Below are 72,089 nucleotides of genomic sequence, written 5' to 3'. Positions count from 1 at the left end.
AAAGCCACCCATGATCCATTCACCTTCCAGCTGTACTGCAACTTTCACAAACACCGACAGACATTCACATCCACGCACGTGGCCTTGGCTCCAGTTCTTGCACAAGGTATTAAGAAGTACTCTCGGGAGCGGGCAATGTCACGCTCGACACCAACCATAACCCCGAAGTTGTACTTGATAAACTATTTTTTAAGCCTGTTGGCTTAAAGGATTGTTTAAATGCCCGTTTTGTGGAAGAAAAAGAAACAGCTAATGGGCACACAACACACAACCCGTGAACGTGTTTTCTAGCAGCTGGCTTCCGACGAGACTTGCATCATTGTGAACGAAATGTGGGACATTTTGCAATGCCCCTTATCCCTGAGTAAATTCACTTGAGCAATTTTCCAAAACAGTTTACACAGTGCGGAGTCAAAAAGCAATAGAATGTGAAACGTCCCCTCACAATTGGAAACTCTCCCTGTTCACTACCCCAAAGGCTTGGACAGTAGACGCTTAAGCACGCTTCACCAGTTGCGAATACAAGCATTAGTGTCAAGTTGAACTTCGCAGAGTGCTTGGGATGTGCATACAGATGTCACAGCCACTTGGAATTTGTGCATAGACTGCAAGTCTCCGAGATAAGCTCTCATCATCATCAGCCCATCCTGCTGAGAGTGAATGAAAGTATTGTGGCTGGTTATGTTCAATTCCAACCAAGCCAAACACAAGGAACGAGCCTATCAAAATACATACTCAAAGCCGATGCAGGAGGAAGTTTTGTTGCCTAACCAGGTTAGAGGAGGCAAAAGGTACTGGAGCAAAGGAAAGGGAAATAAAAGCCAAGCAGTAATTTTAAGCCTTGCCTATTATTTCATTAAGACTTTCCCAAGTTGAAAGCACAATGGTACTCTAAGCAACAAATCTGAGCATAGATGAACAATAACTGGACTGTCACTTGTTAACCTTATGCACACCAGACTTTTAGAAGACTATTAGCAGAAGTTCCAAACTTGGCTAACACGGCGATCTTATCGGCTGCGCTTCTACCATGCTTGCACAGTTGGAGCTTGAGCCTCCTTGCACAAGAAGCCAGCCAGTCAGCGAATGGTTTCAGTGGTATCTTGAGTAGATATCTTTGGACGGGTAGTTGGGCTCCACCCACGGAAGTGAAGCTGCGCTCCCTGCACGGATTCTGCAGCGCCGCGTGCACAGATCGTTTCTGCGGTATAGTCAGGATACATTTCTCGGCGATAGTAGTGCTGCCCCGGGGGAAAAATTGCAGAAGCTACATGCGAGGTCGGATTGCGTTCGATGATGCCATGCGCTGCCTTACGACACTCGATTCGTGCACACGCTGACACTACGCCGCTCGCGTTGGCATGTCATAAAAGACAGCTACCTCGTGACCACGGCGCGACGCGATGGAAAATACTGATCCCCACCACACCAGAATCAGAACACAAGGCTTGGCATGGAAGAAGCGAGGCACAAGTAGACAACGAATGCAGGTGCGTAAAGCCGATGGCACGCGAACTGCAAGACAACGTGAAGCTTACAAAATATTAAACGACAACACTACAGTTCTAGGAGCATGTAAAAAGCGGGACGAAGCAGCGTGCAGAAAAGAATGCCTTAGGCTTACCAAGACGTGCAAGGCTTACTTACCAAGACGTGCAACAGCAAGTTCACAAAAAATACCCAATTTAAATAATGACAAGCACACCTCCCAACAAGAAAAAAAGCGCCGCGAGGCAGCCGCTGTACAGGGAGATAAGGACGTAACGAAGCGTCAGGCCTGCCATTCGAACCACGGGCGGAGAACATCGGGACACAAGACGTGAACACACTGCTGCCGTCGTCGTTAATACAAAAAAGCGACATGATCAAATGACGTAAATATGACGTGTTTTGTGACGTCACGTGATTAGTTTAGCTTGACGTCACTTTTGCGTGGCAGCAGCCACTGCGAGGGGGGCGCACCTCGTACCACGCGCGTGGCACGAGACATAACCTCACAAAAACAAACCAGGTGCAAATACGGTCACACACAAAGCAAAGGCAAAAGAAACCTCCCGGCGCAGTATGGTGGCGCCATCTAGGAGGACTGACGGTGAACAAGGCTCCACAGTCACTGCCGGAAGGCCGTCTTACAGCCGGCTGCCGAGCCTAATGGTGCACTAGGTTTCGCTTGAAGATCTGTTCTTGTGACGTCATTGCAGACGTCACGGAAACACGATTCGGCGGGAAAATCAAAATTTTAATTAATTGAATAATTTCTCCGTGAATAAAGCATTGTTTGCTTTCGGATAGGCGGTGGGGACTCTATAATTATAAACACCAAATCTTTCTAATAAAACAAACTTGTAAATTGTCTGCACGGTCCCTCCATGGCTGGGCTGTATCGCGATACTAGGATACCGCGATAGTACCTCAGCGATACTTTTGAGTATCTGTATTTCAGTATCGAAAGACATTTGCAAAATGTATTTGTACCTCAGTAGTGAAATGCTTTTACGGCGCATCGAATATATCGCGATACTTTGACACATGAGTAGTACCTCGATACATTTAATGTCGTGGTGCAGAAGACGTCTGCTCTTTTTTTTGTTCGATTAGATCCATACCGCAGGCATACTTATACTCTCTCTCTCAGGTTCTCATCCCCTGGCTTCCTTTTGTGGATGGCAGTGTTAGCTTGAAATGCCGGACGCGGCGCCGATGAGGCAGCCGCGTAGATAATTGCCACCACGGTCCACAAGGCGCGTGTGTATTCTGGCACTTTTCTCGTTTTCTCGTTTGCAAGCGTCGTTCTCGGGCCATATCGACGTTGCGTTGTCTGAAAGACAGCTTGTTTGATAAGCTGCTTTTGTTAAAGTGCAACTAACGTTGTTTTCTCGTGTGGCGAGTGAAGTTACGTAGTACTCTTCAATTAACTGTACTAGTGATTCAATGTTGTGCATGTATTGGTTTTCAAATACATAAAATTTGATGAAATCTATTTTTGGACTTGAGGTATCGCCAAATAAAAAAAAGTATTTCAGTATATGTATCTTTTATCTGTATCCCTACTTTTTTCTGTTTCTTTAAAAGTATCTCCAGAATATCCCATTAGTTGAACATAAAAGTACCTCAGTCCCAGGAGCAAGCATAAATTCTCTCGGCTATTCCAAAAAGTATTGGAATTCACCAAGAAACACAAGCCCTAATTATCACTGGGGACTTCAATGCACATCACCCGACCTGGGGATACAAAAAGGAAACAGCCAAAGGCAGAAATCTTTGGCAGGGCGCAAAAGTAGCAGGTCTCACACTAGCAATTGACCCGAGCTACCCTACCAGACTTGGCAACACCATCTGTAAAGACACGACCCCGCATTTGACCTTCACCAAAACCTTCGGTGGCCACATAAAATGGACTAACCTGCTAGAAAATTTAGGCAGTGACCATTATATCGTGAAAAACACAGCGAGCGCAGGGCTAGTCCAATAAAAACGAGGGAAAGAGATTGGGATTATACAATGGGATAGATCCAGAGAAATCAGGATGGCCGAAAACAATGTTGACGGGTCAAGTAACAAGATAGTAAACATAGATGAGTGGGTGGAGCAACTGCAGAAAGGCGCCAGCGAAGTAACTGAGACAATTCCTGAAGAGGCAGATCTCCAAGAAGTAGATGCCAAACTACTACATATGTGGGAGGCTAAACAAAGTCTACAGAAGAGGCTGAGCAAGCAGAAATTCAACCGAAGTCTACGGAGACGAGTAGCACTTCTCGACAGAGAGATAGAAGACAGCGCCAATCAGCTCACAAGACAAAACTGGTACAGCACATGCAACAGAATAGATCTGCAAATGGGGTTAAAGCGAACCTGGAATATACATCTTCCGTCATCCCATTCAATGCCCAGAGACAATGCCTTAATAATCTCATCCACGGATACCAAAACACCGACGACGACCTAATCAAGGAAGTTAATCGCAGGTACATCGGTGGAGACCCAAAAGAGAGACAAAAACCATACGAGGGGATGCCTAACCCAGCATTAGATCGACCTATCACAATAGCAGAAGTTAGGGATGCCATTCAAGATCTTAAGACAAGATCTGCACCTGGACCTGACGGCATAACTTACAAAATAATAAGGAACCTGGATAACGACTCCATTGAAGCATTAACCCAATATATGAATCAAGTATGGGAGAAAGGGTTCATACCCAAATCATGGAAAAGTGCCAATATCGTCATGATACACAAGCCAGGAAAAAAATGTATTACTCGAAAATTTGAGACCAATATCACTCACCTCATGCCTGGGCAAACTGTTGGAACATGTTATCCTGAAAAGGCTTGAATAGATATATGGAGGACAGAGACTTATACCGCCATACTATGATAGGATTAACCTGTCAACATAGGACGTACTACAACTTAAACATCAAGTTATAGATGGAGAGGGCAGCTCACCCAAAGACACCAGAGCCATCCTAGGACCGGACCTAACCAAAGCTTTCGATCAAGTTCAACAGGGGCTATTCTACAAAACATTGAAAAGCTGGGATTTGGCAACAGAACTTACGACTATGTAGCAAACTTCCTAACAGACAGAACGGCAAAACTACGAGTCGGAAGCATAGAATCGAGAGAATTTGAGTTGGGAGGAAGAGGTACACCACAAGGCTCCGCCGCACTCTCTCCCTTCCTATTTAACATCGCTATGATAGAACTACCGGAAGAACTGAGTAAGATCGAAAGCCTGCACCTTGCCATGTATGCGGACGACCTCACACTCTAGGTAAAACCGGGGAAAGTGATGATCATATCCAAGAAACCTTACAGACAGCCATCGATGTGGTAGAATCGTATGTAGAACCTAGAGGACTAGAATGTTCGCCAGAGAAATCAGAGCTGTGACTGTACATGTCGAGCAGGAGCAGACTGAAAACACACGAGACTCCACAGATAGAGCTCAGAATATACGAGCAGTCTCCGTGATCAGGGTGCTGGGACTCAAGTTTCAAGATAACGGCTACAATACGCAAGCCACCAAGACACTCGAGAACAGTGTGCTGCAGACTAATATCACAGGTAGTAAACAGACACCAGGGACTCCAAGAATCAAACTTGATCAGACTGATACAAACATTCATCCTCTCCAGAGTGGCATATGCCACGCCTTACTTACCACTAAAGACGGATGAAAAGAACATGATTCGTAAAGTTTACAAGCAAGCCTTGGGTATCCCCACAACGACACCAAATAATAAATACGACGCACTCGGTATACATAACGCACTAAGCGAGTTAATCGAGGCCCAGCAGACATCGCAGCTCGACCGTCTTACCAAGGGCAACACGGGAAGACACATAGTAAGAAAACTCAACATCGGATACGACGCCCAACACGTAGCCAAGAAAGAAATCCAACCTGAAATCCGGACTCAAATCTATGTACCTCCGCTGCCCCGTAACCTGCACCCAACTCACAATGGAGAAAGAAGAATGGAAAGAGCCAAAGTCCCCCATTAACGCCTTAAAAACCTTCACGAGGTCGTCTATGTAGACGCTGCAGACTACGCTAATCAGGCAGCCATGACAGTAGTGGTTGTAAAATCAAAAGGGGCAACTCCTGAGCCGTAATAACCACCACGACAGAGATCGGAGAATAAGCAGCCATATCCTTGGCCATCGCCTCGACCCAGGCTAAGTTCATAGTTACCGACTCCAACAGGCGATATGTAATTTCGCCAAAGGGCGCATTTCTAACATCGCACTCAAAATACTCAACAGCTACGGCACTACCAACATCAGAAACATTCCACTAGTTTGGGCCCCAGCGCAATCTGGTCTACCCGGAAATGAGAACGCTCACAGCTAGCCCGAGGACTCGCAGACCAGGCTAGCACCAATGAAACCACCGAGCCACTCATTCTCCGCAGAGCAGACAGGGATCGCATGGTGGCAGAGAAATATTTGATCATTACAAAAAAGGCAAACTTTATTACCTGGAAGCGCATAAAACCCTCAACAAGCAGCAGCCCACAGCTTGGAGACGGATTCAAACTCGGAATCTGTACGCAAACCCAGTCTTACATAGCTATTACTACCCAGCCATACGAGATAAGTGCAAACATTGCAAGCAGGGAGCGGATTTGGAACCCATCATCTGGTCCTGCTCCAAAATACATAAAACTGATCAGAGAACACTCATAATAAACACACCCGAGCAGTGGGAGGCAGCCTTGCTTAGCTCGGAAGCTGACATCCAGCTACAAATAATCCGGATGGCCGAAGCCGCCGCCAGGGACCAAGGATTCCTGGCTGATGGCTGAAAAGGAATGGGCGGGGACTCCAACCTCTTCTACTCCCAACCCCTTACCGGGCAACAATACAAGCTTTTTTTCTCTCTCAGTATCAGTATTTTAGGCGCCCAACGCATGTATCACGATATTTTCATTCCAGCATACATTTTGAGGTATCTCTGCCCAGCCCTGGCTGTTACCTACCGGGGAGAGAAGTTTAAAGGCGAAGGGTTAGAAGCCGCGAACAGTGGCCGTCAGTCTTGGTCAAGCTCCGGCGGACGGGCCCCCTGTGTGCTTATCGGGCAGGGGGCTCGTGAGTTAAGTTTTTAAGTTAGGTTTGTTTCTTTGCAGGCAGGCGTACATCACATTCTGTGATATGAAACTGCAAGCTGAGGTTGCTACAGAGACTGATCATGAATGCAACACTGATGCCCCATAATGCGACTGTAAAAACCTTTTATTGCTCTAAAAAAGCAAACGTCCTACAGTGAAAGTTTGTTAGTTCGAAATTGGTTAATTTGAAATTACAGTTAATCCAAACTGATGTCCAGGTCCCGGTGCTACACTGTGAAATTCGGTGGGGGAAAAACTCCCGATAATTCGAACGTGTCGGTATTCACAAGTCAGTTGGAACTAGCATGCCCTGGCTTAAACCGATCGTTGGATATTTAAACATTGTCCCATATAGTAAATACAATGCATTACAAAACCAAACCAAAGTTACTAGGCATTAAATAAAATGAGTGAGACGCCCAAGCAGGCGTGCAAAGTTCACTTGACTGGCTAAGCCAGGGTGCCAGCATTCTGGTGCATGCTTTGACTTCCACAGCGGGCGCTGCCAATATTCGGCTTAAGTCATTGAGATTTTCGTAGTGCCTGATTGTTGGGCCTGCGATCAACTACAATCGCAGAATATGCCGGAAAAAGCTGACCTCTCATTGCTAGCGCCCCCTTCCTAATTCGAACTGCACTTAACTTGAACTAGTGTTTGGTCCTCTTCAAGTTCAAATTAACGAGCTCCTACTGTATTTTATCATCATCATCATCATCAGCCTGGTTGCGTCCACTGCAGGACAAGGCCTCTACCAAAGATCTCCAGGCCCATATTTACACTTAATTTAATGTAGCACTGTTGCATTCTTGATTGAGCCTAAACTTTGTAGCAATCCTGTTGATTACTACACCAAATTGTTGCAGTTACTTAAGGTTCCTTTAACCATGGTGTCTGCCTTGTTTTATTAGCGTGACTTAATATTTTGAGCAGGTCTTTACGTAAAAACCCTTTTTGGACCTGGCTGATTTTTCTGTTTTCGTTGCTTTTTCAGAAAGAAGTTCCTCTCGCACCCTTGCGGCTGTTGTCCAATGATGCTGTTGGCGTGGACGCATATGACCAGCTTTGTTTCCTTGCAATCTTACTGTTTACAGGGCTGTGGTGCTTTTTGCGTATTGTTTGGATACATCATGTGAAATACCCCAGCATGACTAGCAGTTTTCAGATTTCGTTAGCATGTTTTGGGACTTGCAAGTAGCGAGCCGAGAGGGAAAGCCTAATTAGATCTAACCAGTTTTTGTCGCCGCAGTCGTGCAGTAGCTTTTTATGGCTATAAAATGATTGTACATAATTTTAAAAAATCTGAACACTGATGTTATGGTTTGTTTTAATTTATTACCTTATATGCTTTTGTGTGAAACTGCAATTTTTTTCCGATTTGTATTTGGTCATTACTCAAAAATAAATTTGTGTTAAGAATGTCACAACCATTTTTAATTCTTGCGTTATAACTTCTTCCTTTCATCAGGTATGAAAGTAAAAGAGTAGCAGTCTAGCATGTATTTATGTTTTTCTTCAATACCGCATCTATGCTGCAGGCCAATTAAAAAAAAAAAAAGCAGAAGCCAAGTACTCCATTAAAAGCTTTGAGAAAGCGACCATTGAACTTCCAAATACCACCACAAATGTCAACATTTCATTAAAGCTCTTTAATGGCGATTGAAATACTGCTCTTTGATTCCGTAAAGGCTCCAAAACGTTTTGTGAGCACGAAAAGAAAAATACTTCGCAAGGCTCAATACTGCCTTGAAAGACAAAAACCTCCCTTCTGGGTTTGTAAAAACTCCCCAAGAAAGTATTAAATACTCCCGTAAGCTACCTAAACCTCGGTAAAAACTCCATTAAAAAGAATAAAATGCTCCTCTGAAACCCTCCTAAAAACACTCCCCAAGTTATATAAACACTCCCCAAGGGAGCCAAAATAGACTCCTACTCAACCACGTTGAAACCCCATAAACATCACTTAAAAACGCCCTTGAGGAAGTTATAAATACTTCATTTTAACCTGAAATTCCCCCAAGCATTTCTTAAAAGTCCCTAAATACCCCCTTTCTATTTCCTAAAGACAACCTGTTTTTCAGGAGTAAAGGAAACCTCCCTACCCCATGGAGTAAAAAAAAACTCCTATAGGAGGGGGATCACTAGAGGACAGGAGATTTAGAACCTATAAGGAGTATACATTTTTTAGAGTGCTGGTACCTGGTACATTGTTACTTATAAAACATTGCGCTAAGTTGACATTGACGAAGACGAAGGACGACGAGACAAGATGCACACATACGAACTCTGAGCGAGACCGCGAGAAAAAGAGGTGACGATTACAACTATCAAGAGTCGAAACCCAGGTCAGGTAAATCTTGTGTGTTGGTTTTGAGCGCTTTTTTCTGTGTTACCGTTTCCAATGTTTTCCTATGACTGGAAAATAAATCAGTTGCGCTTTCGTATGAGTGCATCTTGTCTCGCCGTTCTTTGCCTTCGTCAATGTTAACTTAGCGCGGTGTTTTATAAGTTCTTTTCTGTTACATCGTGTATGTCTCTCTTCCTTCGCTTTCGGTTCTTCGTCTTACGGCGCGAATAGCGTGAACAAGCAGACAGGAACACACCACAGCAGGGTTGTACGTGTCTGGTGTGCACCTGTACTCACGTGCCATCACGCAGGTATAACGCAGACGTACAGAAGGAGGACCCAAGAGCCACATCGCCAGACTGGTTAGCGGCGCCCGCTCCGAGAATGAGCGCGCCACACATGAAACGTTCTCGTAAAGAGAATATCTTGGCGAACTAAATTTTGTAGCCCACACATTCTCGCAGTTATTACGCCGGCGGTACAAAAAGCTACGCTGACAATTCTGCGGCCCCACGCATCGGGTACATGGTGTACATAAGCTCAAGCTGCTGGTTACCAGCGTACTTTTTGCCATTTATGCCGAATGAAGCCAGCGGGAAAGATGGAAATCGGGGGGGGGGGGGGGGGGGGGAGGGATCCATAGATATGACACCCCTCCTCCTACTGACACCCGCGGCCACGCCCTCTCCTCCCGTCTTCCCCTTATACGCCACTAAGGACGCACTTTTTAAGTAAGGCGTGTGTAGAACAGTCACGTCAAAGTGACCAATATAAATTCTCTCCCAGCTCCATATGTTGTCATAATGCAAGTTGGGAGAGAATGGGGTACGACACGTTGCAGGAAATCCAAGTGGGTAACCCTCATCAATCGAACGGAGTAATTCACCACCATCCTTATCTCGAATTACTTTTATTGAAGAGTGCCGGGCGCAGTTTTACTGGGATGATAGTAACGCTACATACTTTCTTGACAGCCTTTGAAAGTGGTGGTTAAGGACGCGCCGAAGTAATAGTTTGTCACGAGACAACTAATTATTTTGATTCTCCAAGTGAATAGACACTGTTTTCACAGTTCCCTGCTATAACTCCCACAGCTCAGGGAAAGTGAGGGTGTTTGGCGCGTATAGGGGCATTCCCAGACCAGGTGGTGTTTGGGAGGAGGCAAGAGAAGAAGTTGTAGGGGTAAGCAGGGTGGTGGGGGGGGGGGGGGGGGGAGATGTAGAGGAGTATCGAGGTGTTGTATGTGCTTGTGTATAGTCGACGCCAAATGTGAGCCGCCAGCTGGACGGTGCGAGGACCAGGAACGCCACGTCGCTCTCGCCCAGGCTGCGGCGCTGGCTCGCAGCTTTCTGGACAAAGAGCGCCACTCACTTTTATGCTCAATAAATAAACTTCTTGCCTCCTCCTCCCCGTGCTCCCTGATTCATCTGTGCATTGCTGGAGCTGTAAAGTTTAATTTTCACAGTTCGGTGCTCCTCAGACTGGTGGAATCAAAGCCATTTAAAATTATTGTGCAAAAGGGAAAGGACCAGATTATTAGAGTTAAACGCTAGTCCTGCCTCATGTGGCATCATCTACCGAGTACGATCTAGGCGCTGTTCTGTTGACCTAACCCGATGCAAATGGCAAAACGGCACTTAAATGCAGGCAGGCGATTCGTCAGCACAAACACAGCCGCTAATCTGCTCGCTACCAGCAAATGTCGTAAGACGAGTCTTTTGCAGCCCCTGCCACGTAACTGACTCTTTTCTCCCTCCTCACACCTCTCGCCCTGTTCCCCTCCTTTCTCGGCACTTCCCTGAAAAACGCAATGGGGGTTTGCTGAACGCAATTATATTTTCCAGCGTTCGCACTGCCGACGCATTACGTCTTGGCACCCGTTGTCCCTGTTCGGCTTGACGCGCGAGCCATGATCTCCAAGCTCGAACGAGAACACTTTTTTTTTTGTATTTGTGGTTTTTTTTTTGCGATCGCAATAATTACACCCACGTCTATTTTTTTTTTAAATAACAGAACAGTTTTGTTTTGGTTCAAATATACCCACTGTATTATTTTTGCTAAAGTATGTTCACAGGTATGCAGTATATGGTAGTTCGGCATCTTGAAAACGTTTTGCTGATGTGAACATCTCGTTGAAGAATTCTTTTAACGCTTGGCCGAACGGCTGAATCGCGGCACGGACAGAGTTTCCCAGTGGTAGAGTGTGAACATTACGTACGTCAACCTACTTGGCGGGGACCCGTGTAGTTCCTTTCTACAGCGTGTACTGATATAGCGTTGTGATAATTTCCCTTTATTACAGACAGCCCAAAATTTTCGCGCTTAAGTAGCCCAAGAAACTACAGTCTTTAAAAGCAGGTGCAACAAGCAGTGGCGGCACGTATCGTTGCAGCTGATTTTAAAGATTACAAAAAAAAGAAAAAAATAGGTGCGAAAAAGAAGACGATATGTTGCGCATTTAGCGCGGTCTTGTACCAAAACGCGTGCGCGCGGTGACATTCGGGTCCATCGCTTCGGCGGAGTTACGCACATGAGCTATTGCCGTTCTTAACCAGACTATAGATGGCAGGGCACCAGCTCTACGGGGGCCTCCTGCCCTAGTCCCGATTGACTGTCCGGCCTCTAGCGCCAGTAGCGCAAACTTCTTGTTTCGCCGTAAGGTCTGAGCTGCTCAGCCGGTCCACCTGCCGCTCATAGGTAGGTTTGGAGGTAACTCATTACAGCTCGTGTTGTCACTGTTACCAACTGGCATCAATGAAGGAAAATGAGTAAACTAGCATGAGTAGCATGAAAGTATGGCCATGGCGAAGAGAGTGCGATAAGGAAAGCGAATAAAGTACAGATGGTTTTCACATAAAAGTTTAGCGGGCAAATTCTTTCAGCAACACTGAAAACTGCCACGACACAGCCCGCCATGTCTGCGCATGCGTCCGTAATCTCGCAGAAAAAAAAAAAAAAACTGGCCCCCGGGGTCCATCTGCGTCGCAATTACCCGATTATCGGCCGTGGCGTTGACAGATACAAATAATCGCAGTGACATGTGGTTGCATGGTGATGCTTTACTTGCCCTTGAGAACTCTGCATCAGCACCGCAGAATGGAGCCGCGCTCGCGAAAGACAGCAGCACGACCCACGAAATGCCTATATACGCTGCAGCAGCTACCCTCGCAGTTGCCCCCGATATCGACACGAGTGCTCGCACCTTAACCACGGCAGGGTCGTTCAGTACAAAAGCGAAATAATGCTTCCGAAGAAATTGCGACCTTTCACGCACATGCAGGTTGAGATACGTTAGCGTAGCAATGAGTGCATTGCCAACTTGGAGACTAGCGACACCTACTGGCAAGCGGCCGAGCATATACGAAGTCACCTTAGCAATAAGGACTCGAAGCACCAACATGGCGGCGCGCACACATGGTTGCCGGCACGCACGCCCCACCAGTGAATACAACCTATGCAAGTGGCTTTATTATGCACAAGAAAAGAAAGAAGATCAGGAAACTGTCTCTCCGGAGAGCATGCAAACCTCAACCACGAGCTAGGAGGAGGAGGAATGAAGGAGGAAAAGGTTAAAAAAACTAATAACTGGCGAGAAACACAATGTAGAGTCAAATTTTCAGCAATATCATGGGAGCGACCACCAATCAGCATGCCAGCGCCCTATTGCACTGCCTGGTCGCGAAATAGGCGAGAGCGCGCGCAGCAGCAAAAGGTCCTTTCCTGTGCAAGCATCGTCTGCTAGGCTGGTTCCTTGAGAAGAGTTTACCCCTTACCACGGTAACGGCAGGAGTTCCTTTATGCGAAAGCGGGGTACTGCTCATTTCCCATGTGTGTGATTCATTACACTTGCCCAGAACGCGCATCAGGATTGTTTACGCTGCTCATTACCTTTGGCAACTAGCTGAACGGCCTTCGCAGATAAGAAAAGCAGGGGGTGTGTTGCTCTAAGGAGAACAGCTTAATGATGACTGGAGCGCAAGGCCAACTGAGGAGAACAGACTAGTCGGTGACCCTTATCTAGCAGGCAGTTCTATGTGCATGCGCATACCTTTGCCTACTTCGCCGCTAGGCACCGCGATAAGGCGCTGCCAAATAAGATGCCAAAAGATTGTCACTCCCGCGATATTATAAAAAATTTGGGTGTACAAGTTTTTACCGGCACACAAGATAGGTGGTAGTCAGGTGCAGCACTGAAGTACAGTGGACAATACTGCCCTGACTAGACAGACTGGTAGTCATCAGAAGGCTGATCCTGCAGGGATGAAGGACAACTTGGAAACAGGATCATTCATCTGCTGAGGTGCACAGTAGACTGAGTGACCAATACACCCTGGTGACAGTTCATTTCACTGCAAAATGTAGACAGGGAAGGAGCATAGGGCATGATCCAGGGCTTCGTCAGAATTGCAGTACCGGCAAGCCAGGGAAGAAGGGATGTCAAGGCAATGAATTTGTTTTTTGGTGCCATGGCAACTGACTCTCAGAATTGGGGATTGATGTCAGTGGAGCACCGATACTGATGGCAAGATGACGTCTCAGCAGAGCACGAGGTCCTCTTCCTGCTGCGACTCATGAGTCTGGCCACACACCTTACGGACGTGAGGTACCGGGCAATAAGATGTTTTGCAGCATCCAAAGGAGTGACATTCAGGCTTAGTGAGGTGCTGGGATGATGGGCAGCCTTTGTAATGCAGTCATTCTCATTAGTGCTAATGTGTGCTCGTAACCACAACAAAACAAGAAGGTATAGTTATAGCACGAGGTAAGCAAAGTGAGAGTGAAGGAAGGAAGGAGAGGGGGAGCCCATGGTTTGGCAACTCGTGCTATCGCAGAGCCAACCGCTTGACCAAGACCACCATACAAGGGGGAGGTAGGCTGGGAGGGCGTGTGCGCACCATGAAGAAAGCATCAGTGATAACTTAGCACTGCGATTCGGTTGCCCCCTCAAGGACGCAGGGAGGGTGCAAAAATTGCTCAACAGAGCAATTTTTAGCAGTTTTAGAAACCATTGCTTGCCAACTTGTTCCCACCTTATTTGAGATTGCCTTTGGTTATGGTCTAATTTGAAACCATACATTATCACAATCTTAAAACCTCTACAACTGCACTAAAATTTTTCACGACAGAGAAGCGCAATTGTTGGCCACTTTTTTTCATCTTATCTGCAGTGGCATGTCTCTTAAAGGGGCCATGCAGACAAAACACAAGTTTGGTTCCATTGAAAGCTTGCCTCGTTAGAATCATACTGACACCACTTTTAACGCACACTTCGCTCAAATAAGCTACATAATGAGGAAAAAAGGCAATGGCCATGCGACCCACTAGCTCATTTAGGGGATTAGGAGATTTCCCCTGAATCTGGTTGATTAGCTCATTTCCCGCAACAGAACCTATGATGTCATACCAGCCTGCTCTGTGATTGGTGGAGGCCGGCAAAAGCAAATGCAAATTAGGCAGGGCTTACAAGCTTGCCGAACGAGCTATTTGGGCTTAAATGTGATGCATATTCATTTTATGGCAGTAAGAATGATGCGGTAAATTATGAAAGTTACGAAAATACACGTAAGCACAGAAGTACTGATGCACACAGCTATTGGTACTGGGTGCACTATGCTTGTTTTAGCTGCACAGCAGTTCGCCACTTTGGAGTTGTCTTTCACAACACTGGTCGAATGGCGTAAGTGACGTTGCCTTACTTGACCCTGTTTATCGAGTATATCCCATGTTTCACGAAACGATTACTTTCTACAGTAACAAAAACAAGCCAGGTGCAAACACAGTCAAAAACAAAGCAACGGCGGACATCGGTTCGCGGCTCAGTATGGCAGTGCCATCTGGGAGGACTGACAGCAAGCAAGGCTACAGAGCCGAATGACGCAGTGGAAGTTTGTTTGAATACCCGCCCCTACGACTTCATGGCAGACGTCACGAAAACACACGGTTTGGTGGGAGAACCAAAATTTTAACATAAATTAATAATTTCTCAGTGAATGTGCCATCATTTGCTGCTGGACAAGCGCTGGGGATGCTACAAAAGACGAAATATTTCGAATAAAACAAACGTATTTTGTCTGCATGGCCCCTTTTAAGTGGCAGTGCACAGATGAATGGCCCCCCAAAAAAGGGAGGGGGTGAACCTCCCCAAGACTGCCCTCAAAAGTACAGCCATGCCAAGCCTGCACCTGCATGCCTACAAAAACTGAGCCAAAATTAGGTATTCTTGTACTCGCATATAAAAGCAAACTATTACCATAATCTGAACTCGAAATTTACGACTACTGGCTCGCTGTCAGGAAGTGGCAATAAGAAAAAACAAGCAGACTAAAATAAGAACAGAAAGAAGTTAAGGTGGACAAGCAACACAGCAGAAAGCAAACATACCTACACCAATGCAATGGTCATGCAAAGCACAGTAGCTGAACAAGGTTCGTTATAAAAATTTTGTGGTTGAAGCTAAAAACAACAAAAACACAGTAAATAAATGCGTACAGTGTACTAACACTGCGTGGATTAAATGTCGCAGCATTTGGTGACCCAGCGTTTGAGATGGAGAAGTGTGTTCCACAAACATGCTCTGGAATCAAAAACTAAAGAGTGAGCAGAAAATTTCAACGAGTGGGGAACACGATACAGGGAGTGCATGCTTCACTTTTAATGGTGTGCTTTGCAGCACAGGAAACACAACAACGGTAAAATCTTTCAAGGAAATTTCCACAAAAATATTCTTGAATACATGGCATTTTTTAGACAACCATTTTTTCTGAATCCCCCTTCCCTTCCCCACATTTATGCCAGTCTGATCCAAGCAATATGTGCGACACCACCCAGAAAAGAAGCAATCGCACCATAGCTAAATATTAGCATTAGTCCATAACTCTGATATGGTCACATGGAAATAGATTCACATCAAAACTGCAACGAACTCACACAATTGCCTTTGAATTTTTTTTTATCTTACACATGTGCATTGTTCTAACAACCTTACATTAATTTTATGTTTGTTAATTTTACAGGTGAATATCACCAAATGGAGAAGTTTGCCGCTCTGTACTGAACTGCAAAAACCAGCAAGGGTCTCTTTGGGAGTGCCACAAAGTAACAGATGACATTGGGAGTGCCACAAAGTAACAGATGACATCAGGGCCTCGCTTTGTAGGCGTACTCATTTAAAAAACTGTAGAAAGTAAATCGTGTGCACTTGTTTTGTTCGCGCGGTATGCAGTGCTGTTTTATTGAGTGTAGCGTCACACAATGGCCACTGCAGCAGGGCATTCACTGCCAGGTGTTCAGTGGAAGGGCACATGTGACTAGCACTTGAGTAAAAATTAAAACCGCCACGCCTTAAAAATGCATATAAAAACTACTAGCACACAGTGTCACGTCTTTAAAAATGCACCGGGTTTCAGACGTTGAAGTAAGGCACTGAAAACGTTTAAGCCCGCTTTGACGCCGACGGCCCGTAGGAGTGGCTCTTTGGAGCTATGTCGGGGACCTTGCGCTGAGGGCTGCCGCATAGAGAACCATCACTTTGGTCCTGCAAAATGTTAGCAACACATCAAAGTGACTAACGAATTGCCAGTGAGCTAACAATCCAACGATTTATTTGGTTGACAGACTGACAGACCAAAATTGTTCGCGTTTACCTAGTCTGTGAAAGACTATCATCTCTAAACAACTTTTTTAGTTGAGGTATTCCAGACAACCTTTTTACACAACGCACTGGAAACCAGGCACACTACATGAACTCTGAATACCTCTGACAATATCAAAATTCACAACTATTGAAGGAACCTTTTTGCTAGGAGTTATTTTTAGAAAACTCATATTTTGAAAGTACAACACACAGTTTAAGTTCACCCGAGCCAAATTTCTGAACATAACGTGTACAACAGATGCGAAAACCTCTATTTGGTTTTGTGAAAACTTAACTCAGAAATCATTTCAAAGGAAGTTTTTATAAACTTGAAGGATCCTTCACAAGCTTACTTTGGGCTGGATGTGATTCGCAGTCCAGTGTTGTTCAAGAACAAATATTAACAAGCAAGGCCACTTACCGCCACAAGTCACAATCCTGCGATCCCTTTGTGTACATAAACTAAGTGCCGTTATATTGCAAAAAAACTTCATTATAATGAACACAGATGTAACAATTTAGAAAACGTAATGAAAAAAAGTTGAAAATTTCAATGGCCCTTGTGCTCCTTAAACAAAACGGTATCAGTTCCAAAGAATAAATTTTGCTCACTGTGCGGCTAAAAATAGTATCTAAGCTAGCTTGCAGAGCCAAAGCCCCTTCAAAAACTCATCCCTTGACAGAAAGGGTGGATTACACAGTAGATTCTGCAGGAATATTTTTTTGTTCTCTGTGGACACATGGGGTGCGGGTTTATGTGCAGGGGCAGGTTGTATGCAGACCGATCTGGTATATATTTACAGTGCACAGCAGGTACTAATATAGTGACCTTCAGATTCGTCCATTGTACAAGGCGACTGCCCGCAGAGTGCTGGGCTAATTTTGCATTTTATATCCAGCAATTCAATGCCTGCTTTTATAGTAAACGGACGGTGCTCACAAATAAATTTTTACCCTCTGTGTGATTTCTTTATCGTGAGGTGTGCCATTTAGCTGCAAGCACAGATGAATCAACACTTTTTTGCTTGAAATAGTTTGATAATAAAAGGTGAAGCATTAGTGGGAAGTGTCATGTACGAGTGTTTTATTAAGAATTAACATGCCAAACGTGATGCTACTGTGCTTTATCCAAAAATGTATGTGGTGACATGCTTTTCATTCCTCCTTCAATGAGTCACTCCAACGCTAATGAGAATAAACAAAATATTAGTGTTCATTTCACACAGGCGCCATGTGTCTAGACATGTTATTTGATCTCTTCGGTCGACTAAGCAGTCTATGGAGAAATGCTTCAGTTTTCTGACAGGACGCCACCGGACCCGCTAAGAAAGATTTCGCTTTAAAAATGAAATTAAACTCACGAGATCTTGTTTTCCCAATGCACTTTAGCTCCCGATTGAAAATAAAAGCATCGAGGTATACAGTGGAACCCCAATAAAATGATTTTCAAAGGACTGCGCGAAAGTGTCGTATGACCAGGGTACGGCTAAACGCCGGCCTAGTAGACGGTCTCCCAGTAGACGGTCTCACGCGACAGGTGGGCTAATAACTTACCTACATAAATTGCTATATTTAGTGCGTTCTAGCGTAATTTGCGAACCCCTAACTGAAATCTAGAGTTCCTAAAAATAAAACGCCATTTTGTGCCCCCTCCCCTCCACAGCATCTGCAGATAGCCCGCCAGCCATGCACACGCATGAGATAAGGCTGACGAAGTCAGGCAAATTGAGAGAAGAAAAGCGGAGTGTATGTAACTGCCAAGGCCAAGCGAAACAAACACTAGTCCAAGGCGGCAATGGAAAAAAAAAGCGGCAAAGAAAGGAGCGGAGCGACAATGCGGCTTTGAACGACACTGATAAGCAGAGAGTTGAGATGGAAAGAGCATCGTGAAAGGAAGAAACTTGAATCGAGCAAGCAAAGAAAGCGGGTGCTCAGTCATTGCCGTGCGGTTGCGTCGTATGCGTCTTCGTGTTTGTCGGCTTGATGAGAGCTTCAAATAGGCGGTCCGCCGGCCACCCGGACTTTGACTTCTTGTGGTTGGCGCGTTGGCGTTTTGATGCCACATGAAGCTGTCGAAGGCTAACTCCCACCTGCCAGTACTCGCTTGTGGACCTTTGCACATCAAGCAGCATCAAATGGGGGTTAACAATAAAGAAAGATTGTCGTGTCAGAGCGCCCAGCCCAAATCGCTGCATCTGGCGACGCATGACAGTGAGGCCGATTCGAGCCTCTGCCAAACCTTCCGCGGCAGATGTGCCCAAACTTGAAGGTGCTGCAAAATCGCCTCTCCTTTTTCCTTCTCAATGGCTGGGCTGAATCATGCCTGGAACGAGCGGCCCGCGGCAGACACGCAGCTAGATGCCTGGGGCAAGGTGGCTTTGCCTGGAGACAGCGCCGCCGAGTCGCCCTCCCTTTCCCCGTCATGGTGGTTCGGCTGACCCAAACGCTTCGCCTCCATTCATCAAATTCAAACTTTGGTCAGCAAGAGTCCTGATTGGAGCGATTCAAACTGATTGCGGCTGCAACGGACACCCAGGGGTATAAAACCAGCCGGAAGCACACCGAGTGCGGCACTTTTAGGAGGCACCGAGTGAAGACGTGCTGTCGCCTCTGTGCTGGTCATGTAACGCTTTTGTTACCCTTGTACATACCGTATATAAATGTTGCTTCAACTCTTTGTCGGTTCGAGAACTTCATCGCTCAGCTCTGCGCTGCGTCAATAGCGGACGGAGCAAGGCAATGTCGCAACACCAGTGACTGCGCTCAGATGGCCAGTCGCAACAGTAGGGGCTGCGGTGATATAAATGTTGCTTCAACTCTTTGTCGGTTCGAGAACTTCATCGCTCTGCTCTGTGCTGCGTCAATAGCGGACGGAGCAAGGCAATGTCGCAACACCAGTGACTGCGCTCAGATGGCCAGTCGCAACAGTAGGGGCTGCGGTGAAATGGTCCAGCCCCAACAGTGGTGAGAGCGTCGGGATGGGTGATTCACAACAGTGGTGGCAGTGCTGGCATGGCCCATTCTCAACAAGGTCGAGACAAGGCGGCGAAGTGGTGTAAAAGATGGGGAAAAACGCTGGTTTATCCCTGCCACGATCCATCGAATGAAGCAGACCACGTGCACCCCAGTGTTGTATCATTGGAGTTTTTAATGAGTTGTTTCTATGGGGAGTTTGCCGGGACCGCGGTGATCCGTCGTAAGAAGTGTTCCGTCGTAAACGGGAGACATATCAGCGGGGTTTCACTGTAACATCAAAAGCCACGAGCATGTAATTTTGCCGAAAAAAATTAAAGGGTGTCTTTGTAGGGATGCTAAATACCTGACCCCAGGTTAGCACACTGAATTTTACACATTTGGTATTGAATACTTATTTGTTCCAGTTTGAATATAAGTGTTCAATTTCAGCTTAGTATACTTCATGAGTAAGCTGGCTGAGGCTTTCAGAGCCTTTTCTGGGCATGCCAAGGCTGTACCTGATCGGGTCAGTATACAGTTGAACCCCTTTATAAGAGACACGTACCGGGGAGCTGTTTCTGTCTCTTATACAAGATGTCTCTTATAAGCAGGGAGCCGTGTTTTCACTTACTAATCAGACCCTAGTTCAATGTGGGCACCGTATGACTAAAATAAGCTCAAAAGAATGCTACAGCATATTGCGAAAGGCTCATTCTAGTTTATGTTTGGTCCCCAGAATTTATGAAACAGTTCTGAATCTTTGTTTGCTTCATGAATGTATTTACACTGTTTTTTACAACCGATTCTTCAAGCTTTTTTTCCTTTCACTGTTTGCGGAAGATGAATCGTAGATGTTGAGTTCACAAGCCTGATGAATAGCCAAAGCACACAGCTTCTTCCGCTGTGTGCTCAGGCTATTCATTACACCTGCAGGACTCAACATTTGCGATGCTTCTTGATTGGGAGCTACGCGAGTGGGAGAGCCCGCACGTACGGTCGCGCTCTAATGGATGGCAGTAAGCTTCAACCAGTTCTGTAAGTTGCATTTCCATTGGCAGGGCTTCTCATCGTCATTTCATAGCTGCCTGAACCACTGTGTGTTTGCTGAAGTTATAATAAATAGCGACTGCAGGCGCCTGTCATCCACCTGTGTTTCCACAATGGAAGCAACTCCAATTAGTGACTGGTGGCACTGCATCTGAAGTTAGAATGTCTGTTACAAGCGAGACTGTTGATGAAAGTTCAAGGATGACTTGTCCCTTATAACCAACTGTCTTCTACATCCGATGTCTGTTATAGAAGAGATCAATTTAATGGGAAAGATAGGGCAGCCAACCATGTGGGTGAATAGTGTCTCTTATACCCATTTGTCTCTTACATCCATGTCTCTTATAACGAGGTTCAACTGTACTGCCGCGGGAAGGACACTGAAACGTCAATGTTACGTGGGGATCAAATATTCTAGAAACAATGAAACGGGGCTGCATGTTAACCTAAAATTATCTCACAGGACACACACAGTCACAAGGTGAACCTGCCCACAAAAAAAAACAAGATAGCCGGATCATCATAACACAGTGAGAAGCTGAAAGATGTGCTTCAGCTGTATGGCATCAAAAATTGCACAAGGTTTGACTCGTTCATAAAAAGAAAGTAAAATCTAGTGATGACCGACACACGTTTGCGAGGTGTTTGCAAGACAGAATCAGATTCATCTATGACGTTTAAGCCGTATTTGCAGAGTCTCAGAGTGCCTAATTGACAGACTAAGCTAGAAACCTCAGTACACACAAAATTTAGAGTGGGCAAGCACGCATGCAAGAATAGATGGCGCAGGCGCGAATGCCAATTTGCAAATTGCTTTTCTATAGAATACGGACTGGAGTGACAAGCCTGGCACACTCCGTACTGCATATTTACACAAAATGACAAACAGTGAAAAGGTGAAAAATTTATTTACAATGTTATTACAAGCACAAAAAACTTCGTAGAAAAAATGCCTGTGCGGACACTGAACACACACCCACAGACACATCATAAACAAATATCGTGCAACACAAAAGAAATAATTTAATATATACAACTAGGTTAACACAATTTAAAGAAGGCGAAAGAGTCACGTACACAGGCAGTTTGCCATTTGTTATGTAACACACATTGGACAAGCTGTATTAATGTAGTGTCAAATAACGACAAGCACAGGACGAGGCTGCTTTCATTGGAGACATTCATGTCGGTCCTCACAGTATGTGCTGGACATACCGCCGACAGCGCAAGAGTAAGATGGGGCATCAAGCCACGTTACTTACAGCACAAAGTAGATTTTCCTTGTAAAATGTGAAAGTGTGTTGTATCACGTGGCTTCAAACTTTGGCATGAAAATGCTTTAGACTTTAAGGCCCAACCACATGGGCGTGTATTATCAACGTGCATGTGCATCGATGTAGATCGGCATAAGCGAGCGTAAAATAGGCGAACTCCAGTGTAGGGTGAATGCGTTTGTGCCTAAGTCTGTGCAAACCAGATATACACACTACTCCTGTATACACCAAATTGAAACCCATCCCACTTGCCTGTTTGGCTGGTTGACCGGCAGGGTAGGTAGAGAGTTTCTTTCCAGGTTGAAAAGGGTTGTTTATATATATACCGTATTTACTCGCATAATGAACCCACTCACGTAATGAACCCTCCCCCCCCACTTATCTTATTGAGAATTTACTTTTTTGTCACTGAATAAAAAATGCAGCGGGAATACGTTTTTATTTTAAGCATGGTTGCTGATCCTGTAGGCGATCGCAGTAACTTGATATTGCACTACAGTACGCGCAGAAATGCTAAAAATGCATTCCAAGAAAAAGAAATTTCATCAGTAGCCAGAGACATGAGCGCGAATGCTGTGGCTTACATTTTAAAAATTGCGCGTTTGCGGTGCGCCACCTGTTGAATGCAAAACAAACCTTGCGCCACAAAAACGACGCGGCGTGCGAACAAAGCACTAAACGTACTCCGCACTCCTCTGCTCTTGCTGTTACGCGATTTCGCCATTACGCAATTACGCTCCGTGGTTTTGTTGTTCAGCTGTGTTCCAACCTTTTTTTGTGGTCCTGCTGCACGGCGTTTTAAACTAGGGTGGTGGAGCATGCGTTGCTCATGGAAATGGCGCAGCTGTGTGGCACTTCAGTGTTAATTCAGTGCGTGTAGCCTACGGGCGAAAACGAGAGGTTTTCGGGCGATGAACAAGGGTCGCCATGTGTTTCATGGTCCCAAAGGAAGTTTGCCGATGTCGGAAAAGAAATTTTGGAGTGCCTTGACGGCACGGAAGACGGTGCCGACAACAAAAGTGCGGCCGCAAGAGACTTCAGTGAAAAGGGAAACCTGCTTTATATCAGATCCCGCACTATAAGCGGTAACGTGGGGCCCCGGTTTAATCGTTCTTTGTTTGGATGCAATTAAATGGTAAGAAATGGTGATGGCAAAGTTCGGGTGAAGCCGGTCTTGTGGCATTATGCCTAGGCCATATGGCGGCCGTCGCAGTTGTGGCAGCTGCCATGACAGCACATACTTCTATGCACGTTTACATCAATAAACGTACGTCATTATTACGCGGCCATGTGGTTGGGCCTTTATTGTTCCTCTCTCTCTCTCTCTCTTGTTTACTGCGCAAGGAAGTTCTGTGCTCTTTGTTACACATTGTCGATAGATAAAAGCCAGTCCTTGCAGTATACGCCAAAGTGCAAATTCTCCAAGACAAACAAACAAAAGGTATGCCCTGATTTGTGTGTAACACACATTACTAAAACACGATACAATACAAAGCTGCACTGCAAAGTGGAGCAAAGCTTCCCTTTCTTGTCAATTCTGAGCACTAAAGTGTGTTAAGAAAGCCAAACATTTTCTCGACAATGGACAGCTATTATGTCGATGGTGCAGCAAAATTAGTCACTTGCGAGTGTACACAAGAAGTTTCAAACAACATAACAGCTGGACACACCACACACAGAATTGTAGACTGAACAAGATACAATGGCTTGGCCATGGTGCACCACAAATAAACACTGAGTTGGCAGCTTTAGCGTGGCACCAAGGCCTCCCATTTGAAGTAGCTTCCCATTCAGATAAGCCAGTACTCTTTTTTTGACAGCAGTGAATAAAGTGCAGAGCATGTAGAAAGACCCCGCTTGGACTAATATTTTCAATGTGTAGATATACTTTGAAACACGTATTTGCAAATGAGACTAGTTCACCCCAATTATCAGCACCACACCTGAGTACACCTTGGTTGCAGTGGGAGCAAAAATAATTTTGTTCAGACAAATAATATATAGGCAAATTGCTGATGGAAACAGAATAAACTACGTATGAACAAAAGGCTGTCAGCACAGGCAAAAAACCACGAGGAACTAAAATTTGGAAACTAAAGGATTTTGTTACTGTGCAATGGCTGCACATGTTTGTACATGAAAAGTAGTTTGCAGCCTCAAAAGAGATTAATAAAATATTTGCAAGCATGACGCAGTAGATAACATACTAAAGAAGCGCACCCCTAATAATATTGTTAGATAAGAACGACCAACATGAAAAAGGCAGCATGTTATTTGAGCCCGTAAACTACGTGCTACCCTGTGTTGTTTGTTGCTTTGAGTCCTTGTGAAGCAAACAGACTGGTGTATTGAACTGCTTACATCTGTTCTCGTTCAGAGCTGTCTACACCAACCGATCACATACTTGTAGGCTGCACACATCTTTATCCAAAAATATGTGTTTGGCCCAAGTACAGAAAAACTGCCTCACTGTGTCCATTTAATGATAACAAACTCAACTGCAAACACAATCTGATGTAGCACATCAGGCTCACAGCACCTCTTCAAAAACATGATAGCTGGGCTACTTGAATGTGGTAAGACTAAATTGCTTCAAGGCAAGAAGCAACCAGAGTAGGAAGTTGTAACTTTCAGAAAATTCAGTCTCTTAGTTAAAAGTAAATACTCAGTGCCATTAGCTTCCAGAAGACTATTAGTTACTCTGGAGACAACCGTAAAAAAACACTCACACAGCATACGTTTGGAGAGTAGTGTGTGATAAAAGCTGCCAGTACCTTCGCCGACATGCAAATCTGGATGGAAGAGCAGACACACGGCACCTCAAGACAATGCTATGAGCAGCAGCTTATAGCAGATGGCAGAAAAAGGCCGTTCACTGTGTTGCACAGTGAAGCGGGTAAGCAAAGTGCTGCCGGCGGTTCTTCAAGCGATAGCTGCTACACGAGCTGCTGCTCAGTCATACAGGCATGGAGTAAAGAAGAGTGCGCTTGTGGCACTAGACGAGGGACTGAGGCACCAAAAAGACGTCGTCCCTGGCCCTCCTGCGTGCTGCTGGCGACGGCGGGGGCAGCATGGTACTCACGTTGAGATTCGAGCTGGATGCGAGCCGCGATTCCTGGAGTGGCGACTGGCTGCCAAACGACCTCAGCGGGCTGATGAAAGTGGACACTGCCCGGCTCAGCCCATGCTTGGGTGTGGCCGCCACTCGCCGCGTGATGGACAGGGCACGTGAGAGCTTCTCCCCTTTCTTGGCAGCATACCTGCACGCAGAGCGAGGCAGGGTTTGACCATACCTGCCGGCACTTGCGTGTGGATTTTGAACACCGATGAATGGAAACAGGTCAGTTTGCATCGTTAGGCTAATGTGCCCCAGGGGGCAGCCTGGGAATGTTGGTTTATCATAGTACCCATCATCATCATCATCATAATCACCACCACCACCACCACCAGCCTGTCTCCGCCCACTGCAGGGCAAAGGCCTCTCCCATCAATCTCCAATTACCCCGGTCCTGTGCTAATTGCGACCAATTCATCCCCGCAAACTTCTTGATCTCATCTGTACATCTAACTTTCTGCCGCCCCCTGCAACGTTTACAAGACAGTACCCATAAGACAGTGCAAAGGACAAAGACAAAGGGCAAACACATGCGCTGAGTTGACTGAGCCCCTGTGTTTTCTGTTTTTCTTGGACCTTGTCCTTCGCGCTGTTTCATGTTACTGCTAGTGTGCCCCAGTTTATAATCACGTGATACCCAGGGGAAACAACTCATACCTAGGCTGAATGATTGTGGGGCTTAACGCACTGGAGCTACACCTGGGCAATGAGGTGTGCCGTAGTGGAGGACTCCAGATTAATTTTGAAGATGTAGCCCCTGCACCCTACAGTTCTGACCAGAGTTTCGAAGGTTCTTGTAACTGGCCATTACTGAGAATACTCGAAGGCCTGATGCAGCTCCACTGGTAGTGATAACTGGAAAAAGATTTAGTTACAGCAGCAATCACTTCAACCACACGCCACCAGAAGTAATAAGAAGTGCGCAGCATCTCTGAGCCGACTTAGTGACGACAAGCCACCTAGCCATAAGAAGACTACACAAGAGGCAAGAGTTGGATGCAAGAGGTAAATTTAAGATTTTTTTCAACTAACAGAAGGTAGTCAGTGTTAACATGCTGGGAAAAAAACACGAAAGTTACACATCGACCCCAAATAACAGGCTTTCAGAGTTTTGCCTACAATTACAGCCTGCTGCCAACTCTGCTCTATTGAAACAACTGGCTCGGCTCACGAGGTATTCGGAGAGCTGGAAGCACAAAAAGTCGCCACACCGTTTAGCAGGCCCAGTCACTCAGTAAATGACTGTCCCCCAGAAGCTTTTTCTGCTTTTTCAAGAGGTTCAACTCACTTCAGGGCTTTTGCCAACGTAGTCTCCAGAGCACCAGGGTCTAAGGCAAGGTCTTGCACGGACATCTTTTTCAGGAAGGCTGTCTGCAAATTCGGAGTGGAGCAGCACGGTTAACGCTGACCTGAAGAGATACCAGCGACAGCCTCCACAACGCTGACGACTGAAAGGCTAACAATGCACTGGAGGGCTGCACAGCCCTCAATGGAGGCCAAAGCCTGGCTCAAGCCCTCACAGCCCTGGCCGACTAATACCCTAGTTACACGGTGGACGTAACCGCAGTTAAGTTTAACCGTGGTTACTGAACTTTAACCGCGGTTATTGCAAACAGCGGTTTTGGCTGTTAGACGGGAAATTCCATGTGTGTCGACAGCGGTCACTTGGTTGTGAGTGTAACAAAATCATTTAGCAAACTTTTAACCTCACGATAAAAACGAGAGAAGCAGTGTAGACGAAAGGAAATATCGTTAAGACAGTTGCTTCAGACCCAAACGCGACGTACCGTAAAAACCCGAATCCAAGACGACCCCGAATGCAAGACGAACCCTTAAGTGACAACAAGCAATTTTGGAAAAAAAGAAAAGAAAGCTTACATGCGTTTATTCCGAATCACTATCGCTGCTGACTTCCTTGTCACTGACTTCTTGCCAGAGAAGGTCATCTTCCGACCCGTCTAGCGCATTTGAAATGCCACATTTCTGGAACGAGCGAACGACCATGGTGTCCGGAATCCCGTGCCACGCATCCAAAATCCACCCCACAAGCTGAGACAGCGACGCGCGCTTCAGACGGCCCGTTGGAGTGAGCGCATGGTCACCTTCTTGCATCCACTCGTTGTACAGGCACCTGACCCTGTCCTTAAAATTATTAATGCAAACATCCAGAGGCTGTAACTGGGAAGTCATCCCTCCTGGGATGACCACCATGTCGCACTTGTTGTTCGCCAGCAACGCTTTGCTGGTATCGCACGTGTGGCCTCTAAAGGAGTCCACGACCAACATGGACCGCGGACTCAGGAGTGCTCCGGGACGACGAAGCCAGACGAGCCGAATCCACTCGTCGAACAGTTCGGCCGTCATCCACCCTTTGTCATTGCAGCGGATAATGGCTCCACGAGGAAACACTTCCGTCTTCGGAAGAGTCTTCCTGCTGAAGATGATGTAGGGCGGCAGTCTCCTCCCATCTGCAGTGCAGGCCAGCATGACAGTAACTCGTTGCTTCTCGTTGCCCGTCGTTCTCACTTTCACTTGCTTGGCTCCAACTGCCTCTACAGTTCGGGTCAGGGGCATGTCGAAGTAGATCGGAGTTTGGTCCGCGTTCCCTATTTGACCCAGGCAATAGCCGTGGCGGCGCCGCAGTCCGATCACGTAGCGTTGAAAGCTGGTTAGCTTCTCTTCAAAGTCGACTGGTAAGCGTTGACAAATTGAAGTCCGCCGTCGAAGAGAGAGTCCAGAGCGCTTCATGAACCGCTGCACCCAATGTTTGCTGGCCTTGAACACGGCTGCGGAAAGGCCACGCTGCCGAGCGATTTCCCTCGCTTTTGTTTGCACCATCTCGGTTGTGACGGCGATGCAGCCATTTCTTGCATTCCGAACGAATGTCAGCAACTCCTCTTCAAGTTCTGGGTGCCGTCCTTTTCTCGGCCCGCTAAATGCCTTCCGAGTGCCGGAGCAGCTTTGCAGGCGATCAGCGTCCTTCATCCACCGTCGAACATTTGCCTCGGAAATGCCGTACCTCCTTGCTGTAGCGAGATTGTTCCCTGTCTCCTTCGCGACTACAGTGACTTTTCGCTTGAACGACGCTGTGTAGTAGCTTCGGGATGACATCGCATCCGCTGCTTCGAAAGTGGAGTTACAACTGAAAGCGCGATGGGCGCGATGTAACACGATCAGCGAAAGCAACACGTCAAAGGCCGATCCACACGACGGACCGAGTCCGCGGTCCAAACGGTCACGTGATGCTACGTCACGGTCCGCCGCGGTCCGATGCAGCGGCGAGAGCATCCACACGGCGGACCGCCGTAGCAGACGACAGAGCGGACCAACCAGCTAGGTACACTCTCTACCGCAGTGCTCCCAACCAGACGTACTTGCGAACCCATACGAACTGCTCGCGCCCGCGCCGCGCATGGTTTACGGTATGTATATTTTGCGCTGGGTTTCGCGGTTCACGCACGCATCGAGCCTCGACGGCCTCACGCACGCATCGAGCCTCGACGGCCTCGATGCGTGCATGCTCCCTGTCTCCCACGGAGGGACATGCGCGCGCGCTCATTCAGGCACCCAAGACCGCGCTTGTTTTTTAGACAAATCGTTGGGCGACTGATCACATTATTTTGTTCCGATGGAGAATAAATTCGTGAGTTTATGAGTTTAGGTATACTCGCGGCGGCCGCTGCCCCCCCCCCCTTTTTATTTTATTTATTTTTATTTTTTTATTTTTTTTTTTGTTCGCACCCGAATCCAAGACGAACCTGCGATTTGGCGTTTCCATTTTTGGAAAAAAAGGTCGTCTTGGATTCGGGTTTTTACGGTACTCACGCGCAGCGAGAGAGGGGCTTCCCCAACAGCTCACAACCAGCTTGGTTTTCTCGGGTCGGCTCGGCGTTGGGAACTTTAGGCTTAGCACTGCAGCGGATATTTGATCGCCGCTATCTCTGCAATTGCGAATTACAATACCGTATTTGCACGATTCTAACGCGCACCTTTTTTTGTAAAAATAGGGGTTCAAAAAGGCCTGCGCGTTACAATCGGACTCAAATCTCAAAAACCTCGAAACCAGAACCGCCAATTCGAAACCAAAACGAAGAAGCTCAGCGAATGATGGCCAGCCACATCGCTATCGGTACCAGGAAGTCTTCTTTGTTTTCTTTTGCCGCTGTCGTTTTTTGTTCGCCATTTTTCTTTTTGCAATCATTCCGGCTGCGTGAATTCGGCGTGTCAAGATTGAAAAGAAACGACGGTTTTATTACGATGCTTCATTTAAACGCAAAGCAATCATCTTGGCAGAAACGGAAATGTGCGCTTGAATAAGCCGATGAAGGACCGTGTGCACACACAGCGTACGACAACTGGCTGGGTGATCAGGCCCTCACGCCAGCAGGCCGTCTCTAGAGGGCGACGCTCGAAAACATCGCAAGGTGGGTTCTTGGTGCCTGGAAGGCCCTCCCGCAGCCGATGGTCGTGCAAGCCTTCAAAAAATGTGGCATTTCAAACACCTTAGATGGCACTGAGGATGACTTTCTGCGGTCAGTGGACAGTGAGAAAGAGCTCTCCGACTCGGACAGCGAGTAGCGTACAATGTCGACATCGCGTGATTGTGTGTGCTGACTGACGGCGAGTAGCCTATGATGTTGACGTCGCGTGATTGTGTTTGTGTGTGCCAATTTATGTTCAATTAAATGTTTTGTGCAATTTTGAGGTGTCTGTTCATGGCATGATTCAGTGTGCACGGTAGAATCGGCGGCAAGATACTTTTTTGATTTCCGTGTGTTGAATTCTACTGCGCGTTACAATCGGGGGTGCGTTAGAATCGTGCAAATACGGTACACAGCAAAATTTTTCACCACACCAACATCCAATTTCTCGCATGTGGAACTTCTTTTCCGTGATCAGATTGATTTTGATGAGCGGCGACCAGCTGTTGCTGCTGCTTCCAGTGCCGTGTGGGCAGGCGCGCCGGCATGTTTGCAGGCCCAACTGACGTGTGCGTGGATCATTTCTGAGTGCTGAAAACGCTTCATGATTGCCTGCTTCATCCATTTTCTTGCCGAACCACGCGGGGAATTTAGAAATTTAGCACGGCTTTTGTCGTAGTTGATCGGGTGGATCGGGAAACAAGCTGCTGCTCACAGGCAGTCGCGCTGACTGCGCGAGCGATGCAAAGAACGCAAGCACCTCTTGGGGGCAGCTTTGGGGCGTCGGTTATTTGAGGGCCTTCGCCTCCTCCAAACGCCAGGCGATTCTTTGTTTTTTTTTTTCTTTCACCTCCGCTGATGCATGCCGCCACTTGCGTCTGAACTGACTTGTGCGATTTTGAACACTTGTGGCTGCGGGAACTGCGGTTTGCGTCAACCATGGTTAGCAGGGTAACCGCAGTATCGTGTGTCGTGTAACGCAGCAAACTGCGGTTTTGTCTAACAGCAGTTTGCTTAACCGTGGTTAACTGTGCCCGTGTAACTAGGGTATAAGACACCACTGTGGCCAGCCCACCCAGCAAATCATGCCCACTGCCCTGCTTCTCAAGAAACAGCTAGGCAGTAAAACAGAACTTTGACTACCATCATTACAGACAAAGATTACATATTTGAGTTGCAGTTCAAATCGAACAATGATTGCACGAAAAGTTCAATTTAGAGACCAAGTTTCCAGTATTCTAAGCAGCCAATTTTCATCACGGTCCTGCTTTCAATAGCAGCGAAAGTGCTGAGTCATTGCGTATGTAACGTAAATTAAAGGGTTGCTTAAATTATTCGACCTTAAAGACGCTGCCAGCATTTAAAAATCATGGATACTCTCCCCATTCACACAGTGAACTTGTGTGAAAAAGAAAAGAATGCTGCTCACGTGGTCTGGCACATTGTACACCTTCCCCATGAAGCTGCAGAGTTTCTGGAGGAAGTCCCTCCAAGCAGTTGGCTGCTCCGCGACAAACGTGCACAGACTCTCCTGGATGGAACTGGGCAACCGCAGCACCAGACCAAATGCATCCTTGATGTCTGCAAAGGAGAAAGAAGGCGCCACTCTAGCAAAATGCCACATGTCAGTTGGGCACAGCGTTATGGACATCTTTTTTTGGGGAAACCATGAGCGCTGGCACATGCGCACATGGCCCCAAAAGTGGACAACTCTGAGCTGAAGGTGCTAAAAGTGGCGAAGCAAGAGAAAAGGGCAGCTGAAAGCAACACTTGCTAAAACAAGCACTAGCAGCTAACTGAAACTGATTTCTCTTAAATACATCAAGGAGGGTAAAAGACAAACAGTACAGTCGACCCGCATTAATTTGAAGTCGCCCGATGAGAATTTTCGGTTAATTAGAATTGATGCACTGGTCAACGCAATTTTACATGCAATTCAATTCAAGACATCATCGCTCCATAATTTGAACATAAATCGAACATACAACTCATTATATCAGTTAATTGGAAGTTATTTCAAATAAAAAGCATAAAGCCAACCATTATCTCTCGATAAAATTCAAAATTTTCAAGTGCCAGAACAACACCGTGCAGTGCTGTACTGATCGGCGCCATCGCAACTGAGGCAGCGCAGAGTCGATAAACAGGCAGGCTAATTCAGACTTGCACCAGTGCACACATCTCTCTCATTTGAGGTCCTCAACCGTCTTTGTTGCGCACAGCGCCGTGTGAGCTCCTTGTGTGGTAGACGCCTCAAGCATCGATTTCAGCAGTAAGTCTGAGCTATCAAGGCAATCCATGCCGTACGCTTGACTTCATGACGAAAGTCAAGATTTTGAATGAAATCAAGAACGGAGACGTGTTCCAGACTAATGACAATACTGTTCTTGACTTTTTGTTTAATTGGAATTTCGGTTATTTCAAAGTTTTTCGCGGTCCCGATGGAGTCGACTGTATAAACTTGATGATCTGAATCATTCAGTTCATCGCAAAGGATTGTCATGAAGCAAAGAATTGCCGTATTTATTCGAATCTAAGCCGATAGTTTTTGAAATACTGATACAGTTAAACCTCGATGTAACGAACTTCAATGTAATGAAACCCTCGATGTAACGAACCACAGAATTTTTCTTAACTTCAAGTGTATGCACACCATGTATTTTCACCCTCTGTGTAACGAAGTCCCGTTTGCCCAAATTTGAATGTAACGAAGTTTCATGGAGATTACGGCACGAAATTTCAGATGTGGAAGTAGATTTGGGGAGACGCAAGCGCCTAAACAGGGTCTCAATAAAGCGCGAACAGCGACACGGCCGCCTGCCGCGAATGCGAGCCACGGAGTCCGTGAGCGCGTCCCTTGCCTACAAACTGCGTGGTGCGCATACATGGCTGGCGCACTGTTTCTGTTTCTGTCGGAGCTTAATCGCCTACTCCGGCGTCAGCGTGAACCGCATGGAGCGTTTGCTCCCTGCAAAAACACGCCCCGCAAGCCACAGGCGCGCTGACGCAGCCGCGGAGACCACCCGCGCGATGCGGCCAGCTCCAGCGACCGCTTCTAACCGCTCGCTGAAACGCAACTTGAGAGGCAAATGAGAGGGGCACGCAAGAGAAAGCGAATAACGCAAGTGAAGTTTTCACTGTAAAACGGCATACGCGCCGCTTACGAAATCGCCCATCAAATATCCTCCACGGTGGTAAGCCTCAGTCAACCTAGCGAATGCTAATGAAAACTAATACAAGTGCCTCAGCAAACAACGAGGCACTTTTCTGTTTGTCCCATGTGATTTCCCTCCTCGAGACCCTCAATTTGATACCCCACATTCTTTAGCGCCACATCTCTCTGAATTTTAACCCAATCTGAGACTATCCATCATTCCCGTGTACACGGTTAGCCATTTTCGATATTTTTTCTTATGTTTCTTTTTTTAGTTTTTTAACATTTAGTTTGATCAATTCTCTACATTTACGCTTTTATAATGATTACAGTTTGAACTTCCGTGATATCTGCATTTTTGTGTAAATGCAGGGCGTTACACGATCCTGGTGGGGGGACCGGGAGGGGGGTACTCGGCAATGAATGCTACGCATTAAAAAAGCAAAGGCATATCCATGAACGCCTCGCATTTCAGAGATTCGCGGGGACAGTTCGCTTTGACACAATCCGTTTTTTCAGGATGCAGAGCAAGAATGCACGGAACCGTAACCCTAAACAGCTTCGACGTAAATGAACGGAGCAGTGAGCGCACGTCCCCTCGCCCAATCTTGCTTGTTTCGACCCAGCACACCATCGAGTCTGGACCGCCTCTGTCATAAACACGAACACGGAGCCTACATCAAGAGTTTGGTATCCAATTTATACATACAATTGCTTGCAACCAGCGCTAGTCATCATGGGCAGCAGGTATAGCTGTATTAAATATGCAACGAAAATTGTTTCCAACCTCACAGGAGCTACGGTGTCATGTCGTGCCGAATGCAAGAGTTTGAGCTCCCAAATTTGCACCCGTAATATTTTTACCACGCGTGAAGTTGAAAACACTGAATGCTAATGAAATCAGAATCTATTTGAGCCCAAGTAAATTCCTAGCACGAGAGAGTTGTGAGGCCATTTGAGTTCTGAATACATTTTGAGTGCTCAGCCCATTTGGAGTTTTGAGTGCATTTTGAGTTTTGAGTCCATTTTGAGTTTTGAGTACATTTTGAGTTTGAGTACATTGAGTTTTAGTACATTTTGAGTTCTGAGTACATTTTGAGTTTTGCGTTCATTTTGAGTTTTGAGTCAATTTTGAGTTTTGAGTCCGAGTGAGTTCTGAGTTTTGCACTCAATGTGAGTTTGAGTTTGAGTTTGAGTGATTGCAGATGTGCTGCTCAGCATTGAGTCTGAGTTTGAATGAGCGGTGATCCGAAAAAAAAATTGTGAGTGAGTTTGAGCGAGCTGCGCCAACTTTGCCGAGGTATGCCACCTGGGGATCTTTAACGTGCACCGATTTTGGGCATTTGGGACACATGGGCATTTTTGCTTTTCGCCTCCATCAGAAAAGCGGCCGCCGGGGCCAGGAATCGAACCAGCGACCTCGTGCTCAGCAGTGCAACGCCTTAGCCACTGAGCCACCGCGGCGGGTAACGTGCAAATGAGCCAATCTTAGTTGCACGAACACTCCTCCCACAATGCACCACTGCCAGCTGCTATAAGTCAGGGCTTGCTCCACGTCACCAAGTTAGTGCAGAGACTGCCAAAGTGTGCTGCTTGTTTAGTTTAGTATTTGCGAGGTACTAGCCAGTGCCTCTGGGGATCCCCGCAGTAGCAGCCCGCACGCACAGCGTTGCCCGACCACTGACCGTTCTCCTCGGCGGGCAGGAGCTCGACGACGCGCTTGACGTCGTACAGCTGGAGCAGGCAGAGGTGCTTGTAGGGCTTGGTGAGGCCCCGGCGGCCCAGGGTGGCTGAGGCGGGGCTGCGGGCCAGGGCCGCCTTGGTGCGTCGCTTGCACACCTCCAGCACGTCCGAGAAGAGGAACAGCGTCACCGTGTCCCCCCGGTTGCGGCTCAGGCCACTCTCCCCGATCTCCACCACGTCCAGGCTGGCCACAAAGAACCGGTGCCCCGACAGGATGTTCGGCTGCAGAAGCGAGGCGGCGCCATCAGGGAAGGGAAGAGGCCATTCAGACATCGATGCGTGGTCTTTTCACTACAGGTTTCCCACTTATATTATCACCTAGTTCTACAGAACAAAGGACCCACAAGTGTGTTTGATCCTGACTGCTCGAAATTGTTTTTTATACCAAAGCTTAAAAGCTACGTACGTACACACTAGAGAAAAGGATACTTGCACCCAAAAATATTCCATTCAATTCTGGGTAAGTTTTTATTACATATAAATTTGCCCAGCTCTAGTGAATTTTGAACTCATAGGATCACATTTCTGCATCATTTCATTTATGCTCCAGCATAAACACCTGAAAAAAAAAGAAAAAAAGAAAAAAAAGGGAACCACATACCAATTTTGCTTTGTTTAAGTTTTTTATGTTAATTACTTCACCTTTGTTCAGCTGATGCATTTAATCATTTCCGTCATTTCCTGCAAGCATCACAAAACAACTCAACCACTTTGTTATTTTGACAAATTCTGAACCAATACTGCTTATTCTTTTTGATTTTGATATTGAACGTTTTCCTTTTAAAAAGCAAGTTTTCGATCTTGAAAAAAGAAAAATTCGAGCACATACTAAGTTATATTAGCATAATCAGTGAAATAATTAGTGAAATAACGTCATCGCTGAGAAACTTGCGAATGTTCTTAGTCAAGTCATAAGGCGATGTTACATTGAACGGCTTAACAAGGACGTCCAAACACAGAAACCGAGGAGACTTCGTAGGGACGCAATTCACGTCGATGCGTTGCCAATGACACGCACGTGCAATAGTGTCTCCTGAGCAGTCTCCTTCATCTGATGAACTGATAATATCGAAATCACCGCTATCGCTTTCATTTCCAGAAATGAAGTAAACTTCAGTGTCTGAGTCATTATCGTCGGAAGAGCTGGACGATGGTGAAAGGCTTCTTTTCCTCAATGACGGACCAACACGTGCATCGCTGCCACTGGACACCTTATTTTGAAACGAGAGTTTCCCACCAAAGAAAGGTGAAACGGCGGTTAAAAAAAATTCAGGGAAGCTTGCACTCGCGCACAATAGTTGAATGGCGAAGCTGTTGTAGGTGAGCATTGCCGGACACAGTTGAAGGCCAACTGCACTCAAATTTTCGACAATGTAAAAATAATTCCACAAATACTACACACAAAAAGAGCACAAAATGCAAAATACTGTGCTTAAAACATCAACGTGCACGATGAAAATGGCTCGCGACATTGGCGTTTTCGGAACCGAAACTGAATAGAAAAGGCGGCCATTACCGGTGACAAGACGTGACGTACGTGATGAATAGAAGGCGGCCTCGCCAGAACCGGCCGCCTTCGAATGCGCGTGGTAGCGTCGTGTTTTGCACTGTTATTTCCCCAGAAGAAATTTCATTTGCGTTTGCCTATAGGATAATGGAATTAAGAGCAATTCCGACATCCCGTTGCTATCAATCGAGATGAAGTAGACCGTCCGACAGTTTTTTTTTTTTTTTCCATCAGAATAACTGCCGGAGCAGCAAGCCTTGGCATCGAGAGTAATAAAGCGGGCCCTGATTTACAAAGCTACTCTTGCTGGTAAGACATCAAAAAGGAGCTTTCATTAGCTGGTACCTCGGTTATCACATCGCTCTCTTCGAAGGGAACGAACCGCATGCGGGCGGAGATCAATCACTATTTTTACTGTACATTATGTGCAAACAGCTTCATGAACATCGGTCAAGTATTTTTCGCCTCGCTACACATGTAGAATCGAATTATAAAATTGGTTTGAAGCTATAAGCCAGCTTCCACAGGTAAATGATGCACTAAAACACGAAAAAGTTACCCATCTACCGCTGTTTTATACTTTTACCAGAGACATGTGCTGTTGGAAACATTTTACTTTCAAGTAAACTAAATCTAACGCTCTACAGAAGTAAATACGTCATTTGGGAATTGAAAAAAAAATTTAGTTTATTGCTTAGGAGAGGAGCAGTTTCATTACCTTTCGCACTTCGCGATGACGATGGCCGATATTTGTGCGGATGTATTTGTTAATGTGCGAAAGGCTGACTTTGGTTCACTTAGCGAGTAAGGCAAAAGTTGCACAAATGTTTATACCCGCATGTACAACAACTCTAGCTAGGTCGTTAAACTTTTGGAATTGTCTCGAGGATGGAGGTGGCGTTGGGCCAGCCCAAATATGGCAAATATTGAACGCGGAAGTGCAAGTGGTCAACAATTTATAAAATCTTTTTTTTCTGTGATAGATGCAACAGGAATGAGAAATGTAAGGCAAGTGCGCGTTTCGGGCTATTTTTGTTATTTGAGTAGAAATATTATTTTCAAGTAAAAAAAGTTTTGCTAACTCCAAATCGTTCGCAAGCGCGTGAATATTTTGTAGGCTTCTAATCTCTTTTATTGAATGGAGAAAAATGGCGGATAATGGTGGATACTATGCAGTTAGTTTTAAACGTGATGGCGACAGCGGTATAGCGCTGGGGCAGAGAAACCCAGAGCGAACGCACCCCTGCGCAAGGCGGAGCACCGTGCAAGTTGCCAGAGAAGCGACAGCTTCACGGGACAGGTTCCCCAACCTCTGTCACAGGCCGCTCGGAACTTGTTTCGGCAACTCTCCGCCAGGTGCAAACGTAGTCTGCTCGGAGGTACTTTGAACGACGGTACCTAGCGTGCTCTGTGATGACGAAGCTCAGGATTTCTCCATGGTGATTTTAAGAGCATAGACTACTTTTTTGGATCAAATTTGGACAAAGGAAAGTTTGAGTGAAGTTGGCCTTAGTTTCAGTACCATTGTTGATTTTCATAGGTGCGGTGCCAGCAGGGTGTCTACCAAGTTGACATTTTCAAATTCCCAGAGTTTTCCAGGTTTTCTCCCGAGTATTTCTGATATCCCTGAGTGACACAGAACTCCGTTTTATGTGAACACAGGCTGACACCACTTCACCAGTTGTTGTCACCCTCTAAAAAGCGCCTTATAAAATAAAATATGACATAACAGAGTTTGAATGCTAACCAGTAACTTTTATCTCATTCAAAAAGAAAACATAGCAGAGTGGTAGTAAAATTCACAGTGAATAAAATATCGAAAAAAAAAAATGATAAAACCGTACTGCGACGTTCTCAGTTCACACTCAATGCCTCAGTGCTGTATTTCACTGCTTCAAAAAGTTTATTTTGGTATAGATGAGGGACACGTGCACCTTAAACACTGTCACGTTAGGTGCCCTTAGACGCCACTATACTTCTAGCATCAAAGGGCTGCGCAGCATGAACGGGAAGAGTTTACTTGGGATTCACATTGGAAATCAGAAACACCTCAACTACACCCCGCTATGGTGACTCCACGTAAAGTTCTTTTGGCGTGCAGCGAAAGCTATGGAGCCCAAACATGCTCTGTCTTTCTACGCAGTGGAATATACTGCCGGCCTGCAGTTAAAGTAACTCTTAATACGGGGTACAATGTCTAATCAGATACTTAAGACGTATTTTGAATACAGCTGCGAAAATTTAAAGATGAAAATTCAAAGAAATGTGCTTTTATTATTACGCCAAATTCACAACTCAAATTCGCAACGTGCGTCAACTAACCAGAAACCACAGTAGATGGTGCCAGGTGTTGCAGCATAGGATTGTAAGCTACTACTGCCCCTGCCCCTGTAGACTCCCTTACATTGCCACAAGCTATCAGGGTGTGCAACATTTTCTCCCGCCTTTCAGGAGTCGGGGAAACATGCCAGAACACAAGGGGAACGTACAGGGGGTCAGGAGGGGTGGAACTTGCAATCTGTATGAAGCTAGTTCTCACTGGACCCAGTGACTTCAGACGGCACCATCAGCGATGGCTCCGGAGGGCTGTCCACTTTTGACTTGCTGTTACTTGAGCCAGCATTACCATGAATTTCGCTTCCTTTATAAAGTACAGCTAATCTTCCCAGATAGAAGCACAAATTCCATGAGTTTTCCCCGAGTTTTTCTAGACTACTTAAAAATCCCTGAGAATTCCCGGTTTTCCAGGTTGGTAGACACCCTGTACCAGTAATCATCGTCATACGCATCGAAGAGGTCGTCGTCTTTCTTCGCGGCAAGTGGTGGATGCAAAGTCATCCTCAGCACTGTAGACTTCCACCAGCCCAACTGGCCAAGCTTGCGCCAAGTCGCACAAGGCTCGAACCATAGCGAAGATGCAGGATTTCTTTATACGTATGCACTGAAGGACACATAACGACACTTTTGTATAAGTTTGAAATTGTTTAGTTACACGATCCGTCGTTGCTTTGCACTGTGCTAGTAGTAGTCATCCGTCATATGCACTGATATTGTCGTGTTCTTCATGCCAAGCATAACATGCATGGTAGCGCTTGGCGACAGCGCTGGAGGGTTTTTGTTTTCTTTCTTTCTTTTTCTTTTCCCCCCTAAAGCCACTGCACAACCCAGGGACTCTGCAATCGCCACGAGGCACGCGCTCGTGAGCGCTCCGAATTTTCTCGGTATTCTTTCTTGCAACACCGAAATTGCAGCTTGTACAACAGCTCCGCTGTTACAAAAAAAGGGCAACCTGCCCAGTGATGCCCCCCCCCCCCCCCCCAAAGAGACACACTAAATAGCCCGCAAACAAGCATGTCTCATTCAAAACGCTCGAGAGGAAATAATATCGCGAGTGGATGAGCTACACTCGTCCACAACAGTTCGGCAAAGACAAACTGCAGTCATCCTAAACGGTCAAGGGGTTAAAGGAGCCATGAAGAGAAAATGCAAGTTGGTTTTATTCGAAAGATTTCGTGTTTTATAGTGCCCCCAGCGCTTGTCCGGATACAAACGATGCTTTATTCACTGAGAAATTAAACAATTTAGGTTAAAATTTTGATTTTCCCGCTAAATCGTTTGTCTTCAGGGTCTGCAATGACATCACAGGAACAGACCGCCCTGCAGCCTAGAGTCCCTTCATTCATGCATCCGCCGTACAGGGTAGAGACACGTATACGCTGGCTCTGCCATTTTGGGTTGCTCGCTCGCCGCCGAAGCAAGTCATTGTGTCAAAAACGCGCTAAAATTATCGCCGCAACGCGGTTTACTGAAGACGTTTGAATCATATTGTCTGTTTCGCATTGCTAGGTCTCGTGGGAAACGAAAAGAATAACGCGTTGAGCCCCTTGGCCCAATTGCGGCGGCACGGGACTGTTCAAAGGTTGTCTCCACCCTGTACAGCGGTGTTGGTTTGTTCCCGCGTTTCTTTACGTTACCCGAACCTAGATGGCGCCACCATACCGTGGCAAGCGTTTGGTTTGTTTTTGCCCGCATTTAAACTTGGCTTGTTTTTGTTCTGGGAGAAAATATTTGTTCCCTGAAACAGTGCTCGCTTGACAAATGGGGTCACGTAAGACACCGTTGCTTGCGTCAATCGGCCAGTGTCGTCTGAGACAACCCCAAGCCCCGTAGTGCTGTGCAGCTAAACCAAGCATGCTGTGCGCAGTACGAACAGCAGAACGCATCAGTACTTCTATGTTTACATGTGCTTTCGTAACTTCCACTGTTTGCCCCATCATTCTTATTGCTTTGTAAAGAATGTGCCCTAAATTTAAGCGCAAATCGCTCGTTCGTCTAGTTTGTAAGCTCTACCTAATTTGCGTCTGCTTCTGCCAGCCTCCGCCAATCGCAGAACTTAGCTCATGTGACATCATAGGTTCTGTTGCGGGAAATGAGCTGGTGGGTCGCATGACCATTCCCGTTTTTCCTAATTATGTAGCTTATTTGAGCGAAGTTTACGTTAAAAGTGGTGTCAGTATGATTCTAACGAGACAATCTTTTGAATGAACCAAACTTGTGTTTTCTCTTCATGGCTCCTTTAAGTACAGCCACAGCCTCCTGGATACTACGACTTGTGGCACACTCACCGGGCAGTTTTCAATGTCATTGAAGATGTCGAACATGGCTATTTGGCTCTCAGTCTTGCGCTTCCCTTCGTTGATGTTCCTGCAAAGTCAACAGGACCTTCAGCCGCAACCACTGGCATTGACAGGGCTGTTTGCCCGTATCGGGTAAAGTAACTTGCTGAGTGCAAAAACTAGCCCTGTTCAACTACAACTGTTTACTGCAGTAAAAGGGTGTCAAATGTGCTATGGAGCGAGTGTGGCAACTATGCTGCCAGACAACGCTTCGCTATATTTGCCTCCATAATGGGAAATGGCCTCGCATGAAGCTGAGGGTTATAATATAGAAGTGCCTGGTGGGCCTTCCATAGACTCAAGACCAGAATGTTCTAGTGGGTAGAAAAATGACAGCACAGTGCTTTCCAGTTCGTGATAACTTTACGTAGTTTGTCAAATAAAACGGCAAGTTGCTATTGGTGCGCATAGTGGGTGCGTACTTTCGTCAACACCCATATTTATGGCTGATGATGATAATGATTGTGGTAGAGTATCTAAACACTCTGGTGGAAACCGGTGTCAAAGCCGTGAATAATCTTCCTACTCGCAACGAACTTCTGCACGACAAACTTGTTTCTTCCTGTCTTGACCACATTAATGCCTGGCTGTATCAGAATGACTATGCAGCATTTATTGTCAAGCAAAAAATGACATTTTTTTACTGGTTGTCGTATTTTTTCTCCAGCCGTGGATATGTGGTGGTCCCCTTGCACTCTGATAGAGTCGAAATAATTGATAGAAAGCAATTTGACTCAGCAGTTGAGCATTACGACTGGAATTCCCTCCCGACTACATCCCCAGTTGACAAACTGTACACCAGCTTGTGGAGGCATTTAAGATGATTCAGAATTCATTGAAAAAATCAATTTGTGTGAGACAAAGACAAGCTGGGTGTCCTTGAATTAATGTTGCTGCCCTATCTGCCATTGGCGAGCGTGAATTGGCTTGGGCGCGATGTAGGCACACACTAAAGAATGCTTATTTAAGATGGCTGTACAGGCCCCCGCAACAGAGCAAACGCCCTGATATGCACAGAAAAGCACAAGCATTTCAAGACAAAGTACAGGATTTCTAGGACAAACCTGATAAAACATGGGCTACTGTTAATGAACTGCGCAGCAGGAAATACAGAGATGCATTGCTACCGTCGCCCGAAACTTCGGTGTTGCGCCAATAACACTCACTGACCAATTTAATGCCTTTCTTTCTTCTCCGCTGGCCAAGCAATGCATGTGCGTTGCCAGCTTGCTAACAGGCTGCAGCCGATATCTGAATCAGCTTTTTTATCTTTCTGTACTGAAGATGACCGGCGCTGTATCTTGTCCAGTTTCAAAAAAAGAAAAAGGTGGCAGGAATTGATGGCATTTCTGTGACAGTTCTCTGAAGGCATTTTCAGTGTCTTATTATAGTTGGCACACGAATTGTACCTGTGGGTTTAACCCTTTGAGGGTCGAATTTTTTTGCCAAATGCGACCCCCCAGGGTCGGTTTTTTTTTATTGCTGATTTAAATTCTTCAGACGAATCGAATCTATTTTGAGAAAAAATTATCGCAATTTTTTTAGAGACCATAAAGTGACAAAAAAATTGTGTTGTTACATATATGTGGTTTATTCATGAGTAACACAAGAAAAATTCTAAATAAAAATGACAGAGTAACAAGCCGGCACCTTTTGAGTGAATCAAAATCATATAGACATCAGTTTCGCGGGCTCAAAAAGCAGGAAGCACCCGGAGGACTATACCAAAACTAGCCGCTGCGCGCCCAGGCGCGCACGGCCGGATGCGGGGGCGATAGACGATGCACCGCCCATAAAATACACACAAAAAAGGAGAAAAGAACCTCATCAGTTTCGCAGGCAACCTTGGTCTGTGGCAGGCGCAAGAAGCGAGAGGCGCCCGGACGCCCGGTGGGCGATACCCAGCGCGCCCCCTCGTTAGCGGATGCGCAAGCGATAACTGGCGCGCCACTGAAGTAAATTATAAAAAAATAAAAAGAAGAGCCATCGGCGCAAGAAAAAAATTTGACGTATTTCCGAAGTGTGGCATGGCAGCAAATGCCAAGCAAGTTGACGAAAAAGGCGCACTTTTTAAAGATATGAGCAATGCCGTACAGGTACGTCATTGACCACTTTGAAAGTGTGTGCCGATGCCGTACATGTACGGCCATGACCCTCAAAGGGTTAAGAAAGGCTCTGGACCCACTTCTCCGGTACTCAGACGTCCTGGGACATTATAGGCTCGGCAGAAGAGTATTCCTACCACCTCATCCTCAATTAAGCAGAGAAGAAGCCACCACTCTTCGGCGATTGCAGACGAATTCTTATCCCCACAGCACCCTCCTCCATTCCATCTACCCGACTCAGTATCCCTCCCTTTGCAATTTCTGTGCAACGCCGGGCACCCTGTACCACCAGGTATGGGAGTGCCAAAAAACTCCAAACCTACCCCCAATCCCCTACCCAACTTTTGAGCAGTGGATGGCTCGTCTGGTCGATCCGGACCTTGGACACCAGCAAGGACTGGTCAAGAGGGCCTGGACGGCAAGTCGCAGCCTGGGTATCCCGGAATAAGGATGCCCTCCACCGGGCGAGTGCCCTGCCATCAGCACTTATGCTCAATAAATGTTTATTCTCTCTCTCTCTCTCTCTTGTCACCCCATTGTACAAAAATGGCTCCAAAAACACATTTGCACAGCAGTATGGCAAAAGGTAATGCCAAAGCATGCAAGCTACCATAGGCGTTCAGAATGGAAATCACTCACAGCATGACTTCGTTCAGGGCCGCTATAGCTTCGCCCAGTTGCTGAGAATCCTTTGCATTTTTGGCCGTGTGTTTCTGGATCTCTGCAAGCAAAAAAAGAAAAAAAAAGGGGGGGGGAGGGGGGGGGTGGAGACAGAGTGATGCACACGCAAGGCTTTGCACTACTATAATGTAGCAACACTGTGATAAGAATCTGCCCGCAGCCAAAAAGGAAGGCAGGAAGAATTTATCCACAATCATCTGAAAGTTTACATCTCGTTAATGGCCATACTGAGTTGAGCAGTTTTTTTAATTCCCTTACAAGGGCTACATCAACAAGTAGTTTGGCAGCCTTGGACCTTCACACATAGCTATACAACAACACTGCACCAGCGAACAAGAGTGAACTCGTAAGTGCGAATAGCACGGAAGGCCCCTAGTAGGGAAGCATTGCACACGCTACTTGGCCCCCACCAAGATAAAGCCGTACCTTTGAGCAAGAGGATCATGCTTCCGAGCCTCTGGATGGGGCGGATCAGAAGTTCAGCCAAGGTCTGCCGGCCACACTCAGGCTTGGTCTGGCACCTCTGCAAGAACACGAGAGGATGCACGCCTCATCACACTGCACCGCGACACTTCCCAATGTCCCACAAGCACATGCCTAATGGTTCGCCGGACAGAAGTGCCCAGCTACTTCTTTCATTGTTTTGAAGACAATGCTGCTAAAATTGCCGAGTAATAGCCATAGTGCCGTTAGAAATATAATTTTTCAGCTTAGTTATGCTCCAAACATTGAAATGTTAAATATAATTCCTTCATTTTCACAATTACGCAGTTAAAGGGGCCATGACGACCCAATACAAGTTGGTTTTATTCGATATATTTGGTGTTTCATAATGCCCCAAGCACTCGTCCGGCAGCAAACAATGCTTTATTAACCGAGAAATGGAACAATTTAAGCTAGACTTAATTCTCACACTGCATCGTGTGTTTCGTGACATCGGCGATGGTGTATTCAGGGAAGATGCCTAAAGTGCTTATAGTAAGTTGACACCAGGCTTCTGTGGACAGCAAAGCGTCTTTTTGTTGCCTTGTTTAGCGTCTGCATTCATAGATGGCATGATTTTACAGCTCCGAACTGCTGCCTGAGCTTCCTCTGTGACCGGATTTGTACCCCGCTTATTTTTGTTACGGTTGATAGTAATCGTTTCGTGAAACATTGGGTATCCTCGACAAACAGGCTCGGGTAAGGGGCAATGCCACTTATGCCAGTTGGCCGGTGCCGCATCAGACAAGCCAAACACGTTCAATTGCTGAGCAGTTGCAGCCGGCTCAGTGCTTGCCGCATGCACTGGCGTTTCTATGCTTACCTGTTCCTTTGTAACTTTCCTTGTTTGCCCTACCATTCTTACTGCTATAAAATGAATGTGACCTAAATTCGAGCACAAACAGCTTGTCCTGCAAGCTTATAATCCCTGTTTATTTCAGTGTGATTTTGCCGGCCTCAGTGAATAGCAATGAGCTGCCCATAATAGGTCACGAGTTCAGTGCGGAAAAGTAGCTAGGGTGTCGTATCCCCATTCTAAATTTATACCGCTTATTTGGGTGAAGTACGTGTTAAAAGCAGTGTCAGTGTTATTGAAATGAGGCAATCTTTTGAATGAACCAAACTTGCATTTTTGTCTTCATGGCCCCTTTAAAAGTCTGTGGAGCCACGGACTTCTTACCAGGTGGGGGTGGAAGTTTGTTAGTGTCCATTACTTTTCGGCAGGTGAATTCTTCCTATTATTCCATCTCTATGCCCAGTGCTGACTGTTTTTCCGGCAAATGTCTGTTGTAAATACGAAGAGCACTGGGTAAAACTGACAGGTGGGAAACAATCCGCACCCTTTTGATACAGACAGACAGAGGACAGAGCGAGCAGACACCACTTGGAGCAACGTACCTTGAGGAAGGCATGGAACCTGGGCCGCTGCTGGTCGCACTGGGCCAGGGTTTCCTTGGCGCGCTCGAAGGAGTTCACAAAAGGCGGGTAGGCCCGGGCGAAGGCCTCACGGTGTGCCAGCACAGCCTCGCCCACCGAGTGCTCCTCCGACCAGGCGCGCAGCATGCCCTGCAGCCGCTGCTGCAGGCTCCGGTGCACCTCGTATATGGCCGGCAGGTGGCCAAAGATGAGCCGCACCTCAGTAGAGTCCAGCAGGGGCTCCCCCGGCCCACTGCCGGGGTCCTCCAGGGGGGCCTTGAAAAGCTGCGCAAGGAAGGGGCAGGGAGGGCGGAAACTTGCTTCAAGGACTTTATTACATCACTCGTTGTTACTCATACAGTAAAATCTCATTAATTCAAATTAAAATGGGACCATAAAATTGTTCGAATTAGCGGACGTTAGAATGAATGGACACAGTGCCACACTGCACAGGCAGAAGACAAAGAAGCCACCTCTGGACTCGTTATCGCAAATTAGGTGTGTTCCTTCAGTTCGCCGAGTATTTTTCCCGACTCGCCATGGCTGGTACAGTCGATGAGGCATCGATGACAAAATGCCGCGGCCACAAAAGAGGTGACACAAGAAATTGGCTACCCGCCGCGGCACAAACAAAAGCAGGATTACGACAACAAACGCACACCACGCAGGAGCTTGTTGCACAAGCCACGTGATCACAGGTCCAGACTAGCGACCACGGCACAAAGAAAACCTGCAACGGCATGCGCCGGAGCACTGGCACCGGTGGCACGACACCCGCTGCGGAAGCAAAATAAGCTGTCGCAGCAGTGTAGCTGTTGCTTTTCTGTTTCATTGTTTTGCATCTGTAATAAATTTGGTTTGGTTTGGATTTGCAACAGATTGTACCACTATGGGCCGACTTCTGTGAGGAGCAATGGAAACCAGGAGATACCAGTTCGAATTAACCATTCCAGATACCAACGTGTTCAAATTATCCGGAGTCTTCCCTCATTAAAATATACAGGGCTGTGCCGGGCCAGGGCGTCAGTTCGAATTAACCGAGTTCGAATTAACGAGTTTTTACCGTGGTAATAATGCTCGCAATGGCTTCGTTGTCTTTATGACGTACCCTAATAGGCACACTCGCAACTGGCGATATTCTCGGACGATGTCAAATTGATGCATGTGTACGCCACAGGGTAGTCAATTAGCCCTGATGTGGGCATCGTAAGCCAAATGTATCCAACACAAAAAGCGCAAACCGCTCTCTTTTTCGTCCAGACCCATTCACATTAAAATCACCGACGATTAATACAGGGGTTGTGTCATTGCAACTAACACACAGTCCAAGGACAGTCAGAGTACTCCTAAGTGCTTCAAAAGGGCTACGGATGCGAAAGCATTAATGTCCAATTGAACGATTGAGCTTCCGCCCCCCCATACTCAAAAGGCTTCGTCCTCTGGCTGCTTCACATAATTCACTTATCAATTCGCATCCGCCTTACACTTTCAAAAACTTCAATCTGTTGTTCCCTTTATACTGCGCCGCCACTCGTTCCTCTCGCCATGTGTTGGGGCAGTTTACGACAACGGTGGATTTCACGGCCCGTCAGTTCGCGGTAGGGCGTCTCTACGAGTGCGCAAAACGCAGAACGGCCGACGCGAGATGATGACGCTGTTGTCGCGGCCGGTCGGGGCGTGAACGAGTACGGCAGATTGCTGTGCGGCCCACTGCACGATCGCGGCCGGTCGACTCTTCGGGAGCGCGAGTGGCGCGAGTACGGCCGACATGAGGCGATACGCTGCTGTCACTGTAATCGTGCCGGTCGGGGTGGGAAAAAGTACGGAACGAGGCGCACGTTCCGTTCAAACAAACTTCGTCAAAAAACAAATAAACCCTAAGTGGTGTGGGCAACATTTCTCTCACCAGTTGGAAAAAAAAACAAAGAAGGGGGCATATTTGGTAGCATTCAGCCTCGGGAAAGGTCACTGTTTCACGACGCCACCGAAGACACTAGGGTGCTTTCGTCGTTGCATGGCATCACTGTCTAAAGATTTGGCGCGGGTACCCTGCTAACAGGAACAAAAGTGCCCGTGTAAACAAAAATAATAAAATTCTGTATTTGAACTTTCATAACGCGCTGAAACCGAATTCTTACACGCTAGCCCGCATGTTTCGATGCTTTCCTCCTGCGGTAGCTTTTTTTTTTTTTTTTTTTTCTCTCACAAACACAGGATCATTCGATCGGCACAAGGCATATTGGCTGTGCCAGCGCCCATCTAGCGCTCCACACTGCTTTTTCTGTACCCATTTCCTAGCTCCCAGCTTCCCCACGACGCCTCGCGATGCCTGTGTTTTCGTTTTACCGGACTATACGCGCGTCTCAGCAGTTCACAGCGAAGCAATAATGGTTGCACGAACTTCCCAACCCCTTTCCGCGCATGTTTTAAATGTTTCAAGCCACGTACAACCCAACACACATCGAATGTGCGCCGTCTTCTCACAGGCAGCCGCGGGAAAATCTGCCCGCTGCACCCACACGATTCCTGAGTAACGTCACTTCCGCCCGCCCGTAATGGCCGCCCTTTTTTTCCACTTTCGGTTTGAAAAGAGCGTTTTTGATCTTCGTTTACGATGCAGCGACGCATATTTGGGCCTCCAAATTTTGCAGGTAGCAACCTTTAGGGCAATACTACCGAAAAATAGTGCACTTAAGGGGGGACGTGGCTTTCAAAATCAACTTTTTTATTTCTTTGTGAATTTTGATGAAAATTGGCACAGCAACTGGAAATGCTTCCGTGATAACACCATAAAACTTTCAAGGTAATATTTGGATAACTTTTTTATTTATTAAATTACTCTGGCCGTGAACGACTATTTGAATAAAAAAATCACAATAAACAAATCTGGAAAACCAAGAGTGTCACAACCTGAACTGTTCATCAAGGAATGTAATGCAAGAAACGGAATCAAAATAGACCAAGCGGTCAGGAAGAAATCCTTGGAACAGCGACCCAGGTGGCAAAAAACTTTTGAGAAAACGGCTTCCGAAGTTGCAACATAGGTTTCACTTATCAAAAGTAGTCACAGTTGTAGCCTTTCATGCCCTTTTGAACATGGGGCTTCTGGAAGGCCTTGCCTTGAAATTGGATTGCCTTTCACAGCCTTTCTCTCTCCACAAAACATCATTTTCAGCTCCTCTGTGAAGAGTACATAGCCCAGCTAGCAGACCAAACGGCGGGGGAGATGGCTTTCAATGGGTTTGCAATGCAAAGTAGGTTAGCTGGTTGGCTGTATCGCACTGGACAACCTCCCTTTGCAGTGTTGTCCCCATGGCAACAACTGAAGCATTTTTTTTTACTTAAGTTTGAAAATTTCTGGCTTCTTTTATGTGTTATTACTTTGCCTAGCACAGCAACTTAGTACTCATACGTGCAGGTGTTCATTGCCAAAGTTTGCATACCACAAGGATGCAAATGAGCTACTTTGAAGCTTGGTATAATATTGCGCATAACTCCAACTTTGATGGAAGGTTTTTTTTTTTTTTTTTTTTTCACTACTTTTGACGTTCAAGGCATCCAATATTTCTTGCAGCCCAGTCAGTATGCCCTAAGCCATATGCAATGGTATCAATAATTTTTTATAAAAAAATCACTGTTAAATGCTGCAACAGCAAGGTAAATTTTTAACGCAGAGAACATATTTTTATTCCTATATTCCTCACTCAAACCTGTTAACATGATTATAAGAAATGCACGGGAAACGTTGCGCAAGAAAAGCGATATGGCTCGCGCACATCGCAGCGCACGCTTACCGCGACATATCGTACTTTGATTATCCCTGATATGGCTTGTCAGGTCGCTTTTAAGATTAAATCTAACGTCGCAGGCATTAATTACAACTACTGGTGTTCAATAGTAACCGGTTGCACAGACATGATGCTCCAATGCGCGTCGACTATGCCGTGTGCGCCGCAGCGTTTGACGGGTCGACCGTTTCTTTCCCAAGGCTAGCGAGCCCACAATCAAGACACAGCAATAACTAAGCATGTAAACATCGTAAATCCGACTAAAAGTTCACTTCACGAACCGCTATTGCAAGCGCGCACACCGCATCACCCTCCAGGGTCTGGCGACGGTAGAGTCACACGCACCACGAAGCGTTCAATGACCTCCGCCTTTCGAGCCACACAACTTCCCGTAATCTGGCTCGTGATCTCAGGCCTTCCCATCGCGATAACGTCCATGTTGAATACCACAGACTCAACAGAAACTTGGCTGAGTGAAGCAGCGAAAATGAACTCAAACCGCCCACGCTACGCAGTTCAGGCGGCCGCCATCTTGCATTGCGCCTCGACACCCAATCAGGAGGGTCGTCTTAGCGCGCCCCGACCGGAGGACGAATAGCACTTTAGCATCTATTTCTAGCTTCGTTTGTGCGTCGTTTCTTTTCTGCCATTCGTGCGTTTGTGAATGAACAAAGATAAAAGAGACGAGCGGAACTGGAAGGACGAACGCTCGGCCGATCTAACAATATCAAAATGGCCGCGCCCGGTGGCACCGTGGCGGAGATACAGCGCTCCGAAAATCGCCGTTTTTTCGCCCTTTTGCGCTGATAGTTTGTCACCGCACCTGGCAAAACTATTTTTTTATGTAACTTTGCGATGCTTTTCAGCGGAAAAACTTTCCAGACGCACAGAATAGGAAACAGAAGCCACATGTGTGGCTTTCAAAAAAAACGATGTTTTGGTCATTTTTCTGAAGTTGAAAGCCGCGTACCCCCTTAAGGAACCGAAAATTTCGTTGCAATTGGCCTTTAACTCAGTGGAGGGACAAAATAAGAAAATTTGGACGCAAAGAGGAGTCTGGCAGCTCAGGATAGGAGCAGTTGGAGGACAATGGGAGAGGCCTGTCCTGCAGCAGATTTAAGTAGGCTGTTGTTGATGATGATTTATTGTAGGGTTTAACGCGCTGACGCAACGCAGGCGATGAGGCGCACCATAGTGGAGGGCTCCGGATTAATTTTGACCACCTGGGGATCTTTAACGTGCGCCAAAATCTCGAACACACGCGCGTTTTTGCTTTTTGCCTCCATCAGAAAAGCGGCCGCCGCGGCCAGGAATCGAACCCGCAACCTCGTGCTCAGCAGTGCAACGCCATAGCCACTGAGCCACCACGGCGGGTGTTGATGATGATGACCCAAGACCCAGAGCTGCTCTCGTTCACTTTAAAAGTGGCGCCAAGTGGTACTTAGTCATTCTCCCTATACAAGGAAAATATCTACAACTAGCAACAAATTCAGAGGTCAAGCCGATTTGACTTTGTGTGACGACTTGTGTGGCTGTGAGATTGTGACGATACTCGAGGGCAATATTTTCATACAGGGCATCCCAAGGTATGTGTTGTGATACCAAAGATACCGTATTTTCCGGTCTATACGTCGCACCTTTGTTGAGTCGTACCCCCCTCAAAATGAAAGTTTTCCTGAAAAAAAAAAAAAAAACGTATACAAGTCACATCAGTGTACAAGACGCACTTGTTAATTAGGTAAACTCATAGTGAATCAGATCGTTAGAAAGAGCGGCGAAAGTACATGGTTCCGGCGACTGCCGCCTATCATCGCATCGCCCTGTAAGGAGGGCTAGACACGTGCATATACCGTCCAAAGTCTAGACAGAACTAACTTCTCAAAAATGGTTTATTGATACACACAGATGGCATGCACTTACGGACAGTGTTTAGGCAAAACCATCTAAGTCTTCTTCCTCAGACTCGCTAACAAACAATTCAGCAACTTCAAGTGGGAGTTCCGCCAGCACATCGCTGTCGTCCTCCAAATCACTGATGTCTTCTTCGCCAACATCGTCACCACTCGCGGAACGGATCATTCTGGCCTTTATGAACCCGGCTACAACTGTTTTTGTAGAAATGGAGTCCCAAGAGTCTGAGACCCATTTGGCCACCTCTCCAAACGTCGCACATCTCTTGCGTGCTGTCGTAAATCAGCGCAATAAAGGTGTCATGGCGGAAGGAAGTGACACGCCCAGAATCGGCCCGAAAATCGAAACTTATCAGCAAGCTGTCATTTTAAAAATTAGCAGCACGTGTACCTCCTTCAGAGTAACCCTCTATAATAATTTATAAGCTGCATTTTATTTTTGCAACCCAGTTTGATATTACTTTGAATTTATTCTAAACTGTAGTCACTGCGCACGGCAGAAAGTGGCGCGCGGTTGTCGCAGGCCCTTATCATTGCTTTTGACTCGAAAAAGCTGCAAATTCTTTGGTTTAACGTCCCGAAGCGACATATGGGCTATGAGAAACACCATAGCGGTGGGCTTCGGATTCATTTAGACCATAGAGCTGTGTCTCAACGTGCGCTTGCCACGCGCGGCCGCGGCGAACCGGATTTATTCCATACATAAGTTGCACCGGTGGATAAGACGCACCAACGAAAATTTCAGAAAAAAACCGTGACTTATACACCGGAAAATACGGTAGACAGCCAGCAACAGACACACGCAAAGTACACTTTATATTGAGCCACCTAGATAGCTATAGCTGTGAAAAAAAGCTCCTTGCTCCTACCGTAAGGATGGTATGCAGAATGGCTACGTAGTTGGTCTCTGTCTGCAGCAACTCGAGGCAGACTTGCTGCCGCTTGGACATACGGCTCAGATCAGGCGGCTCCGGACGGTTTTCTTGGCCTTCACCCACGGCGTCCAGCACTGCAGCGATGAGGGAAGGGGGAGGGGGAGGGGGGGAATAGAAAAAGAAAAATGTGCTCACAACAATTGCCGGTTGGCTTACCCCTTTTGCAGAGTTTTAGCAGGCTTTTATAATATTTAGCAGTTCTGTGTTTAGCTACAAAAAAAAAAAAAAGCAGCGTTTCCTTACATAAGCTATTGGCAGTACAGCCACTAATAGCAGTGGCCTTACTGAAGCCTAGTAGAAGTTCTTATAAGGGATACGATGAGGCTAAATGCCGAGACACAAAAATGGTTTATCCTGACCGAAAACATGTGAAGCTGAAAATGAAGAAATGCTACATCTCAGCTAACTTGTGGGACTTCACCAGGCTCAAAATAAAGCTTACAGGGCTGAGAAGAATCGGCAGGGTTACCTTGGGAGCGCTTGTCGGGAGAGAGGCTGATGTCGAGTATGGAGATGGACTTGTTAGCGGCCGCCGAGGCCCTCCGCTTGTGCCTCGGGCTGTCCGGGGAGAAGGGGTCCACGTGCAGGCTCTGGTCCGCCTCCTGCGCCAGCTGGCGGGCCAGGCTCTCGTGCAGCTTGCGCCGCTTGCCCTCCGAGGTGGGCATGCCTCTGCCGCTGCTACTGCTGCCACCCAGGGACACCCGCGTTGGGGTGGCCGGCACCTCGCAGGCAGTCTGCTGTGCAGGCACATGGGAAGAACAACAGAGAGCAGGCTGCACAGCATGCATTTGTATCCACAGACGGTCCACGAATTGTGCGCAATTTCATTAAGGTTTGAGTGCACGGTTTGCTTGTGCTTGTGCTTTGTCTACAGTAAAGGGCTCCGGATTAATTTTGGCCACCCGGGGACCTTCAATGTGCGCTAAAAACTTGACACAAAGGTGTTTACACTTCTCGCCCCCAGAAAACCAGCCCAGCAGGACAATGTCTTAGCCACTGAGCCACCGCAAGAGGTACTTGCGCTTCATGCTTTTCTAGAATATCAAAGACGTGACAGAGATGCAAGACCATTTCCATCGAAAGTGAGCCTAGTCGAATGCAACTTACGGATGAAGACCGCAACCATGCCAGCTGGTGGCACCCAAGAAGCACAGCTCAAAGGCACAGTAGCAGCTTTCTTTTACCTCTTTACTGCATTCCCTGCCCTTAACCACAGGAAAATTTAGGTCAACTTCCTCTTTGTACATTTCAGCTCAACATCACGTACCGTAACCTGTAAGACAATGCTAGTTATGCACACTTTTTTTTAATATTTTTCATGCCCACACACTTTCATTTGCAGCTGGCACCAGCACTGACTGTCGCATTTGTGTGACATTATATTGCAATGCTCGTTTATGGGGTAAGCTCAAAGAACCACATTTGGCACTACCAGGGTCCTTCAATACTGTTCTGGTCATGAAAATTCTGTGTCACTCTATGGGAGAGCTTGATATGCTGCTGACAACGGCCACTAAGCAGTGCAGGCTGTCATAAAATGGCCGTCGCTGCCAGTGGGCACGCCACTCGAGTGGCAGCGGCAGAAGCCCAAAGGCACTGTGTGGGGGCTGCGCACCTCATTCCTCGCAACAAAGTTTCTATCGTTAATATCACGAGAACTTCACGTGCCAGTGCACCGTGTGCAAGGTCGACGACATAAAGCTTGGGATGAGTACTGCCTGGAACTTATGACGGGCCACTGCTTTGCATACAGGAGCACAAACAAAAAAGTGTCGCTCGCCTGTTTTCTGACTAGTGCCGAGCTTCGGGAGACGTGAAAAAGGGGGTGTACCTTTTTTCACATCTCGCGAGGCCTTAGGAAGTGGGCTATTTTAGCTTTGACTGTAAGAATATGCATGTTTGCGAAAAACATTTCTATGCTTCCGACATTATCAGAACTGTGGGGCAGGCACATCGTGAACAAGGACGTCCTGTCACTACAGCAAGAGAGAGCGATGCTAAGGACCAATGCCGCTTCGGGGATTTTGGAAGGCCTCCCGACGTACCTGATAAACCCAAAACTGTGTTCTTCACAACCAGCAATTCAAAGGCAACCAGCGAAGAGGCAGTGTGAATCGTCACCTGGATGCCCAGGTAGAAGGCCAGAATGTGAACACCGGCTCGGCAGGAGAAGTTATGTGGCAATCAGCTCTTGCGCCGATGTGATCGCGGCATCACTTTGTTCCTTCAGTCGCATGACCCTGTGCTATAGCAGTTGGCGGCATTGAGGTGCCTCTGAACAGAGTTACAGGATTGTTTTACAGATGCAGCAGCCAGCGATAGCAGGCACGCAGATCAGGCTTGCCGAACAGAAAAGGCAGTGTGCTCGTTTTCTGAGTTTCAGGCACTGAGGGCGCAGCTTTGCAGTCCAAGGGAACGACTCAAGCGGTGCCAAAAGCAGCTTCCTAAGATGAGAGTGCGGGCAAGCAAAAGTGTAAGACTCAAGGAAACTAGGACAAGCTATCCACTTGCTAAACCATTTATATTTATGTTGTATCTCGTGTATATTGAGATTGTACTTTTCAGATCCATTGAGTGCTGAGTAGGCAGCAAGGGAAGGTAAGCTGTTAGAAGTGGCATCATAAAAGGGCTTCCAAACTAAGCTGCTGTAGTTCCCTTCCAGAGAACATGTAGCTTGAGAACATTTTTAGAGGCGCTGCCATTTATAAGGTCTGCCCGCACTCACAAGTAAACAGTATGCTTGCACTCGTCCTAAGTACAGCTCTCAGGCGCTCAATCGTCGTCGACACTGGATCCCGTTTCGGCTTGTTGTATGGAGTGCCATTGATGCGCTCAATGACGTTAAAGAAAGGGTAAGAGGAAGAACAGGGTGCACATAATTGTGTCGACACTTCAGCAGCGATGGGCATATAATCCCAGTACTGCGGTGGCTCATGGCCCCCTTACGAATGGTGGTGCCCCTAGCAGAAGCTTTTTGTCCCTATATCAATCTTCGGCCGGGGTTTTGCGACTAGAAAAGCATCAAAGGACTCTGGCACTATTGGGATGGCTGAAGTTAGGGCTACAAGCATGTCCGCCATCAGCACTCGCTAATGCTTTCAATGTAACAAAAACCTCTGGAAATAACCAGTAACGGCTCTACCACTGACACTCGGTATAGCTCAATTCCTTTGATGTCAGGAATACTTTGAAAATAGGACAGTTTGAAGCCATGCATCCCTCCAGTCACAACCTAGTCTGCCATGTGCAGTTATATTACGTGTCACAACCCCTTTAATGGATCACAACACTGCAAAAACACCCCTTACAACTGTGCCCAAGGAAACAAGACAGGGGCCACATGCACCATGTGTTCTACCTTCCTCTAAGATTTGTACCAACTTCCTTCGCATACGCAACATAAAACAAAAGGTTGTGAGGATGGACTTACATGTTCATAGAGGTAGGCCTTTGGATTGAAGCAGCGAGCAACCTGAACGCTGGCCCAAAACCACTGCAATAGAAACAGTGAATAAGTAAGTAACATCATCACTAACATTATTTCTAGCACAGGGGGTTTTTGAGCAAGTTTTGCAAAAGTGCTTTAAGGGACTGCGATGTTCTTACCAAACAGCACGAAACTTTCATCTGCCATGTTCATCTCTGCCCAACTATGGGAAATATGGATGACTGAATGAATGAATTTATTTAGAAGGTAGAGTTTGAATCCTTTGTGCGGGGGAAGGGAGGAAGAGGAGGGGAATACACCAACCACTGGGCAGATGGGGTTCAATCACTACAAATGTATAAAAATTTGCTTTGCCCTGCACAGGGCTCATGATTAAGATCTGCACAACAATAAAGCTGGGGAAAAAAAAAAGCTTACGCACAACTAGTGCACAAGCAATTTTAGGGTGGTAATCTTTGACCATGCGATGCCTGTCAGTGTCACTTGCCTCAGATCTGACCACTACAGTCTTGTCAGTGAGGTCCGACGGCACCACGGGAGGCACAGGGTTGGAATCGTCAACCACCAGGAAGCGGCAGCCAGGGTTGGTTGGCTCCACCACCGAAGCCCCTGCAGACCACAGCACACCCAGCAAGGCCCATAGTATACCCTTTTCCCTCCCCTAAGGCCACTATAACAGTAGTACAAATGTTGCAACATTTAAAGCACTCCCCACCACAGCACTTCTCAGGCCAAAAATATGGGCCAGAGACCCGCAAAAAGCCAACTGTAAGCTCCACTGAACAAGTACATTTTCCCACTGAGAAGTAATAACCTACATGTTGCATGCCTGGGAGCAAAAAAGATGCATGCATGTACACAAGTAGGATGTGAAAAACTATGCTCTTGCTAAAAGAAAAAGCACCAAAGAAGAACTCACCGTTTGCGACTGCGACTTCCTCCATGTGCTGCCGTTCGTCTTCAGGGAAGCCCAAGAAGGCCAGCTGCAGCCCCTTTAGGGCTTCCAGGCGCAGCTTCATCTGCAGGACGTGACAAACGATTTGCACAGAGTGCACCCAAAAGCCAGACACCTTTTTCACTGCCCGAGCTGGAGTGCCAGTGCAGGTCAGAGATTGACAACAGTGGCAGAGATGCTAAAAGGCATTGGCCTTCCACGACGCCCTGTCCTTTGAGCATTGCTCTATGCGAGGGAGGAACCCCTGAATACAACAATTGGCCACTGTTACTGAGAGAGAGAGAGAGGGAACGATTTTTAATGAAGTCTGGCTATTAGCCAGGCTAAAATGCACAACTTGCTATGCCAGTTGATGACGTGATGAAGGTGAGGGTGAAGAACTTGATGCGCACAGAGACATTGAGTTATTTAATTAAAGAGACTGGTCTAGACCTGTGTGAGGCGAAGAGTTGCACATCACAGAGCCCCCTGAATGCTGCCGCCAAGCAGGCAAGAAGCATACTGAAATTCGAAACAGCGCGAAAAGACCGGACAAGGAAACGACGACAAAAGGCGCTGACTAACCATGACGACACAAGGATTTCCTTGCCCCGTCTTTTCGCGCTGTTTCGAATTTCAGTATGCACCACCAACTAGCCCAAACCACCGTTGTAATGCAAGAAGCGATTCGGAGAGCTGCACACTCACCATGTCTTCAGAGGTGGCAGAGAAGTCTTTTTCATCACGGTGGGCCCATGCCTCCAGCAGCCATTCCTTCTTCATGATGGGGATTTCGAGGGCCAAGCACAGCTGCAGACGACGGTGCACGTCCCCAGTCACATCAGCTGCTTCCTTACTAAGCTCGTTTGAATGTATCACAGTGTTGATGGTTTCTAACTTCTACTCCAGTGCATTAACAAAAAGGCTTATTGTGAACTGCAGAAGGATCCGTTAGGTAGGGTGCCTTTTGAATTCTATAGTAATTTGGCCCGAGTCCAAAAAGCTAAGTGACCGCCCCATACATTGTAACATAGCCACGGACAACTGACGCATGGTTCTTTCAGTAGGCAAAGTCTATTGAAGTGAATGTGCTCCGCAACAAACAAGAACTCAACGAAAGACAACGAAGCGGTCAATAAAGCGACACGCACAGTTGAGCGCCGGCAAATAGAATGTTGCAGCGTTTGCCCTTCATGCATTTATCTGTTGCGGTCTCACTTCCAGAAACATCGGAGTAAATCGAGAACATCGTCTACCAGACAAGAACAGTCTAAAATGAAGACCCGGAAGAGAGCTCGCCAACGCGGCATGCAAAAGAAGAAGGAAACACGCGATTCACACGAAACACAAGACAGCATAGCCAAGCCCGACCACACACTAGTAACAAACACAAGTAAACAAATCAGAAGTGCATGGTTCGTGGCAATACACATCCCACAGACTGCCAAATCAAGAACCACTCTTTTGGACAAATTTACAGAGAACACAAAGGCAGGCCTTTCCGAGACTCATCCCAAACTCGAAACCGCAGCTGTAATTCTGCACAGCAGTGATGGGTGCCGTACCTCATACTTGGGACTGTTGATGGAGCCGGCCACGCAGTGCGTCACGTCACCCTGGCTGAACTTGTCCCGTACACTGGCCCCCATGTAGTGGCACAGCAGCAACAAGTCACACTGCACACAAAAAAACACCCTTAACACCTCACACTTCTGCCTAGTGTTGTTCCGTACTCGGTAGAAAAATTCCCAATTCTAGGATGAGAAATTCCCTAATTTTAGCCCTTTTTCCCCGCAGGTTTCTCAAGAATTCCCTGCAAATTTCCTTGTGCTCTATTTTTGCAGCTGATAGACATCAAAGTGGATTATGCCATCGGCACTTCTTTTTACCATAAGCGCACCAATTCGCAATCATTAATATGAAAGATTCTCAAGGTGGGCCTACCAGCTCAGTCCGTGACTTGAAGGCTGCAAAGACGACCACCACACCGTCCATGGAAAGGTTGTACACAGGCCGGCCTTTGTCTGGGAATGGCTGCATGGGCACAAAGCAACAGCAGCAGCAGCATATTACACAGTTCTCTTCCAACAAGCAGGCACCAGACCAAATTGCCATGTTTTGCCCCTTAGTCCACTTGCAACCGATTTCACAGCTCTCAACGGCATCCTGACAAAGGCCTCTCCATTTGAGCAGCCAATACCGAGGAGGTTTCTTACAGTCGTGCCACCACAATCAGCTCTCATCTCTAGCAACTATTACCGAGCCAGTGAAGACAACTTAGCCCCGTGGTGTTTAGAATTTGTTTTAACTGCAAATTGACGGATCGTGGTACCTATTTTCATGTTTGTAACATAAATACCATTCCTGAGAAACAAAGAATGATTAAGAGGTAGATCACAACGTGGTTGGATTTGCAGATGTCTTGTTTATAGAGTAGTACCGCTTATAGTGTGGATTTTCGCGGCTCCTGTGACATACGCTATATCTGGTCTACACTGTTGTACTAAAGGTTCTTTAAAAGTTCATATTGCACGTACTATCGTGACATATTGTGAAATACGAACAAAGAGCACATGGATTTCCGAACATGCTGCACATCCTGGCGATGAGCCGCAAATACGCAGTAGGATCGAGTTACGAGAGTTCCTGACCAGCTTGCTATGGAAAGACCATTTTTCTGTCATCTGTTGGCCACTCGGCCCAAACAAAAGAAATAAAGGAATATAGCTGCGTGTGCTGTTTTCACTGATTGCAGCGACGGAGTTAGATAACACTCGCGTGAGCGGTCGCCCAACGCAGTGGGAAGACAACCCAAAATGCTCACACACCAAACAATGGTCTTTCCGTACCAAGGTTGGACACGAACTCTCGTAAGCATGTTCTCCAGGGTTCGTACAGACTTCAAAAGCAAAAATTCAGGGGTTTTCAAGGACTTTCAAGGACCACAAAACACATTTTCAAGGTCCCCATCTAATGTTTTATCTGGGATTATTTATAGCTTTTCCAACACAATGAAAAAGCTTTTTATTGCACAGTACCTAAGCACATTAGTGCACATTTAGATAGGTGCTAACGGGTTCGTAAATGCTCCCCCAGCTTCATTTTTTTATTTCATGGCTGGTATTCAGAGGTTTTTCTTTTTCTTTGCATTTTGCTGAGACTGTTTGATTTCAAAACTTAGTTAATGCTGCGTGCATCTCCTGCTTTGTCAGCAAGAGTATCAGCTGAAATTAAATCGAGCAAGTGTTACTTCAAGGCAGGATGAACTATGTACTCGTCCAGCATTTTCACGTAAAAGCAAACGTAGATGGAGCGTATGAGGAACAGCAAACATGCAATGAGCAAGCATCCATAGACTAGTTGGAAGATGCAAGATGGAAAACAGAAGCTGGCTTTTACTGGATTGTATCGTGATATAGATTGGATTGACAAGTGCCTGCTCCTAATGTTGCCTCGTAATAATGAAAATCTACCAAACTTGTAATTTCGCGCAATACACTGAAACTTGATTGTTACAATGTTTTTTTACATTTGTTAACACCTAAAATCCACGACAAACACTTTAAATTTTTGTAAAAAGACAGGGCCATTGATTCTCTCCGGAAAAATCAAGGGTTTTCAAGGACCATTTAAAAATTCCAGGACTTTCCAGCCCTTGAAATTGACACTTTTAAATTCAAGGGTTTTCAAGGTTTTCAAGGACCTGTGCGAACCCTGTTCTCACTGTGCATACGCAGCTCGTTGCCAGGATGCACGGCATGTACTGAAAGTCACATGCTCTGTTCGAATTTCAATGTATCATGATAGTACACGACCCTTGTGTAGTTTGCCTCTGTTCAAAACACACCAACTGGGACAAAATTTGAGCCCCTGCTCAGCTAATGCCTTTGACATAAAGGTGTGAGTGGATTCACTAGCTCAAACTTTTGGATCACTCTTCCAGGAGGACAGGTGAAACAGCAGTGCTTGAAGAAGGAATACTCCCACAATAACGTGCCAACGTGCTAGCTACATGAATGAGTTGTTATTCTTGGCCTTCCTAGAAATGACTAGTTAATAGGTTCTAGTAAAACGTACACAGCAGTAATTACATGAGTGCAGCATTTATGTGCACACAAAACAACATTCTCCTACCAAGCAAAGGTGTTGTTTATACACAATTTCACTGTTCAGTGGAAGTCTAGAGCATTAGTTCCTTTGTAATCGGTGGCAAAAGAGAAAATACCGTCAGCCACCTGTGGCCACCATATCAACTTCTTGCAATGACACCACATTAGCTTGCAGTGCATTTTGAAGCTATCTGCGCAGTCAACGTTTTGACTTTCACTTAATTTTTCATGTGCAATATGAAGTTCGTTCATGCACAAGTTGTATACATTAAAAGCACCGCCAATCCGCCAAAATTTAGCCCCTCAAACTTGCCAGTGTACTGCGGTAACCGGTGCCAGAAAATCTGTAAGGATATACAACCTTTCAAATGCCCATTTATCGCTCGGTAATGACTGTAAACCAGCAAAAAAAAAAAAAAAAAAAAAGAAAGAAGAAGAAGAAGAAGAAGATATTGAACATGGCTTACACATAGTAACCTAAGTGTAAGGTAAAGGCATGTTTACAACTCCCTTCAATACTGCAACACATTTTTACAGGGCTTTCTTACCTGCTTTTAGTGGCTCAGACCAGAGTTACCCATTAAACTACGACCCTGCATCTTTAAAGGAACCATGAAGACAAAATACAAGTTGGTTTTATTAAAAAAATGAAGTGTTTTATAGGCTCCGGACAGCGCCCAGAGGGCGACACGGAGCCCGCGACACCCAGCGCCCCCTTCGGCAGTATGCGCAACACTGGGTCGGTCCCCGCAAGCCGGTACGCTGCTGGCTCGGGGGCGCTCTTTTTGCAGCGCGGCTTAAGCATATTAGTCACCCCTTTTGGGCTTAAAACGAAATAAGAGATTGTAAAGTAATCCTGCCACATAGTGCATATGAATGGAGAAGGATTTATTCGGTTGAACTCGCTTATGAGATGGCATATAAAGGCCTCATAGACGTGATTCAGACGAGAAACGCTTGTACAGCCTGCCTGCGGGGCAAACCTTTCTCAAGATCAGCATGTTTCGCTTCAAAAGAAAACGTAATTTATATTGTTCAATCCACAAAAGAGGAGGCTTTGTCTGCAAATATATTAGACGTTGCGCGATGTTTCCGCACGGGGTATTCCATCCATGTGAGTGCACTTGCATGCGACTGCAGAACCACTAACTGGACCACACGGGAGTTACATATAGGTCTTTGATCCGAATGTGATGCTCCATACATGTAACAGTATGAAATTCACGTTTGTTGGGGTATAGCGAAAGTGCGGACGTTAATAAGTGCCCGCTTCGCGAAAAACTTTTGGGCTTCCAGTTGTAGCCCAGTACGTTAGTTGCATATAAGTAAACACGCCCCCAAAAAAGAAACTCATCACGAGAAGGCTATCACAAGAAATTCCTTTGGGCAGGGATGGGATGAGGAGGGGTAAGCAGAACATCTAATAGGCGTATCGAATAAATTACGGAATATTCATATTCGGGGTTTTTTTTTTTTTCTCCACGCCAACGGGTTCGGCAGGAGACCTCCGTTAGGAAGGAATAGTAGCGCTTTTATTACTGTCAACACTTTTGCAACAAAAGTCACGGGAGAAAAAAATTAGTTCCCTGAGTACACTCCTCACTGGTCCGGAGTGACCGCAATCTCAACGGATGGGATAAATAAAGTTTGTCCTCCTCCTCCTCCTTCCCGAACGCGAAAATTTTTTTCCCGTGTACATATTGTTCCAACTTTGATTGCGGCACGTCTTAGCTCTATTTTTCTTTGCTTTTCAGTGGCTTGGACAACAATTTCATTGTTTCTTTTGCAAGAAGAGACGGTGATTTTATGCTATCCAAATGCTCGCGAAACATTTGGGAACATTAACGCCTATAAGTGTCCGCGCCCCATATGTGGTTATATGTATTTAATTCGGCGGTATAAGCACGTAGAATATTAGATGAAGCAGAGTAGAACCGCTGGGTGATAAAGCTACAATGCTATAACTGTGCTTGGGGGCCCTCTTTGTTACCAAATCCAGAGCGCAATTATGTGTATTGACCGCCTATAACCAGCCTACTAACAAGCTGATCGTACACCACGGCAGCATGTAATCCGCTCGCTTAATGTGGGCCTTTCAAGATTCAGTAACCATGCTCGGTATCTGCGGAAAAAAAAAAAACAGAAGAAGAATCCGCGGGAGAATGCAAAGCCTTGAACACATGCTTCCCAGTTGTACTAGCCTACGGCTCGGCAGCGAGGCGACAGCATTTTATCAGTGCCCCGTTTTATTTGAAGGCTTCCCCCGACTGTATAACACTTTGCATGACTTTGTTGCACTATCTAGTACATATACGTGCAAATACCGTTATAACAAACGTTTTTTGCTAAGTTGCGTTCACTGGCGCTGAAGGCGGTCGGCGTGGCGGGACCGACCCAGAGTTGCGCGTGTATGTAGCGGCTGGCGCTGCGCTCGCGCGGCAAACTTCGCTGTCCGGAGCCTATAGTTCTCCCCCCCGCGCTTGTCCGGCAGCAAAGGATGCTTTCTTGACCGAGAAATTACACAATTTAATCCAAAAGTTCAATTCTCTCACTAAACTGTGTGTTTTGTGACGTCAGTGATGACGTTCCACAACAGGTACTGAAACAAATAGAGTAAAACCTTGTTAATTCGAACTCGAAGGGGACGATAAAACTGTTCGAATTAAGCGGAGTTCGAATTAAAGGGGCCCTGAAAGGCATTTTGAGCACACTAAATGAACTAGCGCAACCGTTAGATTGGGTCGTCAACGTCCTCTGTGCCAAGTATTACTCTTTTACGCGCAGCGGAAAGCTCACACTTTTGTTGCAAAGTTTGTCGTTTTTTTCTCACCCTTTCCTTCGTGTTTTTGGACGCCGCCATCTTCACATGTCTACATCATCGATTCCCAGATGTTCGTCATGAGCTAGATATCCTGCTATTGGGGGGCTTTTTTAACCAACTTCCGGCAAAGAGATCAGTCGTCTGCTCAGCGTCGGCTCGCCGGCTGATCTGCCAGCAGAGTGCCGGAGTGCTTGGGCATTTTACGACAAACGAAACAAGTGTAAAACAAACGCTTAACCGTTTGTATTGAATGCAACACGGCCATAACACAACATGGATATTCTGTTACCTGAGTACGTTCCATAAAGCGTTGAAGCCCCGTAGCACTTCTTTCGTGCAATCGCAGAGAACGCCCTGAGCCGAAGGCCCGGGTTTGACGCATACATTTTATTCACCTTCAAAACAATCCAAAGATGCGTTTCTAACGAACACAACGTCACAACATGCGTTGAAAGTCTGAACCACGATTGACAGAGGATGGGTTGCCTCCTGCCCGTCGTAAATTCGGTACTCACCTCGCGCGCGCTTTGCGGGGACGAACAGCAAGTCACTTAACCCTGGCGCCCAAGCCGAGATGGCTTTTAGCCACGCACACTGCACATACCCCATGCGAGGTTGAGTCGTACGTCGCTCGAGAAAGATAATCCAGACCATGGGAAGCACTATCCACCCGCAGAAGCACAACGTCGCATTTCATCGCGAAACAAAGGCGTCCACAACACACACACCATCGCCTCCTGTAATGCCAAACGCATCTCGCACTTCCCAATGGGAGTGAGTGGTACGCCTGCAGTGCCCACATGTCGCGAGGTGGGGCCCCGAGCTGAACCGGGATCGCGGAACCGTAACTGACTTCTAGAGCGGTTTGTGCCTTGTTGCCAAGGCAACCGATGTTTGAGATTGTCAAAGAAATGGCGCTCGGTCCAGCGCTAGAAAGCTCAGAGCCGCGGAGGAGCATGTTTTGCCAACGTTGCCGCTCTCCACCACGCGTCGCCCCAAGCTAAACTGGTCACATGATTGAAGCGTTTTGTGCACGGGTTCTGTATTGGTTTAATATGACTTTTTCACATGCCGCCGGCAGGAATTACCACCACGGCAAAATAAGACCCGGCACCAGCGGGGCCACATCTGATACGGCGCTTTTTGGATAAACAGTGCGCGGTGCATCAAGGGAACGAGCGCACGACCCTCCCCGTGCGGCTGCGAGTTCGCCGCCGATAAAAAGTCATGTGCCGCCAGCAACGTACACCGCGAAAGGGCAAGGCCAGGCCGCCGCATACATGCGGCCAGACTTTTCGTTCGCTTTTCCAGCCTTGATCGGAGTGCGGGATTCATGGTGTCAACAAAGCTTGCCCGTAGCAGACGACAGTCTGGGCAGCGCAATAGCGGAAGTACGTCACCGCTGCGGAGCGCAGCATCATGGGAGGCAAGGCTCGCGCACCGTCAACAGCGGAGAGTAAGTCGAAAGGAGGAGGAAACGCGGAGCGACGATAATGCGCGGTTTTTGATTTACGATTTCTCAACTAATACTCATCGCTTTAACAAAATTCTTGCGGGAGGAGATTGCAAATACATTGCTTTATTTGGGTACATGTACATCCATGCATCGGCGGAAGGTATTTCAGGACCCCTTTAACGGCTGCCAAGTCGCGGTAGTCCACAAAGAATGTTTCATTTTTGTTTTCTCTTAAACTGTTAGCAATCGTCCCCCGTTTTGCCGTACCTGCTACGTTATATCGCAGTATGCAAACACCAAAAGTAACTTATGATCGCATAGTATAATTAAATATTGCAATCGGGCAACGGAGGCGTATTTCTAGAAAACTATCAACAACGTTGGTGAAGACGCTACTGATTGTACCGGTGAAGAAAGCAGTTTGCCCAATTCGTGCATGGTGTTAGCACAATGATCACTCTCGGGAGCTGCACCCTACTTTACACGCGGTCTTTGGTGTAAAGCACCTAAAGATACACGAGATCTAGTTCCCCGCTCCACCCATGCAATAACCAGCTTTGCTTCCGGACACTGGCTTCCTGATTAGCGTCCGAGCAATAGTAACATTAAAGGGGCCCTGAAAGGCATTTTGAGCACACTAAATGAAGTAGCGCAATCGTTAGATTTGGTCGTCAAGGTCATCTGGGCCAAGTATTACTATTTTACGCGCAGCGGAAAGCTCACACTTTTGTTGCAAAGTTTGTCGCTTTTTTCTCACCCTTTCCTTCGTGTTTTTGGACGCCGGCATCTTCACATGTCTACATCATCGATTCCCCGATGTTCGTCATGAGCTAGACATCCTGCTATTGGGCGGCTTTTTCACGCACTTCCGGCAAAGAGATGAGTCGTCTGCTCAGCGTCGACTCGCCGGCTGATCTGCCAGCGTAGTGCCGGAGTGCTTGGACATTTTACGACAAACGAAACAAGTGTAAACAAACGCTTAACCGTTCGTATTGAATGCAACACGGACATAACACGACATGGATATTCTCTTACCGGAGTACGTTCCATGAAGAAAGCGTTGAAGCCCCGTGGCACTTCTTTCGTGCAATCGCAGAGAACGCCCTGAGCCGAATGCCCGGTTTTGACGGATACATTTTTTTCCACTTCAAAACAATCCAGAGATGCGTTTCGAACGAACACAACGTCACAACATGCGTTGCAAGTCTGAACCGCGATTGACAGACGATGGGTTGCCTCCTCCTGCCCGTCGTAAATTCGGCACTCACCTCGCGCGCGGTTTGCGGGGACGAACAGCAAGTCACTTAACTCTGGCGCGCAAGCCGAGATGGCTTTTAGCCACGCACACTGCACATACCCCATGCGAGGTCGAGTCGTACGTCGCTCGAGAAAGATAATCCAGACCATGGGAAGCACTATCCACCCGCAGAAGCACAACGTCGCATTTCATCGCGAAACAAAGGCGTCCACAACACACACACCATCGCCTCCTGTAATGCCAAACGCATCTCACACTTCCTAATGAGAGTGAGTGGTACGTCTGCAGTGCCCACATGTCGCGAGGTGGGGACCCGAGCTGAACCGGGATCACGCACCGTAACTGACCTCTGGGGCGGTTTGTGCCTTGTTGCCAAGGCAACCGATGTTTGAGATCGTCAAAGAAAGGCGCTCGCTCCAGCGCTAGAAAGCTCAGAGCCGCGCCGGAGCATGTTTTGCCAACGTTGCCGCTCTCCACCACGCGTCGCCCCAAGCTGTACTGGTCACATGATTGAAGCGTTTTGTGCACGGGTTCTGTATCGATTTAAACTGTCTTTTTCACATGGCGCCGGCAGGAATTACCACCACCGCAAAATAAGACCCGGCACCAGCGGGGACACATCTGATACGGCGCTTTTTGGATAAACAGTGCGCGGTTACAGTGGCTAGCACTGTAGCGCGGTGCATGAAAGGGACCGAGCGCAAGATCCTCCCCAGCGGCTGCGAGTTCGCCGCCGATTAAAAGTCACGTGCTGCACTGCAGCAACGCACACCGCGAAAGGGCAAGGCCAGGCCACCGCACACATGCGGCCAGATTTTTCGTTCGCTTATCCATCCTTGAGCGGAGTGCGGAATTCATGGTGTCAACAAAACTTGCCCGTAGCAGACGGCAGTCGGAGGAGCGTAATGCGGAAGTACGTCACCGCTGACTAGCGCAGCATCATGGGAGGGAGTGCTCGCGCGCCGTCAACAGTTGAAAAGAGGAGGAAACGCGGCGCGACGATAATGCGCGGTTTTTGATTTACGATTTCTCAGCTAATACTCATCGCTTTAACAAAATTCTTGCGGGAGGAGATTGCTAATACATTGTCTTATTTGGTTACACGTACATCCATGCATCGGCGGAAGGTATTTCAGGACCCCTTTAAGCGGAGTTCGAATTAGCGGGTGGGCGCCAGAATAACATCGCACCACACTGTGCGGGCAGAACATAAAAAAGCCACCTTTGGACTCGTTATCGCGAATTAGGCGCTACTACACGTCTTTTTGGGGGAAGGGGGGCACGCCATGTGATCGCAGGCCCAGACCAGCGACCGCGGCACAAAGAAAACCTGCAACGGCATGCACCTGAGTGCTGGTGCCAGCGGCGCAGTGCCCGCTGTGGAAGCAATATAAGCTGTCGCAGCAGCGCAACGCGCACGCTACACTGTTGTTTTTCTGCTTCGTTGTTTTGCGTCTATAGTAAATTTTGTTTGGTTTGGATCTGCAACGCATTGTAATCACTCTGGGCAGACTTATTCTGCGAGGAGCGATGGAAATCAGGGGATCCCAGTTTGAATTAACCGTTCTGGATACAGATGCGTTCAAATTATCGGTAGTTTTCCCCCATTGAAATTTACAGGGCTTTGCCGAGACCAGGAAGTCACATCGAATTAACCGTATGTTCGAATTAACCAGCTTTTACTGTATTAGTATGTTGACTAAGGCTTCAGTGAACAGTGAAATGTCTTTCGTTGCCCCGTTTCCGTTTGAAGTGGCACCCCAATACTGCTCAGGACCGCTGTCAACACTCGCTTTGTTTGTGACCGAATTTGTACTTGGCTTACTTTTGTTACGCTTGATAGTAATTAAAACATTGGGCGTGTTTGACAAACAGACACGGAATACGACGTCACTTATGCCAGTTCACCAGTATAGTGTCAGACAAGCTCAACATGCCTGATGGCTGTGCAGCTATGGCTGCCATAGAACGCACAGTATGCACTGATGCTTTTATGTTTACGTGTTTGTTTGTAACTTCCAGTGTTCGCCCCATCATTCTCGCTGCTATAAAAAGGATATGCATTAAATTTAAGCGCAAATAGCTCCTTCTGCAAATTTACAATCCCCGTTTAATTTGCGTTGGATTGTCAACCTCAGCCAATCGCAATGAGCTGCCCCGTAATACATCATAAGCAAAGTGCGGAAAAGTAGCTGGGGTTTTGCATGCCTATTCCGTGCTTTCCTTATTATACAGCTTATTTGAGTGAAGTTTCCGTTAAAAGCAGTGTCAGTGGTATTTTAACGAGACGATCTCTTGAATGAACCAAACTAGCATTTTGTCTTCATGAACCGTAGTTCACCCAGTTCCTTAGATACTCTTGTTTCTTGTCTACCCGAACATTGTGCTTCGCCTTTCTCTTGCCAGCTGTCCCCAAACTGCTGTAAACCGCCATTACTATCAACTGCGCAAGCTGCACCAATGTGCTGCCACAGAAACGATGAATTCTGCCACAAACAATGCTAACGGAAGCAATCGCATAAACAGGATTCGTTAGCGCAGGTTGACACACGATAGCGCGTGAAACGAGCTCATATCGCAAGGTGTAGTCCACAAAGATAATAAGAGCCGCAGCGGCAGCCTCACTCACCATGTTTCGCTCAGCGCACTGGATAAGCACGATGGGGCTGAGAATGAGGAAACGCCGCCTCAGCTGATCAAAGAGCGGGCCCTCGAACTGTTCCAGGACAAACACCGTCCCCCGGTCACTCAGGTATTCAGCCCCGGTCTCGCTGAACACGACCGGCAAGCCGTGACACTGCAGCAAGGACGACATTTCAGCTTCCACAGACCTGGCCACATTATGTGCTACGCCTCACCACTCACACTGCCCAACTGCAGTTCCGCAGCACACAGCCACATTCATGTTTCAAGTGAAGACAGTTGGTTGGGCTCATGCCATGAACATTCAACAGCAAACAATTCATACACAAAAGTTCACCTCCTTTCTGTATGGTCTCTCTTCTGTAGCCAGTGCACAGCCATAGTTTTGTACGAGGCCAAACAGCTGTCAAATATAGCAGATACTTGTTTAGAGGAAGTTAGCAAGACGGACAATTGCTTTTGCTTTCTTGTGCAGGCAATACATGACTAAATTGTGATGAAACTAGGCAGATCATGATAAAATTATAATAAGATTAAGCATAAGTAGGGTTGCTCTTTTGCGAGTAAAGCCCGAATGAACCTGATTTTTACATCTCGAACATGTTTCAGGAGGATTGGGTTAAACCCCACTTCACCCCGAATAAACCTTTTCAAAATAGCGATCTGCACAATTGTGGGCTGACGGTCCACCTTCTTACGCAGTACTTGCTGGAAGCAAGCCCCATAAACACAGCTGTCGAACACATTAAGTATTGGCATGACTCTGCTCCTCGCAACCCCGGGTGGGCAAATGCTGCACCGAAACCGTTGTGCCTAGCGAACGGAAGCTGTGATGTTGAGAGAACCTTCTCCCAGCTGAGATACGTTCAACAATTGGACAGGTCTCAAATGAAGACCGACATTTTGCACGTGCAGATGACAATGTATGTGAAGGAGGATGTGTAAAAAAAAAAAAAAACGGTGACCAGCTTTTCACGAATAAAAGGCTTCATTTCTTTGAAACTGTCAATGTTATTTACTGTCACCGTTACCGATTCATTTCCAAAGAAACACCGAATTTCCGAGAGTATTTGCTAGAAAAGCTCGATGTCCACCCGATTACCAGCTTGAACCAAACACCAATTATAACACACTAAAGCTACGAAGCTCATAATGCCTCGTGATAAAACAAACTGAGTATCACAAAGTACATCTGTAGATTTAACCCGAGAAAGCCCAAATTTTGGAACGATTTCAAACCCGATTTATCCACAGTTATCAATCTGAAAAATAGCGCCCGATTTAAAAAAATATAAAACCCAAAAAGACAAACTCAAGCATAAGCTATGGAAGGTGTGATCTATCAGTAAACAACAAGTTATTCAGCCTTTAGTCTTTCTATGGGTTTCTTGGGAGTCCCATGTATTCATTTGAGAGAGCAAGAATTTAAATGCCTCCAACAAAATAGCTTAGTCTGCTCAAATATTGTTATAACAATGCGTATGAATAAACAATTGGACTAGTTCATTCATTCCTATGCGATGAAGCACACCCAATACACGAGTCAAAATCAACTTCCTGTGTTAGCTTTCACTATGCACTGAAGAGGCTGGGCTCAGATTACTACTTTCATGAGAAGAAAAAATTTTAAAACAACGTATTTTTTCTGCTGCCGGTTGCATCGATGATATCTAAAACTTTGACAGACAAATATTCTGAGTGTGCTGAACTTGTGTCCACAAACAGAAGCTCAGCATGTTGTTCAGTTCGGAATATACACTAGGAAGCACCCTCGAACACTGCCCAAGGAGTGGGTATTGCGCAGTTTTTGGTCCGCCTGACAGGTTTTATAAATCCAAGCAACACTGGAGTTTTACGTGCCAAAGCAAGTGTACCACGGCGGTAAGCTATGGACTGGGAATCTTTAACACGAGCCCCGTTCGACATGGTACGAATTTACCGGGAAATTCACAGCTGCGGCACCGCTCGTGCCGCAAAACGATCTGTTTGGAACGGCCGACCTTCTCCCTGAATGCCGCTCAGCATTTGGCAATTTGCCGCAGCAAAGAAAATAAATAAATCGTTTTGTCACACGAGCGGCGCCGTAGCAGAGAATTCGCAAGTTGTACCATTTCAGCCAGTAAACCAGGCCGCGATCTTGTTCTTAGAAGCGCAACGCCTCGTCAACGTCGCGGCGGGGAGTTGCCAGCTTTTTATATGTTTTCATCTATACACCTCTCCACGGTTAGGCGATTCCCTAACACGTGCTTGTCGGGCGGTTGCAAGTCAGCGTGCACGGGAGTTGTGTTCCGTAAAACCACTTTTTCCTTTTTTTTTCGCGTGCATACAGCTTTTGAATGGCGACGGCCGGGTACACTGCACCCAGGGCTTTTTACGGGAAAGCGAGGCCAAGAAACGTCACCTTCGCGGCTTTGACGACTTCCGTGTTGTCTTTGAGCGAGCCCAGAAGACAAATCCTAGTTCTGGGGCATCCCCGACTGCTGTACGATTCTGAAACAACGACAACGAAATGAGCATCATTCGTAAGGCACGAACACCATTGAGGACTAACCGTTGACGTTGACACTTAGCGTCGAACCGCAGTTGGACCGGTTGGATATAATCGAGTAGTCGTTGGCCATTTCCATGGTGGGGTGGTTTCTTTTCGACGGTCGGCACGGTCTAAGGCATTACTTCAGAAGGCAAACGACGTCAAAAAGTTCTGGCCCATAACTCACCGCACGCGCGGTACGCCGACGCACCCAGCGACTACCGTTGTTCGTTTGAGGAGGGGGAGGGGCCGTACCTTTCTCTATCGCCGTACCTTGACGAGCTGCTGACAGGCGGAAAGCGCACGTGGCACTAAAATTAGAAAAATGACCTCACTTAAAGCCCCCCTCCAAAGCCCAACAAAATGAGACAAAACTGCGGGTCCTATGCCAGCGGTGACACAGACTACGCACACCGTTTGAACAGTTTGAACTACGACCGGCTATGAACTGGATTCGTAACGTGACCAACGTAACTAGCCAAAGACACTATAATAATGATGATGATGGGAAAAAACTCGTGTTTTATTACAGTTACACAAGTTACGCAACCTATTAATGCCACGACACAGTTAGCAAAGTTGTTTTAATGCTAGCCAAAGCAAGAAAAATAAATAAAAAGCATAAAAACAAGAACAGGGCACAAAAACGTGGGTGTGCAGTAAGGCACGGCACCCTGATTGGTCAATTTAAGCTAAGATGATTGGTCGGTTTACAAACGAATGTGACGTAAAGTTATGTTGGTGTTTTGTGCGTTTTCTGTTGTCTTTTTTGTGTGTGAAATAGCGCGAACGTCGAATGCAACTGCTTCCAGCCATGAAAATAGTCTTTGCTGCTCTGTATGCGTGTTCTTGCGTCGAAAAAACATGCTTCAACACGAGAGGAACGTGCACCACGCAACTAGGACGCCGAGATTGTAGTGCTGCAGTTTTTCGGCGGCGCTGGTGGTAAGGAAACGGCACCGGACACTCGAGTTTGCCGGGAGACCGCAGCGCAGACCACGACTCTGGGTCGGTGAGGGGGCCGCGCCGACCGCCTTCATCGCCCTCGAACGTGCCTTCGCAAAGGCGTCTAGCATGACTTTATTA

At 46.7% G+C, this 72,089-nt stretch overlaps 1 protein-coding gene across 2 annotated transcripts; it reads right to left on the bottom strand.

Annotated features, from left to right (window-relative positions):
* Window positions 1-16,375: 16,375 nt before the first annotated feature.
* Window positions 16,376-71,463, bottom strand: LOC144169575 (protein ECT2-like). 2 transcript variants are annotated; one of them, XM_077698810.1, is made up of 20 exons: window positions 71,025-71,463; window positions 70,875-70,963; window positions 68,460-68,627; window positions 58,131-58,220; window positions 57,752-57,862; window positions 56,895-56,996; window positions 56,172-56,271; window positions 55,740-55,861; window positions 55,235-55,297; window positions 52,274-52,541; window positions 51,739-51,878; window positions 45,154-45,456; window positions 43,699-43,795; window positions 43,231-43,312; window positions 40,436-40,514; window positions 34,246-34,525; window positions 30,836-30,987; window positions 26,274-26,356; window positions 24,953-25,130; window positions 16,376-16,495 (listed from the first exon to the last, which is right to left on the bottom strand). In XM_077698810.1, the coding sequence occupies exons 1-20, from the start codon at window positions 71,098-71,100 to the stop codon at window positions 16,394-16,396; spliced, it is 2,685 nt and encodes an 894-aa protein (XP_077554936.1). In that variant the 5' UTR covers window positions 71,101-71,463; the 3' UTR covers window positions 16,376-16,393. The 2 variants fall into 2 exon arrangements, with proteins under 2 accessions (XP_077554936.1, XP_077554937.1); XM_077698811.1 differs by having other exon boundaries at window positions 52,274-52,538.
* Window positions 71,464-72,089: the final 626 nt, after the last annotated feature.

Source organism: Haemaphysalis longicornis, unplaced genomic scaffold, assembly GCF_048455015.1.
Source record: "Haemaphysalis longicornis isolate Haplotype H1 unplaced genomic scaffold, Haemaphysalis longicornis Haplotype H1 scaffold_2, whole genome shotgun sequence".
NCBI lineage: Eukaryota > Metazoa > Arthropoda > Arachnida > Ixodida > Ixodidae > Haemaphysalis > Haemaphysalis longicornis.
This window is presented reverse-complemented; position numbering and strand designations above follow the sequence as displayed.

What these genes read in the sequence shown, in the direction of transcription:
- LOC144169575 (XM_077698810.1), bottom strand. Translation starts at nt 71,100, where the DNA reads ATGGAAATGGCCAACGACTACTCGATTATATCCAACCGGTCCAACTGC. An exon ending in GGAAGTCGCAGTCGCAAACG is followed by an intron (nt 55,862 to 56,171) that starts GTGAGTTCTTCT and finishes TGTGGTCTGCAG; the next exon opens with GGGCTTCGGTGGTGGAGCCA. An exon ending in GGTTCCATGCCTTCCTCAAG is followed by an intron (nt 43,796 to 45,153) that starts GTACGTTGCTCC and finishes GTGTTCTTGCAG; the next exon opens with AGGTGCCAGACCAAGCCTGA.